The following is a 72,089-nucleotide window of genomic DNA, read 5'->3' on the forward strand; positions in this document are numbered from 1 at the left end:
AACCCTGTCTTGAAAAGAAAAGAAAAAAAAGTAATTTCCTTTTCATTTAAGAAAAATGTATTTAAACCAGGCAGTGGTGGCATATGCCTTAAATCCCAGCACCTGGGAGGCCAGGGCAGGCAGATCTCTACCAGCCTGATCTACAAAGTGAGTTCCAGGACAGCCAGGGCTGTTGCACAGAGAAACCTGTCTTAAAAAGAAAAAATAAAGTAAATAAGTCCATTTATTCATGCTCCCGGTGCCTTGAGGAATTCCAGTTTCAATTTTATGAGAAGTACAAAAATGCTGTTCAGACCAAATATAACAAAAGGGCTGTGGTGGTGGTCCAGTGTTCACCATGATGCAGTTCAGAATCCCACGATACAGCTTCTGGGGGGAGCCAACACGCATGCTGCCTCTCCTGTGGACAGGCTGTGACTATCTTCTTCAGGTTTCTGCCACCTTGACATCCATGCAGCTATGCCATGGAACTGTGAGCTAAATGCTCCCTCCCTCCCTCCTCCCCTCCTTCCCTCCCTCCCTCCTTCCACCGTTTCTGCCAGGGTATTATTCTCTGACTGTTCAGGAAACAGAATGCAGACAAGGGCTGATCTCTTTTCAATGACCATCTTGTTAAGGATGAATGTTAAGACATTTTAAGTAGATACATGAAGTACCAAATATGTACTTATTCTGTACCTATTCTGAAAACAGATGTAACGCCCCCCTTTTTAAAAATAGGTTCACAAGTGATAGAGACAGCAACATCTGAACATGGCTGTTTTGAACATGGTTGTTCTACTAAGCTCAGGACAGAATGCTCCCCAGTCTTCATGCACAAAGCCTGGACCACAGCAGGGAGTCAAAATACATCTCTGGGAGCTGGTGAGACAGCAGTGAGTAGACGCACCCATGTGCTGGACACAGTGGCACGTTTGTAAACCCACCTCAAAGGGTGGACAGGAGATCACTGGGGCTTGTTGGCTTCCAGCCTAGGTATTAAAGAGAAAATATGGCCCCAGGTTCAGGGAGAAATCCCGCTCAAAAGGCATAGGTGGAAAGTGATCAGAAAACACCTCAGCATCCTAGCATTCCTGGATGCATACAGGTGCAGGGACTCACGTGGAAGAGCTTATTCCTCCGGACACATACTGAAATGCTTAGGAAACACATAGCACAGCACAGGTCTTCCAACAAATGTAGGCCTAAAGTTTCCAACAAGTTTTCCCATAAAAAGTTAAAGACATGATTTTGTAAATATGTCTTTCTAGATGACCACCCCCAAAGACAGTACCTGCAATTTTAAAGTTTCAATTATTTTATACATGTGAGTGTGTATGTGTACCACTGTATATGTTGTGCCTGTTGCCCACAAAACCCCAAAGAGGGCACCAGATCCCCTGAACTGGAGTTTGAAAGCAGGGTCTTCTGCAAGGGCACAGTGCTCCTAAGCCCTAAGGCACCCCTCTAGCCTTTATGTCAAGTACTGATTATTGGTCCAGAAGATGAGACAGTAAGTGCTATGGACAAATGATAACACCAGAGGGCAAGGCTGAGGAGGCAACTCACTCTCACATTCGTTAACATGCTCATGAGACTCATTATGCAACTTCTCACACAGTCATTCTCAGATGGATAATGAAATTCTAAATATTCAGATACACTCTACATAAAAATTAATGTTCAGGCCCCAGTCTGTCTCTATAGTTTTATTGCAAAAGACCACCAAAGCACTTTAAGGCTTTGTAACTTTTACATAGATACATTCCTAATTCTATGTGTTTTGTGCATTATGGTGTGGTTCCTGATACTACTGTTTTAAGTGCTTCAAGATTATAATCCACACCCTTTGCTATTCTATAAATAACTGGTAAAATCTTACGTTCTACCACACACACACTAGAGACTTAAACAAATACCACTGTGTCTCCAGAAACAGAAATCCTACACTGCATGAAGAAAAACCATCAGAAAAGGTAATTCAATTTTAATTTATTGTCATCACTTTTCTTCATGATCCAGATTATTTAAGATGCAAAGAAAACGAACTTTTCATGATATGTCTGGGACTGGCACTAAAAAAAATTCAGACTGCAAATGAGTTATACAAATGAAAATATCAAATGGAGATCCAGTTATCAAAATGAAAGCACTCAACATATTAAAAGTTCACAATTATTTGTACAGAGCACATAAAAAAGTCAGCTTGCTATTGAACCGCTGTGCTTTTTAAAGAGCTACTGCAGAATTCGAAGAAAATAGACATATTAGTTAACTTATAAAGAGATCAAAGAGCCTGAAACAAGTAGTAAAAAGAAATTGTTGCCTTTATTAGAACGGCATTAGGCCTTAAATACGTCAATTTTGGTAATCATATTATTGTTTTAATAAGAAAGGACTCTACAGAATTGCAATACTGGTCCAACAGTCTTGTCTTTTCTTTTAAAGCAAGAAACAGAATGTGAGTAACCAGAAAGCAGGGCAGACATCAGCTAACCTGGAGACTAGCTCCTTAGATCCAAAGCGTTTGCAGTGAGAACCAACCGTTGGTGGGCTGGGGGGGTGGAGCAGCTCGAGATAACTGGAACCCAGAGTGTGCGGCCAAGTCCCATGAGGCTGCCTGTGGAATTCATCTTTTCCTTGGTCACATTTTTTCCCTCCAATACTACAGTTTTTCTTTGACTTTTTTTCCTCAAAGTATAAAAAAGTATGAAATATAAACAAGCTCCTGCACTGCCCACTCAGCAGTGCCCAATCAGGCATTACAGAGCTCTCTACACACCCAGAGCCCAGCACATTGGGAAGTCAATAATATACAAAATATCAGGGCACAGAAAGAACTAAAACCCATTCTTTTTTAATACACATAAGATTCAAATATTCAACCTAAAGGAAAACAATCATCTTGGCTCTCTTCTACATCTGCATGTTGACACACTCATTAAATATTCCTGTATGATCATGTTTGGTTAAAAACCTTAGAACCATCCATTCAGACAAAAACTGGTCATCAGAAAGATTATCTCATTTCCATCTCCCTAACCCCAATAAACAAGAAGTCAACTTTAGGACATAACTCCAAACACTGGATTGTGACGACAAATGCTAGGTCCAATTTCTTCATAATCCTTTTTGGTGTGGCATACTTGGTAGAACTCAGGCTGAAAACAAAACAAGAGAAGATGCATTTTTTAAAAAAGTCAAATACTCCTATCTTCCAATGGTCTGTAAAAGATGCTTTAAAACAGGTATTAATGTATAACATTTATCAGTTTATTCATGGCTTTTGGACAAAGCTTATAACTCTAGAAATCATGATTAAAGTCTATGATACATAAATCTGTCAGAAATACAGGGCATTAATTCACACCCCATAATCCACCCTGACACCTGTCTCTGCTGGGTTCTGACGTGCAGCCTGTTCTGACAGGGCTTTCCCACTTGGTGCCCAGATTCTACAGCACAGCATGAGCCTAAGGAACCAGGAACCATGTCACACTACAAGCAACTCTGAGGTTTCCCTCCTTGTCCACTTGCTGCATTACTACATTCTAAAGGGCATGTTACACATGCACCCCCACCCCCATACAGCGTAACAGAAGATAGCTAAAGTTAAGAAAGGAAACAATCCTTATTTACTTTAAATGGTTTTTATGTCCACTGTTGTAAATCTAGTAGTTTATATAAAAACACCTTCATTTTATAAATAGCCAATGACCTAACACAGCACCAATATGTACTAGACTAATGATATTAGAACATGTTCTAAGGTAGCGTTAAAGCTGTTTTGGTCTGGAGAAGACTTTAGACTAATTCTCTTTATTCAGTTGCAAGCATTATATTTCCTATGAAATGAAGGCTAGTGTTTACCTTGACATTTTTAGATGTTTAAACAGAAATACCAATAACATTCTGGTGAGTATATTTCAACACATTTAAAAGAACTTTCCCTATGATAAATGCTAAAATGCAGTATAATAAGCTCACTCTGAAGTAAATAATGTCTAGTATGCAAAAGATAATATTAAAATGAAATGACTTCCAATTTTATAAATACTATGTGCATAATATAAAAGTTTTTAAGTCCATATTCTTCTATCTAAAACATAAACATTTACAAGTTAATCTACGCACCGTGGAAGCCAGCATTGACCCTCCAAACCAGACTGCATACCGTTGCATGTGATGTGTAATAACTTGTACATCAATAGGCTTGGGCTGAAAAGTGACATAGTAACGTCATTTCAAGAGGAAATTAAAGCAACACTGTATCATTTGTGCTTAAATATACATACACAAAAATAATAATTATAAAGTCCAGTGACAGGGATTAATTGAGATTATCTACAGAGTGGAAGTGGAAACTGAGGAAGAAGCAGGATGGACAGCAGGATGGAGAGGACCTCACGTCGCAGTACAACCGTTATTTCCAGGGACTTCTCTACTTTATACAGCTCTACAAGACAAGAGTTGAGAGGCTCCAGACACAAATGATAAGCTACACGCTCTGTTTTTTAACAGCTGCATAGTACTCCACTGTGTAAATGTACCATATTTTCTTTCTCCACTCTTCGGTTGAGGGTCATGGAAGTTGTTTCCAGTTTCTGGCTCTTATGAATAAAGCTGCTATCAACATAGGTGAGCAATTATCTTGCTTTGATCTCACAGTGTGCATACATATATTGAATTACCACACTGTACCCCATAAACACATATAATTAAATACTAAGCATACAATCAAATACATAAAAGGAGACATGCCCAGGGCAACACCAGGGCAACCAGTAAAAAATTACACGAGCTATACTTCTGGCAACTACCTCAGCCACAAGTATTTCAAGAAAACAACAATGGAGCTAAGACTGCTCGTTCAAAGACTGATGAAAAACAGGACAGCTACACAGCCTGGAAGGCCCCTCTAAGTCTGTACATGTAGAGGCAAAGTTAACAGTCACACAGAGCAACCTGGCAGGAACCACTCCGGCCAAGTGTTCAGGTTGGTAGGTGGGACAGCTCGCATCATGCATCTGCTGATAAAATGCAGGAAAAGTGACATGATACCGCTTCTGTGATGTGACTGCACCCACGCGGTTGGGAAACCACCAAACAAACCCAAACCAAGACGAAGTGCAGAAAATAAACAGCCTGTGTTCTTTAACTATGGCCAGAAAACACTGAGCGACCACTGAATCCTAGAGGACCTTATTGTGTCGAGCCATCAAGATGGCTCAGTGGGAAAAGGCGTTTGTTGTCAATCTGAGTTTGCCCCCAAGACCCACATGGGAAAAGGATAAAACCAACTCGTGTAAGTTATTCTCTTATCTCAACACGTGTGACTGCATACACACACGCACACACCCCTCAAATAAATGTCAAAATTATTTTTTAAAAAAGGAGCGTATGCTCCTTGACTGGTTCTCCAAACACAGAATTTAAACTTTTTCTTTAAAGGTTTATTCTGGGTATGGGTGTTATGGATGGCATGTGTGTGCCACGGTGCACTGAGGAGGTCAGAGGCTAACACTGTGGGACTGGTTCTCTCCTTTTTCCTTTCCATGGGCTCCCGGGCTCACACTCAAGTCCTTGGGCTGGTGCAGCAAGCCTCTGTACCGGAAGGCCATCTCAGCAGGCCTCCTACACAGATTTTAAATCTATGCCTGTGAAACACAAGTCAGCCTTCCCTCCAGAGGAGCAGAACGTGTGGGGCAGGGAAATTGGCTGGTTGAGGAGGAAAATGAACATAAAAACCTCCTGCATAAGCAGTCTGCCTGGGCTGTGAAGTCATGCCATTACTCCACAGAGCTCCAAACAGATCAAGTACCAAATGACAGACTGCATGCCATGAGTCTATGGACAGAAGCAATGTTCCAGTAGAACACCTACAGAGTTTGTCTGAATGGTCCTAAGTGAGACACTGGCAAGCATTCTTGTTCTGACTACAAAACCAAGATGCCGGCCTTCGATATTCCCAGCCAGCTGTTGAGAAAACCAACCTTCAATCTACCACCGCTCAGCTCCTCGCTTAACTTCAGCCTGGCGTCTACAGTTCTTTTCAAATCTCTTTGCAAACGACGTCCAAAGTCCCTGAACATGGTTGAACCACCAGAGAGGACAATGTTCTGTGTTGGTAAAGAAAACAAAATATTTATGACCTTTATTTTAGAAGACAAACAATCTAAAGACAAATATACAAGGAATTCAATTGTGAAAATACAGGTTTTAAAATAGGCTATTCAATATTATGAAAAGAAAACTTCAAACTCCAAATCTTTTTTCCTGGCTGTGGCTTAGATTTTATTTTTTTTCCTCTCATATTTTTTATATTTATTTAAATATAAAATATATTTATTACTTTACATACCAACCACAGCCCCCCACCCCCACTCCTGCTGTCAACACTGACCTTGTAGAGAGGGCGCCTGACATCAATGGGGCAGTTCTGAATGACCTCATCTACAACTTCTGAGATAGGCTGAGTAAAATCTGGATTAGCAAACTGAAAGATAAGTAAATTTTACACATGAGCTATGAGACTGTTGTTGATTTAAATAGTACAGTAACAAAAGGTTGAATTACCCAGCTCAAGAGTAAAAGGGCCCTGGTCTTCAATAAACTAAAGCTAGCGAGGATAGAAGTCAGGTGACCTAGCTCTGTAGAGGAAAGAGCATGTACAGCCTGCCTCAGTTCTGGGACAGCAGGCACCACAGGAAGAACTTCTGTGCACTGCTAAGAGAACATGCACACATCAAGGTCACCACCCGGAAAACAATCAGGCATAGCTAACACAGATTCAGAAGCACATACTGGTGGCTCTGCTCCTTCACAAGTCCCAAAAGGGAACTCTGATCTGTGTCACCACAGTGAAATGGTGTGCTAGAAAGACAACTCGACAATCTAAAGCAGCTGCTGCTTTTCCAGAGGACCTGGAATCTGTTCCCAGAATCCACATGATGGCTCCCAACTCCCCTTTAGTTCCAGTTCCAGGGGATCCAATGCCTTCTTCTGACCTCCACAGGTCATTAGGTGCACACAGATAAAGAAAAAATGTCTGTGAAAGGTGAAAACAACCACTAGCAGGCCACCAGTTAGAGTGAAATAGATGTCCCCTGTCCTATCACTAGATTCTGCATCTGCAACCTTGCCTGTGTGAACCCTGAGTTGCAACCCTCAGGTCAACAGGTGACATTTATTTCTACACAGAGCAGCAGCACTTTGAAGTGTGCACACTCCCGGTTGAAGCTCAACAGGCTGATAACTTGTCTTATTTAGCTTGTCACACTGTAAATGTGTCCTTTTCACAGCCATTGAGTGTCGTTTCTTGTTTTCTGTTTCCTATTATGGCTGGTATCTTGCTTCGTCTAGAAAGGCACATGCTGGCGTGTAGTCCATATGTGTCTAGGAAGAAGGCTGGGGTGTGTGTCTTACCAACAAAGCACCGTTAGGCAGCATCCTTCAGTCATGGACAGGAGTATGGATGGCGATTAGTTCAAACAGAAGCACACATAGACCAGGGCTATGTACAGACAGGATGACGACAGAAACCTAACCTCTGTCGTCCCTTAGGAACACTATTAGTTCAGTCCTTAGTACTTTATAACATTCTCAAGAACTTTATCAACAGAAGAACAAAGAGTCAGTGATGTATTCATAGAATACATCATAGTCAGAATAAAGCCATTTTTAACTTATGATACTCAAAAGCAAATACACATGCCAGGGTTTTACCTGGGAAGTAGACCCCCCCACCCCCCCACTGCACTACAGGAAAGTGGGAACGAAGTTCAGCTCAGCTAGCTCTGATGTCATTTAAAGACAAGCTCACACACAGGCAGAGGCAGACTGAAACAAACCAAATCAGAACCTGAAATCTTAACTCTTACTGTCCACGATGACATCTGTGATCACAATCTTTCTTGGCCTCCCACTGCAAGCACTCGGAAGAGCCTTTAGTTCTCAAAGCACTGAGCTTTAATGGCCCACGATAATACTTCACCTCAGAACCTGGCACTGACTCCAGTTAGAAACAATAACGACGACGACAGCAACAACAACCCCTGAACTGCCCCAAATCTAGACAGAGAATAACAACAATTTGACAGAAAAATCTTTTTCACTGCATTGATTTCTAAAACAATTAGAAATTCCACTGTTACGGCAGAACTACAGTTTATTCACTATCCTTTGTCTTCTTCGTTATTTACCTAAAATAGCCACCTCCCCACCACACACACACCCTATGCATACACTGTTAACCTCTCCACAGTCTTGTTCACCTCATCTGCCACACTGTGAGCAGAAGGCTAGACCACAGCTGGTCAACCAGCAGCTGGCTCTGCATCCTCACAGCAGTCAACCACTTCACTTCTGATTTTACCAGCCTAGAGTTTACAGTAATCTTCCTTTCTACCTTAACCTACTGCGTGTTGGGTTTACAGGTGTGCACTATCACATCTAGTTTTTAGTAGTTAATTAGGAATACACAAAAGCAAAACTTTACAATGATGGGGGAATGTCTTTCTGTACGCTGTGAATGTGCTCCTCTGATAAATAAAGCTGTCTGGCCTATGGCAAGGCAGCTTAGAGGCAGGCGGGAAATTCAAAGAGAGAGACAGGAAGCGGAGAGAGAGGGACACCAGGGAGCCACCCAAAGAGCAACATGTAATGGTACACAGGTAAAGCCACAAACATGTGGCGATACATAGATTAATAGTTATGGGCTAATTTAAGATATAAGAGCTAGCTAGCAAAGGTTTGAGCCATGGCCATGTAGTTATAACTAATATAAGCCTGTGTGTTTACTTGGGGAACAACAGTGGGAGAGATTTGTCCCAAATGCCAGCAGGCTGGGCACAGGAAATCTTCTGACTACATTACAAAACCTATAAATGTTCCCAGTCTGTGTACCCCACAGACATTCTAATACAGAAAGAAATGAAGTCTAACTTGGGCTATCTGTTGTTGAACTTCAGGGGCTATTGCACTACAGAATTCCAAATGAAAATCAGAATAGTGGTCCAATGGTTAAGGGTGTGAGCTGCTCTTGTAGCGGACCTGACTTCAGTTCCTAATACCTGTACTGGGTAGCTCATACTGTCTATAACTAGCTCCAGGAAGATCCAACCCTTTGGCCTTCGCAGGTATCTGCATTCAAGTATACCAACATGCATCCATGAACATAGTTTAAAAAACATTTGGAGCTGGAAAGATAGCTCAGCAATTAAGGGTTGAGGCTGTTCTTCCAGAGGACCTGGGTTCAATTCCCAGCACCCACATACATGGCGGCTCACAACCATCCAACACATCAGTTCTAGGTAATCCAATGTCCTCTTCTGTTCTCAGTGGGCACCAAGCAAGGAAATGGTACATAGACATACATGCAAGCAAAACACCCATATAAATAAATAATAAAGCAATTAAGAAAATAAAATCAGATTAATATTCAATAAAGCAGCAGAGTATTTTATGAATAAAGACAAAACATTAATAAAGAGGTTAATAATAAATTACTAAAGTTCCTCAATATTATAATAAACTGAACAGTGGCTCCCCCAAACTAACACTCGGCCCTTCCTTCAGCTTTGTTCTGGAAGTCAGTCCGAGCTCTAATCGTGCGTGCCCTGGTCAGGTCTCAGCAGCACAAAGATGAGAATGATCTAAGGGGTTATTAAAGGAGGAGTATTTAGGTGAAACATCCCAAATAAATACAACAGCCCATATATTTCTTAAATTAGAAATATATTCAAAATTTAAAACATAAAATGGACTACAATTTTTTCTTAAAAAAACTCAAAGTGCCAAGTACATTCCTTCTAAAAGAAACTAGTTCTCTCTGATATTTATGGTGAATGTAACTGCTTTAGAAATAAACTTTCAAAAGGATGTCTGTATTAACGACCTCCCACCAGGCTCAGGCATCTACAGGAGAAGGAAGAGGCCGAAAGACCGCAGGAGCCAGGGGTGTGAGTCACTGCAAGGACAGTGTCCTCCAGACACAAGGGTCACACACACACACACCCCGCTCACACCGGCTCACACCAGACAGAACTGCAGCACTGAGAGGAGTGACTGGACACACTCCCACCCTTTGTAAGAAACTACTCACAACTGGTCCTGCCGGGAGAGTCAGCCTTCCCAACAGAGCGCCGCCACTGGGGATCCACCACACTCCAGGGCAGGCCCTGGCCCCAGCTGAGGACAACCCGGGGCCTTAAGCGCTCTACCACTGAGCTAAACCCCAACCCTGCTTTTTTTTTTTTTAAGGGAGAGAGCCTGCTCTAGCATAAAGTTGGGTAGGGAGGGAACTTGGGAGAGGATCTGGAAAAGTTTGGGAAGGGGAAAGAATTATGATCAAAATATATCATAAGAATAAAAATTTTAATAAAAACCAACAATAAATTTTCTTGGATCTTTCATATATTATATCTTAGTGTTCAAATCTTGGATAGGTTAAATACTCAAACATTCATCTAGTCTGAATTTAAAAAAATGAATGAATACTTCCAATGATAGGGAAATGAGAACACAGAAATATCTGTAAGGAACCTCAAAATTCACTGGGGAAGTGACGCACTTCCTGCAACACACACACAGCAAGCTCCATTCTCAGAAACTATGTTGAACTAATAATCAAATACACTTTCCTAATCTTCTCTTCCCAAACTAACACCACCAGTACAGAGAATTTTTAAAAGCAAAAATTAAAACAACACAAAGACAAGGCCCTACATTTAAGTCACCAGTGACACCAAACAAGAATGAAGTGGTTTGATAATAATGGCCCTTTCCCGTAAGAATTAACTACAGACTGAGAAATTGAGGTAGGAGGAGCTGAGAAATTGAGGTAGGAGGAGGCAAGGACACATAGTCACATGTCAACCCCAGGTCTCTCCATAGGAGTCCACCAAACGCTTCTCCTCATCAAGACTTCTGCTTAATCTATTCTTAAGAATAGAATATTCTTCAGAAAACAGCTTCCTGAGCTATTTTTGTCCTAACTAAAAGTAATGAAAGCACACAGAGGGGTATCAAAGCCCCCTAAATGAACCCCGCAGACTACTAATCATTCCCTTCATTTCCAGACTGAAAGAGAAGGATTGGGACTTTACAGAAAGTCTAGAAAGGTCCATAATCCAGAAATTTTAATTCACAAACAAGTTATGCATTTACATATCCTGAGAAGAGACAATTTCCTAATAATCACTTTTAAAGTGAACAAATGAGTTCTTAATGACCACATGAGGCCGGCTGGGGGGGGGGGGCAGCGGTGGCGGCTGGCTTATGTACTAAAGCCCGGCACAGGATAGGAGATGGTCACAGGGCATGCACAGGGCTCAAGCAGACAGAAATGCTGTGACACACTCAAGAGTCAGGGAGTATGGGGTACAGAGGGAACACAGGGACAATGGGGAAAGAAGAGGCAGTTATCTTCCATAGCTCCAAGTCAATACAAAATATTGTATTGGATATCAAGGCTGCAGATCCCTCAAACTCACTTGTTCTGTTGTTGGCTTTGCTTTCCTTTTGGGGTGCGGGCGGAGAGGTCTCACTGTGCAGCCCAAGATGGCCTCAAACTCTAGATTCTCTTGCCTTAGCTTCTAGAGGGATGAGATTCTACAACCGCAGCACCGCCATGCATTGCTAAGGAGAGGTGGACACAGACTCATCTGTTCTGACTGCACTACTTATTCTGACTGCAACTCCACACTTCACTTCAAAGATCTAAGTTAATCAAGTCACAGACTCTTCATATTCTTATCCTTCTCACATCTAAGCCAAATTGCTACATCCTAAGACCTCCACTTTCCTTCACCTCCTTTCTCCATGACAGACATTTATTTACCTGAAACACTGCAGTGAGCTTACATGCTTTTAACCTGTTCCCATCATTGCTCTGACCAAAAACCACCTTTTCTTACTGTGCACAAATCTGTCATTTCCACGTGAGATTTCCAGACTATGATGTGAGATAGAGTCCCCCAACCGCTGGGCTGACACCATTTGTCACACACCCACAAGTTTCCCTGGCTCTCCCAAGTGGACTTACGTTCTCTGCTTCTATGCCTCAACACACATGCCTATCTGTGAAAGCAACTACTTTTGTTTAACTGCCTTTCTCTAAACTCAAAGAGTAAGATTAAATAATCTTTCAGCTTTCAATATCCAATGCTTAATCTGAGACCATGAAAGTCATTGCCAATAATAAGCGGGGGAGGGGAAGCAATTATCAAAAATAACTGTTCTTGATGCTATATAAGCACAGCAGACATTGAATATTAAAATTCTAATGGAGCTAAATTCCTAATACCAAGTTACCAGAAGGCTTTGCTATTATTTTAGACTATCAAAAATACCCATTTGTTGTTTTAAGACCGTCTTTATGTCCTTAGATCCCACAGGTCAGAGACAATTCTCCAGCTGGGACAGTAACCGCAGTCTGCACACAGTCATTTACACTAGGTGCAGGCTTTGCAGAGTCTTCCCACGGTTTCAGTGGTTACAAAGTGGAAAGGCTACCCTCTTCCTGCACTTCCATGAGCCATAAAGACTGAAGAGGCAGGATGACAGATAAGGCTGCTGTAACAGGAGCTGCTTCTCAGGGGTGGGGTAGGGTATGACAGAAATCATTCTGTGCTTCTTTAAGACACTAAAGAAAGTCTCTGAGATTGATCTCTCTCAATTTCTTTGACTTTCTGCTGCATATTTCAAAGCAACTCCATTTAAAAACAAACAAAACCATTAACTACCAAGCGTTACCTCTGGGTGGAAAAAGATCTCCGGTCCCAGGAATCTCTCATAGCCAACGTCAATGGAAAACTCTTTCTTTGAGATCGCGTTGACTCCGGTGTACTGTTTGATCCATTTAGACCCATCAGTGTCATACTTGTTAAACTCTTTTACTAAATCTGGGCAGACATAACTATAGCGTTCCTTAAAAGCAAATAAAGAAACAAAATGTAATTTATATCTTGTTTTAGGTAATGTTAAGAAAAAGAAGATAATATATCAATCAAACAGAATTGAATAAAAAACATTTTTATTAAATTTAATTAGGTAATTTTGATAGGTGAAAATTTAATGCTAGATTACCATATTGTGTAGTACAAATGAATGGCTCATCCATACATAGTTTCTGACTCCATTAACACAACTAAAATATGGAAGACTAGACTTGGTTTTAACTATTTTAATGCTACTTTATGAAAACATTCATTAAAAGTCTTCACCATCTACTATGTCCATAACAGAATAGAATATTCTAGAAAAGTGAAAATGCACATGCAAATAAAAAAGAATAGCTATACCTACACAAATTAACATAGGTCTTTTATGCCTAAATGGAACAAAACTAATTCTTATCAAGGTAATGAATAAAGAAAGAAATATGAAAATGTAAGCTACTTTGCTATTATCTGCAAGACTGAATTAACATGTGATTATCTGTGACTGTGTCCCACTGCTTCTATCCCTCTGGCAATTTTTAAATAACATACACAACTTCCTGTAATTCTGTACATCAAGGACTCTTCCTCCCAAGGTAGCTGAAAATATTATCACAAATAACAAAAAGATATAAAAAGCCTATCATGATGTGGCATTGTGGTGATGTACACCTTTAATCCCAGCACTGGGGAGGCATAGGCAGGAGGATCTTCTGTGAGCTGGAGGCCAGCCAGAGCTATATAGTGAGACCCTGTCTCAATCCCTCTACAAAAGGAAAGACTCCTAGGAAAAACGAACAATTTCATTATCTTACACATTTCTCTCCATAAAGGTGGGAATTTCATGAAGAGATGTTTTTTTAAAAGACCTTCAGACCAAGTAATCTTCCCTGAAATAAGTTTAAATTCCTAGCAGATTTTCGTTTGTTTTCTCCATTTTAATGTTATAGATTTCCCAAAGTTGAAAATAATAGTGTTCATATTCATTTTTCCCCCATACTTAGTAGTTTGGGTTGTTTGACAGTTTCTCTCTGTGTATCCCTGGCTGTCTTAGAACTTGCTATGTAGACCAGGTAGTCCTCCAACTCACACAGCTCTATCTGCCTCTGCCTCCCAAGTACCAGGTTTAAAGGTGTGTGCCACCACGCATGGCACTACATATTTAGTTTTCAGGTTACCACCTTGAGAAAAAGTTGGGAAAACATTTTGTAGTTTCTTTAATACATATCTCTATACCTAAGCTTGAAAGAAGAACAAAGACACCTCCACAAATGTCATACAAAGAGATGCAAATAAATGGGAGTTATTTTTGCAAAGGCAGTTTTATATATTCAAACATGAGAACTACAGAAATTTTCAGTTTTGTGGATAAATGACAAACTCAAAAGCAATGCCAAAATAAGGAAAATATTTTGATTGCCCGCATGAAAGACTGATATAATAAACAATACAGAGTCAAAACCTAATCAAGTCCTCATATACCCATCAGTTTCTGTCCATGCTCCACATCACTTGAGTAACACACTGCACCTACACTAGAGCTCAACAAGCCAGTTTCGATAGCAGAAAACTATTAGCATTAAAATAAAGACTTCAGCCAGGCGGTAGTGGCGCACGCCTGAAATTCCAGCACTCCGGAAGCAGAGGCAGGCGGATCTCTGTGAGTTCAAAGCCAGCCTGGGCTACAGAGTGAGTTCCAGGACAACCAGGGCTACACAGAAAAACCTTGTCTCAAAAACAAAAAATAAGATAAAATAAACAAATAAATAAATACTTCAGAATAAACTGAAATGTAATGATTTCTGGGTAAAATGAATCTTTACTTTTAATAAAAGGAACAATCACAAAAATCTATGTTTAAATACTCTCAATATGAACATGGAGAGAGAGAATACACAAAGGGCTTTATGAAAAATACAGAGAAAACAATTTAGAAGGGTCATTTTGACTGGCTGAGAGAACTTGGGTCAGAAGAATTCTTTGCTACCAGTTAAGCATGTGACTAGTTTCCAGCTGAATCATGCTAATATAGCTTACCTTCACTGCTTTGGCAGTTTCCAGGGACTGTTCTGGGGGGATTCCTACTTCTCGGTCTCGCAGCAGTTGCTGAATAAAGTATGTTATATCTCTTCCTGCAATTGGAATGTGTTTGATACAGCTGCCGATGACATACCCTTCAGCCTGCAGGCAAGAGGACAGGGGTCAACTTTACTTCTGTTCTCAGCGCTCTAAGGGTGGCTTAGTGGGGAACACACTTGCTTTAAAGCCTGAAAACCTCAGTTTAATCTCTATAACCCACATAAAGGTGGAAGGAGAACCAACTCCATTCACATGCCCTGGCACAAGCATGCCCTACCCTACACTCCCATATAATATTTTTAAATTATATTTCTGAAAATTAATTGATCAAAATATTAAGATCTACTTCTCAACCAGATGTGGCAGGATTCAGGGTGTCTTCCTCAAGACAGTGTCTCTGACTGAACCAGAACCTTGCTGTTTTCAGCTAGGCCACTGAGTTCTTGAGACCACCTGTCTCTGCTTCCCACTTGTGTGATTAGGCACATATAGTCCTGTCCTGCTTCCTACGTGGGTGCTAGGGACCTGAACACAGTCTCCATCCTTACAGAACAAACACTCTTATCCAAATCATTCCCATGCCCATAACTATTTCAGATATACCACTAAGAAAGAAAAGGAGCTATTGAGTAAGTTATACAAAGCTACTAAATTCTAGACACATCCTAATAAGATACTGAAGACACCAAAGTAAACAAAAGGGGATATATCCACACAGTGAATGTGGAGGCCCACAAAGGTTTCCTAGTGAGATCTGAGCTTGCTTTACCCAGCAGAGCTGCATTAGAGGATTGCTTGACCATGTGTGTGGTTACCAGGTGTTTGGAAGGGTCTGCACTTGGATGTGCAGTACGCTTTGATCTAGCAAGGGGAGGTCTACTGCCCTGCCGCTTGGTATTCCTTTAAAAAGCCCTTTAGAAGAGACAGAAGGGGCCGGTGGTGGATAAGGATCCAGGCCCTCCTGAGCTATCCTGTGTTTCTGTCTCTCTCTCCTCTGTCCTTCTATCTAAATATTTCTCACTTCACCCTCCTGAGGAATACCCTGGGGTAAAAGTGGGAGCAGGTCTCCCACAAGTGAAATATGACTTAGCAACATAAAGAAATGAAGTAGTACACACGCTATACACAGATGACCCTGAAAACACTCCTCTAAATGAACAAAGCCTGTCACAAAGACCTGAGTATATAATTCCACTTCTATGAAGTTGCTGGCCAGGCCAACTATTCACCCAGAAAACCCGGGGTTGGCAGGTGTCATGTGCTATCTGAGCTCACTGAGAATTCGCCCTCCTGTGTGTTCTCACCTTGCTCCTCCAAGGCTCACGGTGCCAGCAAAGATTCTCAGCACAGATTATTCTGCCACTTTCCTAGGTCTTTAAGTAAAGATCAAATCTGAAGTGGATCATGCATACTGTGTGAGGTCCACTGTCCTCAGCTCTGTGACCTTCATAGTTACAAACCTAACTGTGACTTTGGGGTACAGTATGACAGGGAGCTGGCTTTGTCTCCTTTCAGAACTGTTGATGATGCTCTTAAGACCCTCGGCTCTTACGATCCTCAAGAGGCCCATGATGGTGGCTCAGGAAGACGGCACAAAGAGTTAGTTTCTCAGTCTTATAAAGGAAGGTGCCATTAATTCTTATCATTTACTTCTAGATGTACTATTTCACATTCTCTTAACAATTCTTCTGTCCTTACCACAGGAATGACATGAGTGACTCCATCTCCACTGTCTATTACTGTACCCGTCAGCGTCCTCTCTCCTACTTGTCTTGAGGTCCAGGATGCAGCTAAGGCAAGAACAGCCTAGAAAAAAATAAGACAGACAAAAATAAACTGTTAAAGAATCACTAAGCATGCAAGTCTCTTAGAAGTAACCTATAATGACAATGCCTACGTTCCACAGTTCATTGAGAAAAAGAAGCTCATGGTCTTTTAATGCATCAGGCCACTTAGAAAGTTGTTTATGAGGATCTCTCTTCTTAGACACAATCAAGAGTGACACAAACACGTACCATGTGCAGCACTACATTGCCCAAACTTAAACGTATCATTACTCAGACTGGCACAAAGTACCAAGGTCTCCAATCGGCATAAGCCAGCAAGCATTACTCTGAAGAACTCAGACTCCAAGTTCCTAAATGCAATCTGTAGTTAGCACTGTACAACAGTACCTAACTGCAAACGCCACACACACTTCCAGACACCCTGAGTTAACTAGAAAACCAATGACACGCAACACCGTTTTTTCCTACTAAGAATCTCGTCATGGCCAATAGAAAACAATTCTTTCCTAAAATAAAACAATGTTCTTGTAAACTAAGAACATCATTTTTAAAAAGCTAACTTCTTACAATCAAAATATATGAGTAGGAACTAAACACAACACTAACTTTGCCCACTTGCAATGTAATACCAGGTATTTAGTCCACCACCCTCCTTTGCTTTAAACTCACAATGATAATCTAGCTTAAGACTCCTGAGACTCCAGCCAAGAGCCACCACACCTGCCTCACCACCTTATTCTAACAAAAAAATCATTGCAGTAATACAATGACTGCTAATCACCATACAATATTTTTAAAGGTTTTACAGTGAAAATTTTCATGTAGTGTTAGAAAGAAAGAAAGAAAGAAAGAAAGAAAGAAAGAAAGAAAGAAAGAAAGAAAAAGGGAAAGGGAAGGAAGGAAGGAAGGAAGGAAGGAAGGAAGGAAGGAAGGAAGGAAGCTATTTGAGAATTAATTTTGAAATATCCTTTTTAGGTAAAGTTCAAATCTATCATTTACAGCTAGAAACTGTCTTGTGATCATTTCCACAAGTCTTTTACAATTAGGATCCCAAACTATATCTATCTATCTATCTATCTATCTATCTATCTATATCTATCTATCTATCTATATCTATCTATATATATATAAAAAATACTGGGTTACAGAAATCTTACTGACTACTGTACATCAGCAAAAAGGAACAGATGTTAAACTAGTGAATGAAAAGCCCTGAGGAAACCAGGCAAAGTGTAGCAGTAAGGAGCCTAAGGCACAAGCATCTCTTCAGGTCCAACGCCAGCTTGGACTATACTCCAAGACCACAGACTCAAAGAAGCCCACCAAACAAAGCAGTCAGAAGTCAGACATGAGAGAACATGCGTGTAATCCAGCACTGAAGCAGGAGGACCACAAGTTCAAGACCAGCCTAAATTACAAAATAAGACCCTGTAGATTGATTGGATGAATGGATAGATAAAGATGGGTGGGGAAAAAAAGGGAGGGAGGGAGGGAATTTCTTTTTCTTCCTATCAATAAATATTACCTCCCTTTCCTAATTGTTTCTAAATTATCAGCTCAGGAGAATACGGTATAATGTGAATTATGGCAATGCTTTCTGGGAAAAGAGAGATGCATGGCTAGGAGTAAATTACGGCTGGATAAAATGTAAACACCAAGCTTAAATAAGCATACGTCACTTACCTGCACAGCAATGTACAAGCCTGGAACATTGAAGGACTCGAACATTATTTCAGCAGTATATTCCCTGTTTTCTGGAGTATTCAGTGGAGGTTCAGTCTATTGAATTGAATAATATTTTAAAAAGACAACAATGTGAGATCATTTTGGAACTTTATAGGCAATTTCTCAAGGGAAAATCATTTATGAAGTAATTTAAAAGGGACAAATTCAGACACAAAGACTCTAGATATAGAGCATTAGAGCAGACGTACACATATACACGTGAAAACAGTACGTTCTCTCAGTGTCTGTACACTCCTTCTACTTTTGCTTGGCTCTTTTTTGCCTGTTTGTTTTGTCCCATGCTGACTTATTTTATTTTATTTTTTCAGAAACCTGTTCATATTCTAATGAGATAGAAAAGTAAGGGTGTGGATTTTGGGTGGGGAAGTCAGGAAGATTTGTGAAGCATGAGGAAGGGGAACCATAATTAGGACAGATTGTAAAGGAGAAAAAAGAAACCCTGATGTTCAATATCACTAGAAATCATGAAAAAAATGAAAATTGAAACCAAGTCAGGAAGCCTGTATACTCACCATGACTAGAGTTAAAAAGATTAACATACTAAATGCAGGCTAGAATGCAAGAGCAACCCAATTAAGTGTTACATGAAGAGTAGCCCTAGGCCAGAATTCTAAACCAGCTAAGTGTCTGTCCTGCAGCAGAGCAAGTCCACAAAAGAGATGAAAGTAAAGCAGGGCGGTGGCACATGCCTGTAATCCCAGCACTCGGGAGGCAGAGGCAGGTGGATCTCTGTGAGTTCAAGGCCAGCCTGGTCTACAGAGCTAGTCCAGGACAGGCTCCAAAGCTACAGAGAAACCCTGTCTCGAAAAACCAAAAAAAGAGAGAGAGAGAGAGATGAAAATAAGTATCTAAAGAGACAAGAATGTTCAAACAGCCAGACTGTCATAGTCAAAAACATTAAACTGTATGGCACAAGTTTTACTACTGCACATCTTATATGATTTCATTTATATAAAACCCAAATATAGGTGAAATTGATCTCATTAAAAAAAAAACAAAACAAATGAAACAGTGGTTTGGAGGACATAGAGGGAATGGAGGCATAAATTAACTAGAAAAGGCATTGATAATATGTTGCTTACATTGCTACTTACACACTGTCAAAACTAACAGGGAGCCAACCATCTCTTTCTGACTACTACTTGCCAGGGACATATCTATAAGCATTCACTGCATTAAGTTCACTCTACGGTAGGACTGAACAGCTGTGACAGAACCCGTTATGCTCTCATTTGGTCTCTTCAGTGTCTACACAGACTACAAAGGCAAATTCATCCATTCTTTCTACCTATCTATCTCTGTTTAATCTATTTATTGATCTATCTCTATCTGGTCCTTTGTTTTTTCCAAGCCTGGTTTATCAATCTATCACTGTCTGGTTCTTTTTCTTCTGCCAAGGCTGGTCAAAATCCACAAAATGGTTCAGATTTGTAATTTTATAATACACAAATTCTATATGAAAAAGAATAACCATAAACAAATAATGAACTGTTTAGTGATGGACATACTGTTTAAGTATGAAATTATTCTCATCTAAATGAAGCTTATTTTGATGTGATTCAAAAACAAAGCAGACTAACAGATGGATAAACAGATGTATGTCAAAGCACTTATGCTAAATATCTACTTATACTGAAATGTTAATCACTGAACTTAGGCTGTAGGTATATAGGTGTCCATAGGAATGTTCTTTCAACTTTCCATACAGTCCAGCTACAAATGGTATTCACAAAGCACCATAATTCAACCCTGAATATGGGATTAGCAAAAACTCATGTCCAGGTATAAAGAAGACACAAAAGACAGCCATTCTGTGTTGTAAGAAGATAAAACGGAGAAAAAGAAAACAGTCATTTATCGTACTAGAAGTCAGTAGTAGTTATCAAATAGTTTTAAAACAGTAAGAGGGGCTGGAGGGTTAAGAGCATTTATTGATCTCGCAGAGGACCCGGGCTCAGTTCCCAGCACCCACATGGAAGCTCACAACCCTCTCTAACTTCAGTTTCAGTGGATCTGATGTCTTCTTCTGGCCTCTGAAGGCAGGCACACAATATACACACATTCAGGCAAAGTAATCACACAGAAAAATAAAATACGTATTTAAAACATTTAAAAACCAAGAAACATTGCTTAAAAATGCATTTGCTTTTAAAGCTATGAACACAAATTACTTTAATTTTTTTAAAAGTTCAGATATTAAATGACATTGTACTTTTACTGTTAAAAATAACCAATGAGCTAGGTGGTGGCGCACGCAAAATGGCAGTTGCAGACTTGTGTGCTCAAGCCTTCATTGCCAGCTGACCAGCTCCTCCAGAGGAGACTGGATCACAAGGGCTTCAACTGCACCAACCGACTTATCCCGACTAATTAGATGAATGAACTGTGAAGAGGTGGGGGTCTGGCTAGAGTCAGTCACCAGGGTCCAGACATGGTCATGCATCTGCCTCCCTTACCCTGAGGTCCAGCCCTTTGCTCCATCACTTCCCACAGAGATGCTCTGTTTTACCAGGCACAGCCTGGGAGCAATGGAGTCAAACTGTAGATGTAAGCCTCAGAAACTATAAGCTGAAAACATTCTTCCCTTAGATTATTTTGCCAGTGCCAAACAAACAAACAAACCGATTATTCCCTGGTCCTATCTTTAACAATTACATATTAATTATCAAAAGCATCTGTGATTACACTGTAGTGCTTGACCACATCGCTACTTCTCCACAGTCTGCATCCAGATGGTCTTAAGGATGACAGTTTTATATAACCAAGTCTTTCAGACATGACAACTTAAAAAATGATAAAATATGCTTGCTAACGATAACTGAGATCATTAACATGTTTTTCAAAATTTTCCTAGTAGGCTAGGCATCAGGGCATATGCCTGTTAACCCAGCATTTAGGAGGGTAAAGCAGAATGATCCTGAATACAAAGCCATCCTGGGCTTACAAATCCAATCTCAAAAAAGGGTGAGTCCCCAACAAATCATAATGTGTACTTACCAAAAGAAAGTAATGGTCTTCAGGTTCTGCCCTTAAATATTTAAAAATCACTTGCTCCATAAACCTTTCCATCAAGTCCCAATCTTCAACTATACCATGGCGGATCGGCCACTAGGAAAACAAAATTCACAATTAAGTCTTAATAATGTCAAGAAAACGAACTTATAAATACAAACTAGAGCCTATGAGCTCATTAGTAGATACTAGAAAAAGGTGTATATCTTTAGGTGTGATGTTGCCACAGGTCATCCTTAGGCTACACATGCTTAAGTAGAAATATACATACTTACAGAAATGAAATTACTTTTACAGTGAACATTCAGGGGGTTAAAAACATAAGATGAATATGTCAAAAATGTTAAACTTTATCCTAATATCCTTAATCTTCAATAAGTAGCTCATTAACTAATATCTGTTGTATGTCTAACATATAATACACATTTGGTAACTGGATATGGTGATACACATTTGTCATTTTAGCTACTGAGGGGCTGAAGCTGGAGGACTGTTAGAGAATATGATTTCAAGGTGTGGTACTTTTGTTCATGTTACATTTGTTTCACTCTGTGAAGCTGTGATACTTTGCCTGTCTAAAAAAACATCTGAAGGTCTAATAAAGAGCTGAATGGCCAAGGCAAAAGGTAGATGAAGAGAAACAGATTAATTTAAGTTAAAGAAAAAAGCTAGCCAGAAAAGAGCATAAGCTAAGACCGAGCATTCATAACTAATAGTCTAAGTCTCCATGGCATGATCTGGGAGCTGGTTGGTGGCCCAAAAAAGAAAAAGCCTGCTACAAACATCTGTCACATACATTCTTTTTCAAAATCTAGGTGGCACTCTGAAAATTTTACAGAATATAAAAAGTACCACGAAAGCTCCTGAATCCCTCATGGATTACCTTTCACACATTTAACATCTAAGTATCAATGAGATAACCCTGTGTTGGTCCTGAGTAAGTACCCTTGGTCTCAATACTTCATAAGGCATGCTACTGTTATTTGAAAAGAACTTCCCTTGTCCGGGCCATCCACTCTAACCACTCTGCGCATCTCAACACTCCACAGATCACTGTTCAATGTTCTGACCACACTGACCTCACCTTTCCCCAAGCACGCTTTCCTGGAGCAGCAGGTGATGCTTATTATCTTCCACAGAAAAAGGAGACATCAAGAGAGGAACTGAATCTCCTTCACCAAATCTGTAAACTTCTACTAGAATGTTAGCAATACTCCCTGCAATTATGTCCACATGGTTATCTGTCTGTGTGTTATGCACACATAAGTGCAGGTGCCTGAGAGTCCAAGAGAGAGGGGGGTCTTCTCCCTTGAGGTGGAGTGACAGGCAGTAGTGAGCAGAGGCCCTTATGCAAGAACAGTATGCACTCATAATCACTGACCCAGCTCTCACACTCCCACCCTATCCAATTAATCATCAGAGTACATTCCTCCAGCTTTCTCTAAGACCTTGTTATATGCCCCTTCTTTAAATTTCCTGAGCAGAATTTAGCATTAAACATCTCTTCCTCTTAATTCTGCAACTTATCCTTTCATCTCTCTCCCATCACAGCCTAACCTCATGAAATAGTACCCCACTGTTACTCTTTCCTGATCTACCATTCACAAAGCTACATTCATCCAGCTTTACTATACTTGTACCTCCCCAGACATCTTATTTGATATCCCATGCTGTTTATCTCTGTTCCTCTCCAGTCAAGCCTAATTAGTACACCTCTCAGTCTTCTCTCTTGCTGCCCACTCCCCCAGGTAACAAACAGTATTCACCTCCCAAAGTAACTGATACCTCCCTTATCTCTGTCCTTATCCATCTTATTTGAGCTCCAAAGCCCATACACCAGACTGCCGGGCAATATGTGAGCAGCCACACAGGACTTCAAATACGCTACATTCGAAATGAAGTTTATTCTCTCCTCTATACTCCACCCCAGTGTTTCTACTTTAATGTCCTTTATTTCAGGAGTAACTAAGGATACCCTTAACTATCTATCTAGTTACCAACAGTGCCTTGTCAACTATCCTTTGTTAATCCTTAAATATCCACTTTCTAATTTTTCTTAAAAAATAAACTTCAACATACTACTGATTAAGACTTTTAGATTTCTATGCCAACAATAAAAAAATAAAAAGTGGTGGATCATGGCAAATGACACAGTAAAAATGCAATCCAGAGACCAGAACCAAATGAGAAATTTTATTAGACAGCTACTTTTTTTCCCAAAAAGTAAATAGCAAGAAAAAAAAGAGAGAGAGAGATAAAATCCATACACAGAAAGAGGAGTTATGGGTCAAAAGACTCATTGAGATTTAACAGCTAAATCCAGTGGAAAATTCTTATTTTAACAATGGCCCGACATTAACCAATTAGGGAACACTCAGAGAAATGTACTACAGTCTGACTAAAACCATGAGATGCTGTGAATAGGCAAGTATTTTGAAGTGACTGACCAAAAAAATAATTGGGGAATGGAATAAAAAGTCAGATTGGTTATGAATTTGCAATTGCCAAAGTTGAGTGATACGCATGTGTGGGGTCAATATATTTTCTTTCTTTTTTTTAAAACTAATTTGTTTTGTTGTTGTTATGAGACAGCGTCTCACTATGCAGCCCTGACTGGCCTGGAACTTGCTATGGAGACCAGGTTGGCCTCAAACTCACAAAGATCTTCTGGTGCCACACTTAACCCTTTACTCTACTTTTAGCTATGAATTTTCCTGTAACATTTAATGTACACATATGAACAAATGCATGCACATGCGCGTGTACACACACACACACACACACACCATACCCTCTTAGCTCTTTATCCTTACTGCCACTACCTTAGTCTAGCAGTTCTCAACCTGTGAGTTGATATCCTGTATATCAGATATTTACATTATGAGTCATAACAGTAGCAAAATTACTGTTATGTAGTAGCAATGAAATAATTTTATGGTTGGGGATCTCCACAACATAAAGAATTGTATTAAAGGTTGAGAACCACTGCGTTAGACCAAGTCACTAAAACCACTTGCTATATCTCATTATCCCACAATCATACATGCCTCCCAATAATATCTCCTCACTATTTGAGCACTACAACACCTTCTTTACATTCATCCTCTGTAATCAAGGTCCACAATAATCCTGATATACTAACAACTCCACTATATAGATAAATAACTAAGACACAGAAAGGTAAGCCACTTGATGATACCAGAGGTAGAAAGAAACACAGCCAGAATTTAGGTTTGAACAGGCAGCCTTATTAACACTGTTCATCCGGTATATCCATGAATGTTGCCCACAAGGTAGAAGTGGCTCCCATGCAGCCTCTGGACTTCAGGAACATGAGCGATGCTGCTCCCCATCTTCCTCACATGCCTTCTTATATACTGGCCTTTCTGCCTAGTGACTATCTGTATATCTCACCTAACTCCTATTTTACTCTTCAAGACTTGGCTTAATAACTTATCCCTCAAGGACTGCTAAATTCCAAAGTAGGCCAGTGCCACCTGTGGTACACACCCAGCACATCCTATCCTGATTCCCTTCTATTGACTTCATACTATCTCACTGGGGGAAAGCTGTTTCTTGCTACTCTCTTTTTAGCACAAAGCAAAAACTGCAGTTTTATATTGACGTATGGTAGGGCAGTTATTTCATTTAAAATTACAAAGGAAGGAAAGCCCAAAGGAGGAAAAGAATGGTTGGAAGTGCTTACCTTCCAGGAAGGCTAGAGTAGTGGCTATGGACAGAAAGGACAGAGAAGAAGGGAGGCAGAACAACATCCGCAGTTGTAGCAATATGGAGAAGAGAGAAAAATCCATCTCTACTGAGGGCCCTGAGAGGCAATGCCCATGGAAATGTAAACCCACTCACTTCAGTATGTTAAAGCCATGGGGGAAGGAGAATTTCTATGGCCAGGAAGATGAGAACAGAGCTAGATGTGGTGGCACACCTTTAACCCCAGCACTCAAGAGGCAAAAGCAGGCAAATCTCTTGAGTTCAAGGTCAGCCTGATCTACATAGCCAGTTCCAGGTAAGACCCTGACTCAAAACTGCTAAAGCAAAAACAAGAAACTAATGCAAGAGAGCATCAAGTCCCTACCAGAGTGAAACAGCACAGCAACGGCCTGGACCACTCTTGGATACATACCTTCGTTGCATAGGTGGGTTTTTCTATTGCTTCATCACCAATGAAGAAGTCTAGGTCATCCACACCTTTCACCACTCTCCTCTGGGCTTGATCACCTACTTTTGCAGACTCTTTGATTGCAATACCTTTGAAATAAGTTAACAAAACATTTTAAATTTTTCATCTTTTCAAATGAACCAAACTTTTAACTTGCCCTTCTTTAATTGCAAAGTGTGATTAAAAACAACAAATAGAATATTTAAACAGCTAAACTAATGAATGAAAGTCATTAAGAAACCTGTGACAAAATTCATTTTATACAATGATACCTCAACTTCCTCTCAGGGACAAGGCCTCAAGTACAAAAATCCCCAAAAAAGTATTACTATGGGATTGTTTCAGCTATGTTTCCAAAAACTATTAAATCTAGTTTGATTCTAATTGGCTATGTGTGTGTTACTAGGGTCTCATGCATGTCAGGCATATACTTCCACCAAGCTATACTATATACCAGCCCTTTTAAATTTTTTACTATTGAGACACAATTTACTAATCTAGCCTGACAGTCTTGAACTTGGAACCCTCCTGCCTCAGCTTTCCAAGTAACGAGTGTACTGCAATCCTTTGCCACCAACCCTTAGCTTCAGTCTGAATAGAACTATAATCCTGGAAGGTAAAAGCACTGTTGCACAAGTCTCAGGACCCAAATTCAATCTCTAGAACCCTCCTGGTAGAAGGAGAGAACTGCCTCATCAGAAGTAATCCTGACCTCTATTCACATTATGTCCACTATGCAACCACACTCACATATATCATAATTAAAAGTAAAATTATAATCTTATAAAGTCAGTACAAAGCTTGATGGACAATCAAGAAATTAAAGGTGAAAAACACTGACCAATAAGAGAAGAAAATCTGCAAAAAACTTTTAAAAACAAGCTTTCTTGACATCTCTACTTAGTCTTTCTTTGTCTCTTCTTATTCTTATCCAAGAGGGGATCTGTTGAATTTTAGTTCCACATAGGAAAAGACACCTCAATAAATTTAAGAAAACTCATAGTAATCCCTCTAAATAATTTCAGAAATCTCTCTATTCCCAGAAGTAAAATCTGTTGTTGTACATTTGGGGCTGGAGAGATAGATGGTTTGATGGTTAGGGGCGCATACAGTTCACCCAGAGGACCCACAGTTCACAACTCCAGCTCTAAGAGATCAGATGCTCTCGTGTGTCTCCCACAGGCACCCATACACATAGCAGACACATACACACAAGAACAAAAATACAAACATAATTGTTTTTTAAAACCTGTTATATAAGGCCGGGCTGTGGTGGCAAATGCCTTTAATCCTAGCACTCAGGAGGCAGAGGCAGGTGGATCTCTGTGAATTCAAGGCCAGCCTGGGCTACCAAGTGAGTTTCAGGAAAAAGCGCAAAGCTACACAGAGAAACCCTGTCTCGAAAGAAAAAAAAAACCTGTTATATAGTCTTTAAGTTTTAATTTTCAGAATTCAAGTTAAGCATCTTCATTCAATAAAGTATGCAAATAACCTTAAGTAGATGGAAATCAAAAATAGGAAAGTAATGCTGAACACAAGATACACCTTCACTAATAAACATACCTCTAACAATCCAAATCTACAAAACTGTTATGGTCAGCAGAAAGTTAACAAAAGCAGGGAAGAATAAAAGTTCCTAAAGACAATGTTACCAGCACAGTATGTTTATAGGCTATCAGGAAACAGTGAGAAGGCTGAGTAGAGGATGACAGGCTCTTCATCCTCAAACACTGGCACTTGCAGTGGATGTCTACAGGATAGGTCTTGCAATAGTACTCATCCCTCTCACTGAAGTACAGTCACTTTATCTGAACTACAGGGGCTGGGGTTGTGCTTCTTAATAACCAGTTACAGCCACACACAGGTAGCAGGCAATATCCTCAAAGCAGGAAATTGTTTAATTATCAACCCACTACTGGGTTTTGTTTTGTTTTCCTTAAAGAGATACTTAGCAAATTTGGTAAACAGCTGAAATGAATAGTTAAGAGATTTGGAAATAAGGCTCCATTTAGGACCAGGCAATCATGTTTCTAAATGCCTGATTCTGATAAAATAGCATGCTTGATGAGTTATTTTACTTTGAGAATGAGGAAGACCTTCAAATCAGTTCATCCAGAGATTAAAACAAATACTTACATGATGGGATGATAAACTGTGGTTCTGTATTTCCAGCATATCCTAATTTTGTATATCTGCAAAATAAAAACTTCATTAATCTCAGTATGTATTCTTAGATTTTTGTTAAAAAGTAGGATTTTAGTATACATACCATACAATATTCAAAAGTTTAGTTCATTTAGCATCTCTGCCTTGAAAACTATCAAAAGCACTAGCCGGGTAGTGATGGCTGATGCCTTTAATCCCGCCACTCAAGAGGCAGAGGCAGGCAGCCTGCCTAGACTCTAAGAGTGAATTCCAGGAAAGCTAGGGCTGTTACACAGAGAAACCCTCGCTCAAAATACATAAAAATTAAGAAAAGGGGGAGGAGGAAAGAGACAAAAAAGAATAAAAAGAAAACTATCAAAATCACATAGAGTCACAGTTCTGTTTCGTTCTGCAATATTGTGGACCAAACCATGAGGCTCTGTGCATGCTAAGCAGATGCTCTATGACTGAGCAACAAACTCAAATGCCCACAGCTTTTTATAAAAGAACATTTATATATGTATGAATATGTGTATGTGTACCATGGTGCAGTTGTAGAAGGAAGTCAGGGGACAACTTTCAGGAGCTGGTTCTCTCTTTCCTCCATATAGGTCCCAAGGACTGAACTTAAATCATGGGGCTTGACAGCAAGAGCCCTTTTAAGTTTACTCATTTGCGCACGCGCTCTCTCTCTCTCTCTCTCTCTCTCTCTCTCTCTCTCTCTCTCTCTCTCTCTCTCTCTCTCTCTCTCTCTCTCTGTGTGTGTGTGTGTGTGTGTGTGTGGCTTGTGGCATGTGTGCACAAGCCACAGCATGCATGTGGAGGCCGGAGATAAGCTCTTTCTCTTACCATGTGGATCCAGACAGATAGAACTCCACAAGTAATCAGATTTCACAGCAAACACCTTTACTCACTCAGCCCTCTCACTAACCACTACCACTTCAAGAAATTGGTACTACAGGACTATTAGTACTACATGTGTGAAACAACATGCAAAACAATCTTTCTCTCCGACCTTGTCTGTAACAGAAACGACTGGAAACGACAGAAGGAAAAGCAGTTACACTCTCAGTTTACACTGAGTACTACGCCGCTCTACCAAGACCAAGGAAGCTTTTCTATACTGACTAAAACACTCTGATATACTGGGGTAACTAAACAAAGCAAGGTGCAGATCAATGAGCAAAGTGTGCTGTATCTGCATAAAAGTGAGGTAAACACAAGGGACATATGAACAATAAGAACATATGAAATACATTTGACAATCTAGACACAGAATGTCTCTAAAATGTATGAGATAAGGAATTCTGGTTGCATCTAGGGGAGCAAAGCAAGTGGAATACAGAAAGGAGATGGAGATTTTCTTTTAACTATATGTCATTTCATATCACTTGAGTTTTATTATTCAAACAAATGATTTTTTAATGTTCTGATTCAGTGTTTCATCTATATTATTAAAACAAAAACTACTAAAATAATAAAAATTCTAATAATTAGAAATCGTAATGGAGCTTTGACAACGTGCTGGCAGCTACTTAAGAGAGAGATGGACAAACTGTTAACTACAAATAGGCTTTAGAAAGCAAGTCACAATGGTTTGTATTAGTCCATACTCAAACTTCCTAAATAGAAGTAACTTGCGGGGTTGGGGATTTAGCTCAGTGGTAGAGCGCTTGCCTAGTAAGTGCAAGGCCCTGGGTTCGATCCTCAGCTCCAAAAAAAAAGTAACTTGCTGTGAGATCACTGGACTCTGATAATATCTGAGAAAACTTTTCTAGTATGAAAGAAGAACCACTTTTGGGATGGTCAGCCCCAAACTAAGTTCAACAATTGAAAATACTAAACAGATTCAACCAAAAAATATTAGGAGAAACACAAAGACTCTCCAAAACATGATACTGCTCTGTTGACTAAACCTTCAAGTATTTCCCACTGTCTATGCTTTTGTTTCTAAAGCAAAATTCTGCAACAAATACGAATATGTTCCTTTACTAGGGGATGCCTAATAACCTCTTCCAGCTGTTCCAATGCTGTGTCAGCCTCCCTAGGCACAGAACGTTCGCTGAGAGCTTCCAAAGAGCTTGGTTCATCTCATGCCACTGAGCGTCTGTTAACCCTGCTCTGCCCACATCTGACTGCTCTCCAGCCCTCAACACAACCGCTACACTCCTGCTCATCTTGCAAAACCAGGGTATGTATGTATCAACTGCCTGTTTGAAAGCTTTCACAACCTCTCCAGACAGCCAACTGACCTTTATTATTTAATAATTTCCGAGTCTTGATCCCATCTGTAAAAATGGTTAACTGGTCTTTCACAGGATTAAACAAGATAACACAGTATTTACCATAGTACCTGACATAGCACTCACAAATATCAGTCCTAATTCTATTTTCCAGATATCTTAAATCACACCAATACCTTAAACTGAAAACTTACATAGTTACGACAATCATCTTTTTGTAAGTCAACTGAGACTCTTATATTGTAGTTCTTTTTATAAGCCAACTGAGACTCTTATATTGTAGTTAATACCTGATACTCTTTTCACATCAAAGTAGTATTTTATTCTTCCAATCCCAAATGTCTTCCTAATGTTAAGTCTTCATAAGTAGAAAAAAAACAGAACTCCCAATAATATCTAGAAGTGAATATTTCCGAACTGTCCACAGGTCTACAGACAGTAATCAGTAGTGTTCACTTGCATAAAAACTACCACAAGCTGACATGAACAACATGTTCCTCCCAGGAGAGTCCATGACACTAACCGTAACCAGTCAGAAACTAGACTGCACATTAATTGTGAACATTACCACCCGAGTCCAGGTTGTCATTGCACTAAAGCAGTGGTTCTCAACCTTCCAGTGCTGTGTTAACCCTTTAATACAGTTCCTAATGTTGTAGTGATCCCCAACCATAACATTTCCTTGCTAATTCATAACTGTAATTCTGCTACTGTTATGAATCATAATATAAATGTCTAATATGCAGGATATTGGATTCGCAACCCCTATGAAAGGGTCAATTGACCCCAAAGGGGCAGTGACACACAGGGTAAAAGCCACTGCACTAAAGGGAGAGGACCAATGGTATACTTTGTTCTCCTGGATAAATGGAACAGAATACATCATACAAAACTGAGGACTTGTCTAATACAAGACAACCTCAAGCTGCATGAGCCAGAAATGCTCAAACAGAATGTCCTGCTTTTAAGTCTGGCACTCCTACAAAACAGAAGAAAATAATCTACAAATCACTGACTAACCCCGAAATCTTAAAATGATAATCTAGTGCCTGTAAGATACGAGTACAAATTTGTTTCAGTTTCTCTAAGATTAGTCAATTGTAAAACAGTTAATACAGTCCCCACCAAATTAAAACAAAAAGTGAGACACTGAGGAGATGGCTCAGTGGTTAAGAGCACAGGCTGCTTTTCCAGGGACCAGGGTTTCATTCCCAGCATCCATGTGGCAAGTCCCAAGCATCTCTAACTGTGGTACCAGATGATCCAATTTCCTCTTTGGGCCTCTGAGGGCACCAGGCACACATGTGGTGTATAGACATACACGTGGGCAAAATAACCATAGCATACAAAATAAATAAATGAGTAAATAAAGTCTTTAAAATTGGATCTGGTGCTCTGATTCCCTGACATAAGTAGTATATTTAATCAGCCATACAATCAGTCCCCACTAAACTCCTCATATGAAAAACCAGAAGATAGGCTGGAAAGATGGCTCAGAGGTTAAGAGCACCGACTGCTCTTCCAGAAGTCCTGAGTTCAATTCCCAGCACCCACATGGTAGCTCACAACCATCTGTAATGAGATCTGGTGCCCCCTTCTGTATACATAATAAATAAGTAAACCTTAAAAAAAAAAAAAAAAAAAAGGAAAAGAAAACTGCCTCATTTAAGAAAGAAAGACCAGAAGACAATCCCAAAGTGTGTTAATTATCAGATAGACTGGACATCAGCTTTGACTACTACGATGAAGTAAAAGAGAATAGTCTTATATCTGATAACAAGGAAGAATCACCAGAAACATGAAAATAATACCAAGGACAAATGGAAACAGGTTAGGTATTTAATAAAAATAAAAATAAAAAAAAAAAGCTCCTATAAAGACCACTGAGGAAACACAACAGCACAATGCACAATGAAAAAGCTTAAAAAAAAGTTAGGAAATGTGAAAGCACATTAGCAGATAGAATCCAATTCTGGAAGCAGGGGAGGGGGTAAGAAAAAGACTGGACCCCTGGGGCTTGGGAGACCCAAGATACCAAAAAGTGACACATTTGCAGCCATGGTTAAGAACTTTCAAATTTAGTTACATGCTTGAGAGATCTCAAACATTTAAATGCCAAGAAAATTACACTTAGGCACACCACAGTCAAATTACTGAAGATAAAGATAAAGATTTGTGGAATATGACAGGCATTTGTAAAGAAACAAAGAGTAGTGTTTAGGGCTGGGAGGTGAAAGGAATAGAAAGATGCTAAATAACATGAAAAATAATTACAAGAGTAATTATTCAGAATAATTACCTAAGGAACAGCATGGTAACTATGGCTAATGTACCGTATATTCGAAATTTGCTTAGAGTACCACACATAAAGGTAGAATGCAATTATGTGCAGCTGACAGAGTTCTTTTACTTAATACAGCAGTTTGTACGTTATTTTTGCTTTGAAAAGCACCTCACAACAAATAAGATCCTTGAAGATAGCAATAGATTATAAATAGGAAAGTACTTGATGGAATAAGAATCAATGTTAAAATGAACTGGATGAAAGGCTGTGGTAAAAGCCAAAGAACAGCAAATACACCATTCCTCTGAACAGTGGGTGACTCTGCAGTCTACAAAAGGGAGAAAGGACAGGGCGTAGTTGGTGCTGTGGGCTTGTTACCCAAGCCCCACTTACCCCCAAATCAAGCTTGGAAAGGCTGGGAATGAACCTCAGTGGTAGTGGATTTATACAGTACAAACCATGCCTTAGGTTCAATCCCCAGTATCACAATGGGAGTGTGAGGAAGGGAGTCAAAGGTGGCACTTTTTTATTTTCTTTCTTTCCACATTTCACAACTTTTACAGCAGACAGCACAATACAACACAAGGTTATAGCACATGGAAGGTCTTCATCCCCGATTCTGTGAACCCATTTTCTACAATTTCTCAGTAGCTGAAAGAAGCCTATGAAAAGCGTGCTTCTGCCCTTACATGGCATAAAACATTGTACACAACTTGAAGCTATGATTATCCAACTGGAAATGAAAGAGGTCTTCAGATGAATCCCAGTGCACCCCCTGTAAAGAGCTTGGCTTTAGCTTTGCCACAGCTTCACTCTCTACCCAAACTCAAATAAAAAATCCAGGGCTAGGAACTTTAGACTAAGAATGTCAGAGCAAATTCACAGAACTTGCCAAACAAGTAGCAAATATTAGCTGGGAAAATATATTACAATTCCTTAGAAAGCTTTTCTAATTTTAGAACTCCAGGTTTTTTCTCACTACCTGCAAGTAAATGTTCAATCTTACATTAAAAAGCCTAGTAGAATATTGGGAGAAAACCTGAACTCTCAGTCAACAGAGACAATACTATTCTAGTTCCCTCAAGTACAAACTTGGAATCTAGCCAGAACTTAGGACCAAATGGACACAGGTGAGCCAAGTACAATGGTTCATTCACTCCTGGAATCCTAGTATGGGGAGGCTAGAGTAGAAGGTTCTTGAGTTGAGGCCCACCTGAATAACTGAACTAGTCCCAGGCTATCCTACACTCCCCTAGCAAGGACCCTGTCTCAAAAAACAGGGAGGGGAGGGGAGGGGAGGGGAGGGGAGGGGAGGGGAGGGGAGGGGAGAGGAGAGGAGAGGAGAGGAGAGAAGAGGAGAGGAGAGGAGAGGAGAGGAGAGGAGAGGAGAGGAGAAATGTTTGTTCCAGCATTAGGAAGCCTGGATCCTGATCCTACAAACATCTATAATGATAGACATATGATCACAGAAACAGACTTCTAATGTCTAAGCAATGACAATAATTCACAAAGCTCCCTTCCATAAAATTAAAAGTAGCAACAGACAGCACTTTCTTAGGATCAGTGAGCATTTCCTTCCAAATGACTTGTTCTCCAGACCTCCTTACATGCCTCTATCCATTCCTGGAATAATCTCTTCCAAGATTGTTTTCCCAATCACTCAGGCAATACCTGTCCATTATTATAAACAGCACAGATTACAGCAGTTAATACTTCCCTCATGAAAGTCAATCACAAAGGCCACAAATTGTATACTTCCATTTTTGTGAAATCCTAAAAGTTCACAAATCAAAGTGGATCAATGTATGCAAAGGGTTGAACTCAGGCAGAGGGAATGGAATGTGATTGCTAATGAGCAGAGTGTGAAAAATGATGTCCCCAGCTGATTGTGATAATGACTGTATTACCTGATGACTATGCTAAACTACCCAATTGTAAGAAAGTCTTTAAATGTCACACCTAACATACCTGATTTCTGTCAAGCAGTTTACACTAAAACAGAGCCTAGGTATACGATGAATAAGCATATGAAAAACAATTAAAACTGCCTGGCATACAGAATTCACTGTACATTTAGTCTTCTCTTTGTTTTCCACTGTAGGGAGTGCTATAATTTTTTTCCCTCCAGAATCTAATTTCCAACACCAATCGACAAGTACCACCGCTGAGGATTAAATCTTAGTAGGAGGCAAAGTTTTCTTGTCTAGGAGGAAAAGGATACTACTTCATCACACATCAGGTACAATTCTCCAATACATGGTCTATTAACTCCAGCTAGTCTGGTAGAACTTTGAATCCTTCGTGCAGTGAGGAGTCAGCTTAGGACACACTCTTTCTGCAGCACATCCTTGATGGGGCTCCTGCTGTCACAGACCTCCCTTCTTTGTGCCTGCACTCAATATTTCTTTTCTTTTAGCAACTAGAATAATTGTGCTAATGTTACTGTATCCAAAAACATCTACAGTGGGACTAAGGTATATTTCTTTCAATTCTTTTCAGTCTTCCTATCAGTTTTAAAGCCCACCCTCCCCCCACCTTTTTTCCCCCCTCGAGACAGGGTTTCTCTGCATAGCCCTGGCTGTCCTAGAACTAGCTCTATAGACCAGGCTGGCCTCCAACATGGAGATCCATCACCTCTGCCTTCTGAGTGCTGGGATTAAAGGTGTTCATCACCACCTTCCAGCCCCATCTCTCTTTTTTAAAAGCTTAATCTGTTTTTCAAATAACTTCCCTTATGGAACTAGAACCTGAAACAAGATGAACAGGGTCATCCACACATACTGACAAGGGCAGTCAGGGAATACTTCCACTCCCACAACAAAAAACTACAACAGGAGACAAAAATTCGGCTTTAAATACAATTTTCCAAAAGCTATACAACAGATTACAATGCCTTTGAAAGGTGTTCTAAATACAAAAAAGTTTCAGCCATTATTAATTAATTGCTATCACCCTTATTATAAAGCAAAATTACAAAGACTTTTGAACAGTAAACATTCATGTCTTTATTACAACTTCGTGTTTTTTAGCTAATACACCCAAATATGCCGTCTACTCCAGAGATAGCAACCTAATTCTACTTCCCAATAACTGGCTTCATTTAACCTATACACTCATTATTTCAGGTCCAAACAGCAAGTTCTCTCAGTCTAGTTTTCCATTTTCGGAGAAACTTACTTTCCTAAATTCCATTATTCATTTTACTTTGTTTCATATAGTTTCTAACATAAAGGACTGATAGGGTCTCATGTGTCCCAGGCTAGCCTTAAACTCACTATGTAGCCAAGGACAACCTCCTGCTCCCCCAGTGCTGGGGTTCAGGTGTGCACCACCACATCAAACCCAGCAGTTCCACTTCACAAAAGATACTTCAAACTGCAGAAAAAGTCACTTTTAACATTTAACTATAGTATAAATTATCTTTTTAATTGAACTAAGGAAAATTAATCTGCAATTGTCAACACGCCCTTAGGTACAATATTTACTCATAGAATATTGAAATGGACCACACGTAGTTCTTTATCATTTAACTTGCATTGTAATTGATCACTATAACCTTCCTAAACATTCCATGTTTATACTGAATTTAGCAGTTCTAAAGATAATTAATTTTTTTGTTTGTTTGTTTTTGTTTTTCTTGACAGGGTTTCTCTGTGTAGCTTTGTGCTTTTCCTGGAACTCACAGAGATACACCTGGCTCTGCCTCCCGAGTGCTGGGATTAAAGGTGTGTGCCAACACTGCCTGGCTAAATAACTAACTTTTAAAGGATGGATGCTTAAGAACTTTCTTATCTGGATTAAAAATCTAACCACTTACTGAGTATAGTGTATTCCCACTAGGGACAGTCTCCAGGACTGCACACTGCTCCTCAAACTCTAGATGAGTGGTTCTCAACCTGGATGGGCCGTGACCCTTTGTGGTCAAATGATGCTTTCACAAGGGTCTCATATTAGATATCCTGCATGTCAGATATTTACAATTCAATTCATAACAGTAGAAGAATTAGTTATGAAGTAGCAATGAAATAATTTTATGGCTGGGGTCACCACATCATGAGGAACCGCAACATTAGGAAGGTTGAGAACCACCGCTCTAGGTCTACTCAATACCTCACAATCCTTATATCTTTAAAATGTATCATACTTAATTCTGTAGGGTTTCTGAAAGAGTAATAATTATCTCAAAAAAAAACCCCCCCCCCCAAAAAAAAACACTTAAAAAGGCTGATTTACACAACCCAGTCAGTATCTGTGGTTATTTGAATGAGAAGGGCCCCCAAAGGAGATGGGGCCTTGCTGGTGGAGGTGTGTCATTGGGGGAGGGCTTTAAGGCTTTACCACACCCACTCAATTAATGCATGCTTGCTCTCATCACTACACACACCTCTCTCCTTTACAACGCTGGGCTTTGTGTTTCTAGAAAAGCCCCCATAAGTGCTCAGTTCTGTAATTAATTCTATGTGAATCATTAGGAACATCACTTAAATTTTGAAAAAAATTTATTAAAATTCACTTAATTTATGAACGTAACAAAGTAATTGGTTTCTAAAAATGCTTACAAGACATGTTATATTTACTTAAAATAATTTCTAAAACTTAAATATGCAAGCATTTGTTTTCTACTTCAGACAAATACCAAACAAATAGTTTACATTTTCACAGTCTGAAATCAAGCCTAAATTGGAAGGTCCTTTGTATCCTAAGTGCCCTTCAGGATTGCTATCCCTCCTCTTGGTAACCATTTGTTCATACTGAACACTCAAGAAGTAGACCCCCTTTCCCAAGAACACTGTAGTTTCATGAAAGGCAATGCATAGTGCCGTGGCTTGTTAGACGGTGGCACTGAAATAAATTATCTTTTAAAAAAGAACAAAGGCACTTAGAAAGAAAATGATGGAATGTTCAGCATCAGAACACCTCAATACACTCAAGTACCATTAGGGTAGAAATGGTGAAGAAACACAACACACAAACTCATTGCTGCTTCTTTACTGGTTTCAAGGAACAAGTGTGAAAAAGCAAAGGCGCTGATTTTAAGGCAATGGATCAGAAATGATTTGGGACAAAAAACCCTGAAACAAACAAATGATTACAATGTCACAAAACGCCTTTTGAGAACATAGGGATGTCATCTGTCTTTTTTGTTCCAATGATCATGACAGGTCTTTTTTGTCTTATGAAAGGCACACATACAGCAACCAAACACAAAGTAATAGACATTATTATCTTATTCCAAAGACCAAATTTATAACATCACCTATCTTGCACTAGTTAATCCATGAATATTCTAAGGACTTGGTGAGTGAGTGTGCGCATATTTTAGTGTGGCTAGCATTTAAGTGGTTTGTTCTTGCTTTTTTATACATATGGCTATTACAGACAGGTAGTGTCATTAAAACCCTAACAAGTTCCAACAGAATTACAGAAAGCACTGAATGCTTTTATTAGCCAGAGGACTTCAGTTGCAGAAATACGCTTGAAGCTACATTTTAGCCATTCCACACTGCCTCCAGAACAACATTTTAACTATTTCACTCATTAGGGAGCTGGACAGAGGGTTTTAGCACAACTCTGAGATATTCCTCTCCTGATTAAAAAGTTTGCCTCTCAGAAACAGGATGAAATAGAGTATGACTCACAAGCCACACGCGCTCGCTGACTCGCTGGCTCCCTAGCTCCTGTCATGACATTCCAGAAGCTGTTTCACAGGGCATATTACAGAAGCACTGCAACTCTATCTTTCTGTTCTTTTCTCTTTCAGTTCTCATTTGATCAGCCAGTCTACAAGCTGCTATCATAATGTCGGAATATCTGTCTGACTTAAGGAAGTCCCTTTATTTTTCACTCCTCAAGGACATTTCTAGCTACAAAACAGCATTACAAATACAACTATTCCAATTCTACTGTTTTGGTTTTTTAGTATTTATTTAGTGCATGCTTTCAAGATAGGTTCAAGTGTCTTCACCCACCGAGCCATTTCTGTGTCTCCCAAATTTAAAGGTTCTTAAAATTAATTCCTGGGCAAAGGAGATGGCCCAGTGGGTAGAGGTTCTTGCTGCCAGGCTTAGTCACCTGTGTTTCATCCCCAGAGCCCACATGGTAAAAGGAGAAAACTAACTCTTCAAACTTGTCTTTTGATCTCTACACCCACACCCAAGAAAATAAATGTTAAAAAACAAAAAAACCACAGGCTAACTCCTGTATCATCCTTATCATTCAAGGTCACGATCTTGAAATCCTCATTTATCAATTTATAATCCTAATTCCAAACCCTAGCTGTACCGCCTTCTCTCCTCTTAAATAAGCAAAACCAATACTGCACCAGATACAGCAAGCAGGCCAAGGTCTGTCTGAGATAAGAAAATAAGCACAAAACATCATGTTCTTTTCCTTAAAAACTTTAATTCAAAAAAACAGGAGGGAGCTGACTGATGATTATAATTGCAACATACCATGTTCTCACTATGTGCCGAGCCCTGTGTAAGGAACCATTTTCAAGCATTATAAAAATAAATAAGGTAGAAAATTATTATTGCTAAACCATAAATAAGAAAAGTAAGACCTTCTGAACTGAAGAGTGCAAAGCATACAGATTCTTCTGTGGCAGGGTTTGAATTAAATTCCTTGCAAGCCATAAAGAAACAGTGCAACTGTGAAAGGGAAGGTATAGATAAGAGCAGCAGTCTTCAAACATCACCTTCCACTCCATCCCTACCACCAACAGCCAACTGCAAACTGTTCTCTACTATATATTACCCACCAGCAAAGCTGCTGTTGAGTAGGCTGCATAAGAATCATCCAGGAAACAGGGTGTGCTGGCTCACACCTGCAATCCCCGCTCTTGGGAGACTGAGATAGGAAGACTGCCCTGAGTTGAGCTACAAAGTGAGCTCCAGGCAGGCCAGAAGTTTAGTGAGGCTTGTGGTCTCAACAAACAAGAGAAGACTCATCTAGGAAGTCCATTGAAACAAACGCTCATTGACTCCACACACTGTGTACAGAGTTTTAAAAACCATACACCTAACTAACTAGGTGTGGTGGTGCCAGTCACCTTGGTGTTTGCTCAAGAGGTGGAGGAGACAACAGTGCAAGGCCACCCTGGGCTACACGGGACTCAGTATCAAAAAAGACACACCAAAGCAGAGGCATACTCCTAACTCCTGTTTCACATTCGTTCACTGCTAAGAACAGCAGCAGATCTTGCGATACAGATCAGAGTTGCTGCTGTACACCAAGCCTTGTTGCTTGACCTTACTCTCCTACATGCAGTCCTACTGCATTCCACTCAGTAAATGGACTAAACGTCCTGTTTTCGGCAACAATTACTCTTCTTGAGAATTTGGACTCCCTATCAAGTAGAGTTCTCTTACAATAAAGTTTTGCTGACATATAAAACCTAGTACAGTAGATGTTGGAAAATGACAGTTCGCATATAAAATCTAAACTTACATTATGTTATTGAACAGTCCAAAACTCACGAAGAAAGCAAGCAGTACAAGACAAGCAGCCATTCTTCCCATCAACAATGTGCACAAACAGCCTTCCTTCCTTCCCTTGGTAAAAGGCTCTCCTGTGCATCTACCCAGCTCCATGAAAGGATGGCTCAAATCTGACATTCATTACAGCTTGCTTGACTTCCTGACCACAATCACCACTTTCCTTAAAACCTGGAAAACACTATTACTATCTGAAAAGCACATATCTATCTAATGTTTGATAACTGCCAGTATCAGCTGGCTGTGGTGGCTCACAACAGTCAACCCAGCACTCAGGAAACCAAGGCAAGAGAATCACTGCAAGTTTAAGAGCAGACTGAGTTTCAGTGATTACCGCTACTCAGTGAGATTACTTCAAAAAACAAAAACTGAGAGAGAGCCCTGCCTTTATCTACCACCTTTAATTTTTAATGTTAGGTAGGATTAGGATTCATGAGGGCAGTCTGTATTAGATATTTTTACTATAATTCCAAGAGTGACTGGCCAACTGGGAAGTATAAAGTAAACCTCAACCATCCTCAAGTAACTATGGAATAAATTAATTCTTTCTCAAACCAAAACACTGAAACAATTAAAAACTGTCCATGGTTGACCCTTCGGGTTCCATGTTACTGTACTTCGGCAAGTGGCTTAACCTCCTGAAGCTTAAGTTTCTTGTCTACATAATGCAAACACACTGTTCAAGGAGAAGGGAAAGGGTGAGGAGCTGATACACAGCACTCACCACAGGCCTTGCACATGGCTCTTACTAACAGTAGCTACTTCCTGAGAAACTCCAGAGTCTTTTTTTAAGTAACAAGGAAATAGTGTAGAAATTCAAATATTCAGGGGAAAAATCTAAAGAAAGACAAAAAGATTTCACTAACTGAATCAAATTCATAGGGCTAGGATTATTTTTTACAATATCACTGTAAACAAGAGTTAAGTTGAATTAATTTTACTAACAGAAAGAATGATGTATATAGTTCTCTAAAAGGGGGGCTCAAAGAACCCCATAGGGTCAAATACAGAACTTAGTTCAAGCAGCTACTCCACAACCTACTAACTAAATGATATTAAAGGTAACATTCTCCCTTCTCACTTGTAAAAAGCAAAAAGAGCTATCATAAGTCAAATTAAAATAGAACCAATTAAAACCTTGGCCATTAGATTCACCAGTAGCCAACCTTCCCCTTCTGTTCTTAAGAATACAAATTCTGAACTGTGTTTAATGATAGCCCTGGAAAGGTCACTACACAGTGCATCCCAAAGTCAGTCTAGGCACCATGAACCAGGCAGGCAGTAAAGATGCTAGCAGGAAAGGAGTCTTAAGAACCTGTCTTCTCAAGAACAGTGTCTGTTACCTTAAACAACATACACAAGTAATCAAGAGTAAGAGTTTCAAAGAATCCTTGTTATCAAGATATTATGAATGTTCCTTTTATACTATTAACACATTATAAACAGAATACAGTCAAGAAAGACAAACTTCCTCTAAGCATGCTTTCACTCATCCATGGCTTCTCACTGCTCTCAAACTCACCTTTATAACTGCTAGGATTTGGCCACAGGATGAATTATAAAGACCCTACTTTTACCAAAACCAACAAAAATATTTGTGCTTACAGTTAGAAGACTGCTTAAAAAAAAAAGATTTGAGAAATTCTGTAATTTATTTAAATATATCCAAGATTGCAAAATAAGGCTGTATATTAACCTGTTATTTAATCAGTGGGTATAACCCACTAAAGCAATTTCTCAGTGAAAAACAAAATATATAAAGAGAAAAGTCCATAATGCAATGCTGGAGAAATGAGAAAAAAACAGACAAAAACGAAACTCACTTACGAAAACTTTATTTACCCAAGTATTACATCCTTTTAATGCTTTAAAATTGCGTTTCTCATCACTGCTCCCTCTGTCTGACTGGGGTCTGAAGCAGGACCTGGTGCATGTTGAGGCCCTCTACCCTAAGCTACACTCCAAAGTCCTACACTTTGTTTTAAAGCAACCAGATTTCTGAGCAGGAATTTTATTCTACAATACTTTGCCAATATAGACCAAAAAGTATGTTGACATGATATGGATATGAAGGAAGTATTTCTTTCTTAATTCTTTAGGTATATGAAAAATACTTCATGACCTGAACCTGGGTCATGATGATAAATCTTTGATGATGAATTATGCTGGAGGATTCCTAATTTAAAGTTCTGGAATTAAACTTCATATGTCCTAACTCTTACAGCTTGTAAGACCACCATCAAGATTAACAGACTATCACTTTTTGCCTAAATTCTTTAATGAAATGGGATGGGCAGCCTGCAAATGTTTCACTCACCCTATAAGAGTACCGATATCGACCTAAGGTGTGTGTAATGGCTAAAGTATGGGGGAGGGGAAACACAAGCTGAAGGAGTACCTTCGGCACTTCTGGGGGTTATTGAGACATAAAACTCCCTGTTGGTCATTCTTGAACATGCTATTTATCCTGGTCACTGAGAGAGGGGTTTCCTGATAAAACTCAAGGTATGATTTCTAAACTGCTACACTTAATACCCAACTTGGGAGGTGGGGGTAGGGTGATGCCACACAAAAATCCTTTTGAGAAGCAAAATAAATAGACCTCTAAACTGGGAAATTCAGACTGTGATCAAAGGTAAAAACACTGAATAGAGAAGATGACTTTAATCAGTTCAATCTGTATCATAAATCAATGTCCAGCTAACCAATCCTTGTAAGGTGAGAGAAGTGTACTATGAAATGATTTAGTAATTGAGATATTAGACAGAAATAGCCTACATAGAAGCTGCACTCCTCCTGGTCACTCAACATGTGTTTTTAATTCAAGGTTACCCTTTCAAAAAAAAAAGTCACTTAGGGACAGCTAAGTTCAATGAGCTACCCAATACTACTCATTCAAAAATAACCAAAACTGCATTTTAAAAGAAATGCATAAAAAGAAACATCCTACTTAAGTTGTCTCAGCATTATTAATAAGGTGGTCAATGACTACACGATTTCCTAACAATAACAATCATTTCCAAAGCATGAAGTATTACATAGCAGTATCTGTAACTTCAATACAAGGCACTTGAAAAGTCCTATTCACTCTGGTCAGTTCTAATTTTAAAAATGCCCCTAACATCCATCTATTCACCAATTAAAACTATATGAAAGGATAAACTTAAATATACATATAGAAACACTTCAGGAGAACGAGACTGAAGTGAAAGAAAATCTAACTTTAATGGGATGTCAACTAAGAAATACACAGAAATTCCAAGACTAAGCTAGTGTTTTCCAAGAAAAAAATTAAGATATCCGTTGTTTCCGGCTGCCTGGACGGTGGGTTAGAAATGAAGACAGGAGACGTAAGATTGGAGGAATTTACACAGACTAACTAGTGTGGGGGGAGGCATCTTTTAAATTACTGTGGGACAGTGAGTAGGAGGGAAAAGGCTAGCACCTGTCCTCAAAACCACGGATGTGTCTGAGGGTTAGACTGCATGCAGCACAGGCGTCTTCCTCCACAAAGTATTTCAACCTAGAGCACCAAAAATGAAGTCTTCTCTCTAAGGCACTGCACAGAGGCAAGCTGTAACTCTCTAAAAGCTTCATGAACACAAAACCACCCCTTTACAGTCGTTTTAGTCAACCCACCACTATCAGAAACGATTACTCTAAATCAATGTATACACTCCTTCACACCTCTATGCCTCCTTTCGGCATTCAAGATGCTGTCACAAAACGACCGTAAACGTTCAGTTTAGTTTCCAGGGTGCGTCCCTGCTCCTCCCTCTCGGCCTCCCTCCCTGGGCACGAGAACATTTTTTTTTTTTTTTTTAATTCAAGCACACTGAGACCTAGCACTCAGAACCCACTCTTTCTGCAACCTGCTTAATTTTGAAAGTTCTAATAAGAAGTGCTAACGTTGGAGACGAAAAACTACCTTATAAGGCTATAAAAGACGGAAAGCAGGAAGCGGCTTTGACAAAACTGAGGAAGTTGCAGCGCGCTTGCTCACTAAGGGACTTTTTTTGAGGCAAGAGCAATAAGCCCATGAGATCCTCCTGGCTGGAACTGAAATGTGACTCGGTCCACTGGGTAGTGGGAGCTGGCGGAGACGCGGTGTCGGGCGGAAACCAGGCGGCGCGCGGGGGGTCCTCTGCCCGAGCCCCCGCTCCTGCTTCCCATGTTCCCAGCCTGGCTCCGGCTCCTCCCCACCCACACGCCCTGGAGACTGAGGGGTGTCACAACGGTCTTGCAAACCCTGCGAGGGGCGCTTCTCCTTTTTTGCCTCGACCCTATGTCTGGCGGCCGCCTGTGAGTCCCCACGATCCCGGGCAGGCGAGGGAGAGACGGGGAAAGGAACGCCAGGTGGGCCGGGCGGCCTCCTCGGGAGGGAAGGGCCTCACGGGATCTCCGTCCCAGGAGGCTCCCGGCACCACCCCGCGCCAGGCTGGCCGGCTCACCCCCATTCATCCATCGCCCTCCTCCGGCTGTTCCCAGCCTCAGTTTCCCCCACCCAGAGGACCCGCCGTACCCCGTGCCACAGTCCACCACACAGGCCGGCAGCCGTCCCGCCATCTTCCTCCTCGCCCGCCGCCGCCGCCGCCGCCGCCGCCGTCCGTTCCGTGCTGCTAGAGGCCGGGGATGGAGAAGGGAGCTAGCTGACCATGCACTGGCCTGGGCCGCCCTCGGTCCTGAGGGAGGAAGGGAGGGAGCTGTGGGAAGCCCGAGCAGTAGCGAGTGAGCAGCAGGCTAGTACTTCCGCAAGCCCGGCAGGCTGGCCGGCCGGCAGGCTGTCCCCGCCCTGCCCCGCCGCGGCCTCCTCCTCCACCCCTCGGCTCTCTCGGCCCTCCTCCTCCTCCTCACTCCCGCCCCCACCCTACAACTTCTAACCCTCACACTGCCTTTCCGCGGGTAGCCAAGATGGCCGCCGCTGCCGACGCCCCGGCCAGGCCAGGCCCCAGGCCGCGATCGCTCCGACTTCCGGTTCCGGGTGGGAGGGGCGAGGGCGCGTGCGCTGTAGTGTGCAGCCGGGCGGCCTCGGCTCCTTTCCGGACCTCCAAACGCTCCACTTCGGGTTTTCAGGCGGCTAGACATCCAGAAGCGAAGCGCAGCTAGAAGTGGTTTTTTTGGTTTTTTTTTTTCCTGAAGCGGCAGCACTTGCGCGGCACCGCTGCTCCGGTTCCGACTTGCGAAAATTCCACTTCGCATTTTCCGTCCGGTGACAGCCCAGAAGTCAGGCTGAGCTTCCTTCCCAGTTCTGAAGCTGCCTTTTGGTGATGGTGGGTGTGTGCGTGTGTGTGTTCCTTCTCCGCTAGCTGGAGGAATGAGCAGAAGCGCTTCTCTGCTGCGGGGGAGAGGGGCTGATTGGAAACGTGTTCAGCAGCGTGCCCCCTTTATCGCTGTAGCACATCTTGATGAGCAGTCAGGAAAGGGATGAACAAAGGTTTGTGTCCTGAGATTTATGTCAATTATTTTATTTACATTGTAGGTTTCAAGCTCCCCAAGATGGTGGGCCCGTGCTTTTAAGGAAGGCAGGCGTCCAAAAGGTTAGATTATGTTCTATGTTGCACCTGTTCACCGAAAAAACATAAACAAGAAAAAACAATACTTTGGGGGGGGGCGAATGGGGGTTCCAGTGAGTGTCTTCAAGAAAGGCAAGCATTGGACCAGTGAGATGGCTAAGCGGGTAAAGGCTCTTGCGGCTAACCTGAGTTTGATCCCTGGGGAGCCACATGGTTGAAGGAATAAGTAGACCCCAGATTGTTGTTCTTTGATTTTTGATTTTGCACATTCCCCGCCTTCCCCACCCCCAGTAAATGTAAAATAATAAAGCTAAAAACGCAAGCTTCCCAGAGGTTATGTTCTACATAGCCTGCACAAGTGGCCTTTATTTGGGTTTTGGGGTGATGATAGACTTCCTACAAGAGTAGTAAGATTCTCTTGGGCCTTTGAGAAAGGCCAGCGTCCCAGAGGTTGTGTTCTACATAATAAACTATACAAGTGGCCTGTATTTGGAGTATTGATGGACTTCCTTGTGTAGAGCTGTTAGCATGATACCAGCTTTTTGTGGTGGAAAGAAAAAGACAAAATGTGTGTTTTTTACATTACAGACTTAAAAAGCAATATTTTTAAAACTTGAAAGCATCACAGTAACATAGAAAGCCTAAAGTACGCTGCTGGGTCACATCTCCAGGGATTCTGCAAAGACAATGTGCACTAGAGACTTGACTTTCTCATAAGCAGGAACCCAGAAAGTTAATAGCTTACCTTCCCAACAGGCTTATCTTTTATTTATTAACAATTCTATACATGTAAACAATGTACCTTATTTCTTTTACTTATTTAATTTTTATAACCATTTCTTTATTAATTATTTGGGAATTTCACATCATGCCCCCCAATTCCACTCATTTCCCAGTCCCTCCATATCTGTCCTTCACCCTTGCAGTATCCCCCCAACAAAAGAAAAGTTAAAAAAAAAAATGTAAACCAAACAACCAACCACAAAACTCCCACTTCGCTCCTTTGTCTTTCCCAGCTCCCCAGTCCCTCTTCCTGGTACTGGGAATGTCACACAGTGGCCTACCAGCCATACTTGCAAATGTCCATTACAATGAGTCATTAATCAATGTATCACATTTACCCTGAACCCTCTCTCCAGTTCCTCTAGCATGTTCCCCTTCCTCTCTTCGTGTTCTCTCTCCTTTTCTTCCTCTTCCACTTATTTTTGTAAGCCATTGAATCGAATCGGCTTGGCCTGTTGGAATGCTGGCTGACCTTGGCTTGAGCTTCAGGTAACTAGAACTGCAGTCAGGACTGTCCAGAATACAGCATGTCACCACACCCCTCCTCATCTTCTGGCTCTTACGTGCTTTCCACCCCCTCTTCCATGATACTCCCTGAGCTCTGTGGAGTGGGAAGGGTTGATAGAGATGTACCATATTAAGACACTCAGTATAGTCACATATTCACAGCATTTTATGAGTGTCTGCTTTATCTGCTGACCACTGCAGAGAGCAACTTCTCCAGCCAAGGGCAGCGCTCATCTATGTGTAGAAATATCGTTATTTAGAAGGTAGTATCACAACAGTTCCGTTTAGCAAGGCAACAGTAGATTTCCTGCTAGGGCCTGTGACTTCCTGAGCCATAGGCTTTCAGACAGGTTTACCATACCAGGCATAAATTCCCTTCTCTGGAGTAGGCCTGAAATCTACTCCAAAAGTGGTTGATTACCCCTATAACCTCTGAGCCATCACTGCACCGGTGGGCATATTTTGAACAGGCTAATCTTTTATGAACCACCGTAGGTTTGATTATATGAGACTATAATAAAATATATTAAGAAAAGATGTCTTACTCAATACAGAATATTATGTTATCAGGTGTTAAGCTGACCTGAGGGGTAAAACATTGTTTCTCTTTTACTGTTATTAGTCATTTGACAGGAAGTATTTCTCGCCTGCTTTGTATGGCAGAGACTGGACTGACCCTGAATATAGTGGGGTGCAGGATAGATAAGAGCTGTGCTCTCAGAGTTCTACACATAAGAAGAGAAGCAGATCGTATTAAGTGCTGTAGAAAAGTGCTGAGGACTGTGAGAAACAGAGATGAAGAGCTGGAGGACAGCTGAGCAGGAGCAACTGAACAAGGTTCTTAGCTGAGCCACAGAGAGTAAGGAACAGAGGAAGAGAGGGAGGCCCCAGGAAGAGAAGGTGTAAGTGTTTAGGTCCCGGCCAGCCGGCCTGAGATGGTATTGGGGGAGGGGAGTCTGACTTCTTCGCCAAGCAGGAAGAAGAGTTCAGTGGTTAAAATGAAGACAACCAAAGAGGATGTGATGAAAAGTGAAGCATGAGAAACAGCATGGGTGCAGGAGTTCGTACAGCCCACTCAGCATACTCAAGCTTAGCCCAAAACAAGGTGGAAAATATCAGGAATTAGGGAAAAAATTAAGGACTGTGAGAATTGAACTTTCTGGAAAGAGGGGCGTTGTACATGGAACCTTCTGGAAGGCTTGTTAACTAATTAAACTTTACTGACTGTGAGAGGCTGGAATGTCATGGGTCCAGAGCCTAATTACAATGAGCTTGGGGCTATCTTTGCCCCCTCTATAGCCATTCCATTGCCCATGCCTATGTCTGGCCTAACATGTTTGTGACTAACAGGTGAAACCTTTCGGAATATATTAGCTTAATAGGTCTCTGATTTCCATCCATCAGAAAGTTCTGGGTGTCAGTCAGCTATCTGAGGCCTAGCAGTGATTTTTTTTTCCACTTTGCTGTAAGGCACATCTCTGATGTTTCCACTAATATATTAAAAACACCTTAATGTATGGCTTATTCTGTTCTGTAAATGAAAAAGCTTCATGAAACTGTTACTACATTGGAACACATTGACAGTAAACCGAGGGCTGTGTTCCTGGGCCATAGTCACTCATTTGGCTCCAGTAGAAACTCTCTTTTATCCCTTCTGAGGTGAGAGTTGTATTTTTCTAATTGACATCTGTTTTGTTGAGACTTGGTGCAGTAGAATCCAGAGGGGATAGATACAGTGTGTTCTGGAATTCCCAGGTAGAAAGTGGTGAGGGACCTGCCTTAGTTAGGGTTTCTAATGCTGCAATGAAACATCAAGGCCAAAAAGCAAGTTGGGGAAGAAAGGGTTTATTTGGCTTACACTTCTACATTGCTGTTCACCACAGAAGGAAGTCAGGACAGGAACTCAAAAGGGGCAGGATCCTGGAGGCAGGAGCTGATGCATGGAGGGGTGCTGCTTACTGGCTTGTTCCTCCTGACTTGCTCAGTCCGCATTTTTATAGAACCCAGGACCACCAGCCCAGGGATGGCACCACCCATAATGGGTTGGGCTCTCCCCCATTGATCACAAAATGAGAAGATGTCTTCCAGCTGGATCTCATGGAGCCATTTCCTCAACTGAGGCTCCTTCTTCTCTGATGACTCTAGCTGTGTCAAGTTGAGACACAAAGCCAGCCAGCACAGGGCCTGATATGTACAGAAGGGCAGCAGGGTCCGTTAATATGGAGCATAGTCACAGCTCCTCATACTAAGGGAAGGTTTCTGAGAAGTTGCCTTCCCAGCAGTCAAGCACGAGTGGTTCTTCTTTCAGATGCATGGTTCCTGATTTCCCCCGTACATTTTAGAAGGTGCTAAACCCTTTTCCCATGACCTCTTCTCGTCAACTTCTTGGGGTTATGTGGGAGGAGATGTGCTAAGAGACCACCCCAGACAGAAGGTCAAGCAGTGACTGGACACAAGCAGATGGATAGATTGCTTTTAGCAGTTAAAGGTAGTTAAGTCACACGTGAAAGACTCTACCACAGTGCTCCTAAGTATGGCTTAAAGGAACCTTGGAAATGTTACCAAGAGGAGCTCAGACTGGCAGTCCCCAAGAAAACTACCCAACACCCTGGCCTTGGGCAGTTGTGAGGAGGTAGTTACAGCAAAGGCCAGAAGCTTTGTGTGTGTGTGTGAGTGAGAGATGGAGCCTCCTGTGGGCCACGCTGTGTAGCAAAGGGTCACCTTGAATCTGTGATCCTCTTTGCCGCCACTTCACTAGTGCCGCGATTACCTGTGTGTGCCACGGTTACCTGTGTGTGCCACAATTACCTGTGTGTGCCTCCGTGCCCCATTTATGTTGTGGTGAGGATTAATCCCAGGTTTCATGCCTGCTCAACAAGCACTCTGCCAACTGGGCTACATCCCAACTCAAGGATCAGAAACTTCCAGTTCCGGTCTGGTTTTCGATGGGTGATGTGGGCCACCAGGATGATGTGGGGACACATAGGCGCCCACACCCAACAGACGGCAGTAACTACCCGTTGCTACGTGGGAATGCAGGCCTGATGTTGCCAGAGAATTCTTCCCAAGAGAAGTTTGAAATCTGTGATTCTTTGTTAAGTGCTATTATTTGAATATATCCTCCAAAATAGAGACATTGGAAATTAATGCCCCCACCACAATGGAGTGATGTGGGGAGGCAGAAGCATTAAGACGAGATTATGCTTTGAGGGCTCTGCCCTTGGGAATGATTAATACTATTGTCTTAGAGTGGGTTTCTGCATTTTGTTTGTTTGTTTGTTTTATTTTTTGAGACAGGGTTTCTCTGTGTAGCTTTGCGCCTTTCCTGGATCTCACTCTGTAGACCAGGCTGGCCTCGAACTCACGAAGATTCCCCTGCCTTTGCCTCCTGAGTGCTAGGATTAAAGGAATGTGGCACCACCACCCGGCTGCTTTCTGCATTTCTTAAATCATTTATCTATTCATTCATTTTTATTTATTTTATATGTGTATGTATGTATATATGAATGTATGTGCACCACATGAGGTACCAACAGAGGCCAGAAAAGGTTGTCAGTTTCCGTGGAATTGCAGTTACAGGCAGTTGTGAGCCACCTGATATGAGTGCTGGAAACTGAATTTTGGTCCCCCGCAAGAGCAGAAAGGGCTTTTAACCAGGGCCATCTTTCCAGCCTTTCTTTTCTGTGCCATACAGAAACAACAGGCTGAGTGAGTGAGGTTCTGGGTATGGCCATGGCAATGAAACTCACCTTATTCCTAGCTTCATTGTATGTGTGTTGCTCCTTCCTCATTCCTTTATCTCCCTTAGCTAGAGTTCTGAGACCTAAACCTTGAGGGACAAAGCAGATAAATAATTTTCTGCTCTTCAAAATGATTTATCCCTTTGGTGGTTTGAAAGAAAATGGCCCCCAAAGGGAGTGGCATTATTAGGAGGTGTGGCTTTGTTGGAGGAAGTGTGTCACTGTGGAGGCTTTGAAGTCTCGTATATGCTCAAGCCATGCCTAGGAAAACAGTTCATTGCCTTTAGATCAAGATGTAGAATTCTCCAGCACCATGTCTGCCTGCACGCTGCCATACTCTCATCCACTATGCTCCCAGCCTTGATGATAATCGCTAAACCTCTGAAACTGTGAGCTACCACCTTAATTACATGTTTTCCTTTATAAGAGTTGTCATGGTCATGGTGTCTCTTCACAGCAATACAAACCTTAACTAAGACACCTAGTATTCTGTTATAGCTTCAGGAAAGAAAAAAAAAGATCAATACACTGTTTTAGTTTTCTTTCTGTTGCTGAGATAAAAACACTCCAACAGGCTGGGCGGTGGTGGCACATACCTTTACTCCCAGCACTCAGGAGGCAGAGACAGGCGATCTCTGTGAGTTCAAGGCCAGCCTGGGCTACAGAGTGAGTTCCAGGAAAGGCACAAAGCTACACAGAGAAACCCTGTCTTGAAAAACCAAAACCAAAAACTAACAAAAACAAAACAAAACAAACAAACAAACAACAAAAAAAAAACCACTCCAACAGAAAGCAAGTTGAAGGGGAAAGGGTTTTTTGACTTACACTTCCAGGTCACAACCATCACTGAGGGTAGTCAGGGCAGGAATTCAAGGCAGAGACTTGGAAGCAGGAACCATGGAGCAAGTTTGCTGCTTGCTCCCTGGCTCAAGCTTAGCTACCTTTCATGGCCTAGGGATGGTGCTTCCCACAGTGGGCTGGTCCCACCTCATAAATGAACTATCTAGACACTACATCAAGACATGCCCGAGACAGCAAGGCTTTCCTTTTTGGAGACTCTAGGCTGTGTCAAATGGCAGTTAAAGCTAACTAGGACAGATAGTAAAGAAACCTTCCCTGAGGCCTTATAGCTGACATGTTGCTGCCGTTTGTACTTCCCACTTCAGAGGCTTCTGTGGTGTAGTTGTATGTGGCCTTCAGCACGGGGACGGTAGGGGCCGGGGGGGGGGGGGGGGGGGGGGGGGGGGGGGGGCAGGGCGCAGTGGGTGCTCAGTAGGCAGAGGCACTTGGCGACAGACAACTCTGACCACCCAAGTTCGATCCCTGGAGCCCACATAGTAGAAGGAGCTAACTGACTTCCATAAAATGTTGTCTGACTTCTACATACATGCTGTGACATACACACACTCAGAGAGGGAGAGAGGGGCAAGAGAGAGAGAGAGAGAGAGAGAGAGAGAGAGAGAGAGAGAGAGAGAGAGAGAGAGAGAATGTAAAAAAAATTTCAAAGACATGAGGAAACCTCTAACGTTCTGTTTCACCTAGGCAAGCTTGTCCTGTGCCTGCACAGGCAGTGGCTGTTGAAGACATTTGGAAGTTTCCAGCACTTGTTGGAGATGTTATTTATGCTTGTTCTTCATTCTCTGTCTACCCAAACAGTTTGTTGCTTATGATCTCCTCGGCTTCCTGTTTGCTGCTCACAAAGTTGGTCAGGCTCCCTCAGCTTTGCAGAGAACTTCAGAGGCACTTCCTGTCAAACCACTTCTGACCACCCTGTTTACATATGCTCCCCTTCTGCCCACGCTTCTGCCCAAATATAGAGGCCGAGGATGTCAGTCAACAGACCGTGCAGAGATGACCGGCTTGAAGTGAAAGGAAAACCAAGGGGGCCTAATGGGGTGTACTTGGTAGCTGGGTTCATTGCTCACTTAAGACACCCCAATTTCCTGTCAGCTCAAATCAACCAAATGCTTAGCTCTTAGCAATTTCCAAGTCTGGCTGCCCATATTTCAAGGATCTACGGTTCTTGCGCCCTCTCATACATTCCCTCTGATTTAAGTTAGCTGCAGCTGGTTCCCACAATTTGCACCAATGTAAGAGTTCTAAGTGATAGGGAAGTCCAATGGAAAGATTTGATTTCATAGACAGCTGAATTTCACTGACTAGAGACAGTTATTAAAGATTACAAGGAAGACAATGTGTGTGTATGTACATGTTCCTCTGTGTGTGCAGGTCTGTGTGCAGGTGTGTGTGTGTGTGTGTGTGTGTGTGTGTGTGTGTGTGTGTGTGAAGACCAGAGGTTGACACTGGATGTTGTCTCCTATCCCCTCATTTCTTGAGGCAGTATCTCACTGAGCACCGATCTCACTAACTCTGTTACACGATCGGCCAGTGAGCTCCAAGGATCCCCCTGTTTCTACTTCCTCACTGTTGGGATTAAAGAATTATAGGTGTGAGCCACTACACTCAATCTTATTGTGGATCCTGGGAATCCCAGCTCAGATTATCATGCTCACGAAACCAGCTGTTTACTGATGGAGCCCTCTCCCTAGCTCAGGAAAAAGATATTTAAAAGGAAAGATATCCAAGGCCATGGGAAAGTGGACATATTAAATCCTGTAGTAAGCACTCACATTTTCCTGAGGAATTCCCTACACCATCCGTTAACACTTAGACTTGGGCATGAGGGGGCCTGAAAGATGAGTTAGCAGTTAAAAGAAGTGACTATTCCTCAGAGGACCCACGTTGGAGTCTCAGCACCCACATGGTGACTTGCAATGGTATGTGGCTCCAGTTTTAGGAGATCTGACCTCCTCTGGCTTCTGTGGACACCATGCATGCATGGGCTGTTATTTATTAAGTGGCGCTGTTTACTATACAAGAAAAGCCATGAGGCAAAACAAAACCCACTATAAGAGTTTATTAAGGGCACACCTTTAATCCCAACATGTGGGAGGCAGAGGCAGGCAGATCTATGTGAGTCTGAGGCCAGCCTGGCCAAGAGTGAGTTCCAGGAAAAGCGCCAAAGCTACACAGAGAAACTCTGTCTTGAAACAAACAAACAAACAAAGAGTTTATTAAGGGAAGGAATAGAAAGAGTGTGCATAGGCCTATGGAATGACCTGCAGGAAGAGAGAGAAGGAATAGGTGGAACCCGCGTTATAGGTTCCCACCCCACCCCTGGCCCCACACATGCGCATATGGGCTTACATAGCTATGCCACACATGTGGATAGATTATGTAATCATGCTGTGCGTAGATTTTGTGATCCACAGCCCACAGATTTCATAGGATGTGAGGCCCTAGGATGACTAAGCATCTTTCCTGGCTACTGGACAGTGCGCAGTCGTGTAGCTGGGGGAGTGGCTAGGAACTCGAACATGGCTGCACAGCACTCAGGCAGGCAAAACACTCATATACTAAACAAAAATAAAGTTCAAAAAGTTATTGACTAAAACAAATTCTTAGAATTTGGGCTGGAGACATGTATATATGCAACATGGACTGCATGAGACATGGTCTTAAGACTTAATACTCACATGTATTAGATTTAGAAATTCCACTTTGGTGAATCTTGAAGAAATGGAAATCCTAATGAAAGGTGTGAAGGGTTGGCGAAGTGCTTGCCATTCGTTAACGCACAGGGATGAGGTACTGAGATTGATACCTAGGCTTCTTTGGTGCTTCGATTTCGTTCAGGTGCCATTGAACCCAGAAGAAACACCACTTGCCTTAGTTAGCATTAAGTCAACACAGTCTAGAGTCAGAAAAAAGCCTTGACTGAAAAATTCTAAAGATCAGATTATCCTGTAGGGAGATTATCTTGGTTATGAACTGATGCAGGGGGTCAAGCCCACTGTTGGTGGTACTATTCCATAGGCAAACAGCCATGGGCTGTATAAGACATTAATTAACTAAGCCTAAGTCTCTGCAAGCAAGCAAGCAGTGCACCTCCGGACTTCTTGCAAGCCTGCCTTTGGGTTCATGCCTTGAGTTCCAACCCTGGCTTCCCTCAGTGATGAACTCTGACCTGGAAGTGTAAACTGAAACAAACCTTTTCCTTTCCTATGTTGTTTTTGGTCAGTGTTTTATGACAACAGAAAGGAAACCAGGACACTGCCTTTTGCAAACCTCCCTACAGCTGGGCATGGCCATTAAGCTATGGCCAATGAGATGTAAGTAAAACCACTTGGGTGGGACTTAGAAAAAAAGTCTACAAAGCAGCCTGAGTTGCTTGGGAGAAAAGTCAGCTTGCTTTAGACCCTTCCTGTTTGGAGATAGATAAGGGGAAAAGCCATCGGGGTGGTAAACTAACTGTACTGGCTAGTTTTATGTCAACTTGGCATAAGCTAGAATCATCAGAGACAAGGCATGGGGTGGGGGAGGGTCCTCAATTGAGAAAATGCCTTAAGACCCAGCTGTAGCCAGGCGGTGGTGGTGCATGCTTTTAATCCCAGCACTCTGGAGGCAGAGCCAGGCGAATCTCTGTGAGTTCGAGGCTAGCCTGGTCTACAGAGTGAGTTCCAGGGAAGGCACAAAGCTACACAGAGAAACTCTGTCTCGAAACAACAACAACAACAACAAGACCCAGCTATAGACAAGCCTGTAGAACAGTTCCTCAACTGATGATTTATGGAGGAGGACCCAGCCCATTATGGGTGGTGCCATCCATAGGCTGGTGGTCCTGGGTTCTATAAGAAAGCAGTCTGAGCAAGCTACAAAGAACAAGCCAGTAAGCAGCACCCCTCCATGGCCTCTGCATCAGCTCCTGCCCCTAGGTTCCAGCCCTGCTTGAGTTCCTGCCTCGCTGACTTTAATGATGAAATATGGTACTGGTAACAAATAAACTCTTTCCTCCCCAAGTAGCTTTTGGTTATGGTGTTTCATCACAGCAATAGTAACCTTGATTTAGACATTGACCTTGGGACTGGAAAGCAGTCCTAAGAAAGGTAATTAGAAAGAATGCAGGTCCATCATGACCAGGGAATTAGGCATTATTAGCCCTGAATCAACCACCTCCAAATTTCCATAGGAAAAAATAAACCTTTAGTATTTAAACCACTGTGATATGAAATTTGGGTTACAGGCAACTGAATCTGATTGACAATACTACAATAAAGATAATGCGGAAAAAACCCACTAAGCTGCCAAAGAACATTAGATATAAGCCCAAGTGTTCATAAGTGATAGATATTGAAAGATGGATTTGTGAAAGTATACATAATGGGAATACAGGAGCCATGGTGAATTGGCACTTAATCCCAAACTCTATAATTTCCAACTTTTTTTGTTGTTGTTCATTTGTTTTTTAGTTGTTGTTGTTGTAATTTTTTTTTTAATACAGAGAAGCATAGAGCCCAAGGCTGCCTGTGAGCTTGATAGATATTATGATTAAGTTTGGCCTTGAGCACCTGGTACCTCCTGCCTCTACTACCTAAGTATTGGGATTGCCTATCTGTGCCACTCACCTGGCCAGAGACTGGATTTTCAGGAATTTAGACTTGAAGTACTCTGATCTTGCCATGTTTCTCATTAGAGCATGTAGCATTTGAGATTGTTCCTTTGGGCACAGTTGAAGTAAAAAGCCCCTACAACAGCAGGGCGGTGGTGGCGCATGCCTTTAATCCCAGCACTGGGGAGGCAGAGCCAGGAGGATCTCTGTGAGTTCGAGGCCAGCCTGGTCTACAGAGTGAAAGCCAGGACAGGCACAAAGCCCCTACAACACTGACAATTCTATCACTATGTAGCCACTTAAGATTAAGATACTTCAAGATTTTTGTGTTAAAATACCCTAGTATTCAGCAAGTAAAATATTTTCCAAACGGTACCTACAATGTTTATGAACTTGTATTTTCAGTCTGAGCTAATATTTGGCCAAATGCACAAAGAGGGGCAGGGGATAGGGAATGGAGGAAGGAACAGTGGGATCTGTATATTGCTGTGTTTACATAGGGTATTAGCATACAAATGAGAGAGATTTCACACCAAGAATCAGAAACATAGAGGGTTAGGATTAGAGGAAGAAATTATTCAATTTTTCATTATAACTCTGTATTATGTCATGTTAAAATCAGTATGTGTTCATTTTGTGACAGTCTAATTGGGGATTGATTGATGAAACATTGATAAAAAGTTATACAAGTTGAAAGCCCATGAAAATTCTATTATATAAACATAGGATGCATTTGGAATAATTGTGTTAGGCCAGTTTGATTTGTTTTAGATGAGGGTCATTAATATATTTTTAATTTTTAAAAATAATCTTGGTCATTCTTTTAGATTTAGTTCCATTTCTGACTATGTGTATGAGTGTGTTGTCTGGGTTTTTGCATGTGAGCCCAGTCCCTGTAGAAGCCAGAAAAGGGTATCAGATCCCCTGGAGCTGGAGGTTGTGAGCTGCCCAACTCTGGTCCTGGGAACTGAATTTGAGTCCTTTACAAGAGTAACAAGGACTCCTAACTGCTGAGCCATCTCTCCAGCCCCAGGCTATTACTATTAATAAATATTAGTATTGAGTAGAAAGTACCAATTTGAAAGGAAAAATGCAAATAGTAAGTTGCATTTTTTAGCTTTAGGTGAGTTGAATGTCATGAATAAATATGGCAATCGACAATTGCTAGGCAAAAATGCTGTAGAATACCTTCACTATTTTTTTAAATAAAAAGAGGGGCTGGAGAGATGGCTCGCTGGTTAAAAGTGCTTGCTGTTACTGCAGAGGACCTGGGTTCAGTTCAGTACTGACAGTAGGTAGCTCATAACGACCTGTAACTACAACTCCAGGGAATCTGACACCTTCTGGCCTCCACAGGCACCTGTATGCATGTGCACAGATACACACATACACACACAATGGAAACTACTTCTTTTAAATAAAGAAGGACAGCATTAGTTTGTTGTGACCACACTGCGACCTAATTTTCTGACTTACTGAAAATTAAAGCCATGGTCCCTTGCAGCAGAGGGGGGTCTCCAAATAAGGCACCCCAACAATTTCATTCCAGATAACATTTTCTGCCATTCTTACCAAAACTACTTCTAAACTGCTTGTAAAGTGGGTCAGCTTTTTACATCATTTTAATTGCTTCCCTCCGACCCCTACTTCTGTCTTGGGTTGTTATCTTCACAAGACACAAGTAAAAAACTCAGGCAGGCTGAAGATGAAGCTCAGTGGTAAAGGCCTTTCTGAGCACGCCCAGGGACTGGGGTTTCATCACACACTATAAATAGAAGAAGTTCCAGCTTGAGGTGAGTATGATCAAAGTACTCTTCATACTTGTATGAGAGTGTCACCATGCAAGCCTTTGGGGTGTACAGCCAGTGTGCACTGAGTCCCGTGGATTCAGAGATGGAAAATATGACACTCTGGCTTCTCATCTTAGTTCTCGTCTGACAAGACAGAACTGGATATGAGTGCCTCTTTTTTTCCTGGCACATCTATTTTCATCTTTTGGTAATCTGACATCTTCGAGCAGTCCCAACATTTCAGGCACAAGTCTCCCAATTAGAGATGAAGCTAATCATAGTAATATGATGAATTTAATTATCGTCTGTGGTTTATCCAAAGTAAAGTTCATCAAACTTTCTACTTTCTTTTTCTTTTGCCCATCCCAATCTCTGATGCAGTCTGCACCATTATAGCATTTATAGTCAAGGAATGAAAATCCTTTTATGTTAGTCAATTTCTCTATCAGTGTATCAGTTTGGGTATTCTAAAATATTCCACAGAATCATAGTTTTGTAGAAAAGCAAATATATATGAAAATGAGGAAACCAGGTATGAGGAGGGTAAGTGGCTTAAGATCGTGAAACCAATGAGTGAAATTCTTTGACTTAACTCTAACTCTGGAGCTCCACAGCAGCAAATGCCACACTGGAACTCCCTACCCTGCTTCTGAAAAACACCAAACTCAATGGTTATCTAAAATCTGGTGTACTGTCTTAGTGGACAAGACACATTGAATAGTAAATGAGAAAGAACAGTCTTACAACAGCGTAAGAATCACAAGGAAGGCTGAGGACGTGGCTCAGTGGACAAAGCCCTTGCTGTGCAAAAATGAGGACCTGAGTTTGGATCCCTAAAACCCAAGTAAAACCCAGGCAAGCATGACAGCTACCTGTCATCCCAGCACTTGGGAAGCAGAGATGGGGTCCAAGCAAGCTAGTTAGCTCAACAAGCTATGTTCAGTTCAGAGACTGGGCCTAATCAGAGAATGATCAAGAATGACGCTCAACAGCCTCATTAATACCACCCACATGAATATGCAGAACTGAATTTTTAAAAATGAATAAGAAGGAACGCTTTTCTTTTGAGGATGTAGAGCTCAAGTAAGTGTAAATTTCAGTAGAAATACAGCATTGATGCCTGGCGGTGGTGGCGCACACCTTTAATCCCAGCACTCAGGAGGCAGAGCCAGGCGGATCTCCATGAGCTCCAGGGCAGCCTGGGCTACAGAGTGAGTCCAGCAAAGGCGCAAAGCTACACAGAGAAACCCTGTCTTGAAAAAACGAAAAAAAAAAGAAAGAAAGAAAAGAAGAAATCCAGCATTGAGGCACTGCTGGATGGAAAGGCTCATAAGTGGTTTCACAATCTGCCTTATTCTTTTGGCTTGTGTCTTACTCCCCCCATTCTGTTCCTGTGGAGAGACACAATGACCAGGGCAACTCTTATAAAAGAAAGCGTTTAATTGAGGACTTTCTTACACTTTCAGAGGTGTAGTCCATTGTCATTGTGGTGGAGAACATGGCAGCAAACACGGCAGGTGTGGTGCTGGAGAAGTAGTTGAGAGCTACATCCTGATGCACAGACAGAAAGAGAGAGACTGGGCCTGGCATGGGCTTTTGAAACCGTAAGGCACTTAAGGCATCTTCAGTGAGACACTTCCTCCAGTAAGACCACACCTCCCAATCCTTATAATCCTTTCAAATAATGCCCCTCCTTGGTGACCAAGCATTCAAATATATGAGCCTGGGAGGGACATTCTTATTCAAACCACCACAGTTTGTTTGTTTTGAGAAAGAATCACATGTAATTCAGGCTGGCTTCAAACTTGCTATGTAACCAAGGATGATCCTAAACTTCTTTTCCAAAAAAGAATAAAAGAAGAGGGGGTCAAGAACATGATGGGGAAACCCACAGAGAGAGCTGATTGGATGGAGCTGGATGGAGCTCACTGAATCTAGACTGACAGCTCAGGAACCTATATGGGACTGAACTAGGCCCACTGAATGTGGGTGACAGCTATGTGACTCGATCTGTTTGTGGGGTCCCTGGCAGCAGGACCAGGACTTACCCCAGATGCATGAACTGGCTTTTTGGAGCCCATTCCCTGTGTGGGATACCTTGCTCAGCCTTGATCCAATGGGGAGGGGCTAGGCTCTCCTTCAACTTGGTATGCCAGACTTTGTTAACTATCATGGGAGACCTTACCCACTCTGAGGAGTGGATGAGGGTAGAGTGGGAGGGAGGTGAGGAGGCAGGAGAAAGGGAGGGAGGGGGGACTGGGGTTGGTATGTAAATTGGAAAAAAAATTAATAAACATATTTAATTTAAAAAAAAAACCTTCTTTTCCTTTTGCCTCTACCTCCTGAGTTCTGGGATATGAGTACTGCCATGTCTGGTTTATATGGTGGAGTGGGGAAGGAATTAGGCAAGCACCATACCAACTGAGCCAGATCCCTAGGCCCAGATGCAGCCTTTCTCTTGGCTTTGTTTGCCCTGTTCACTTGGCTCATTTTTATTTATTTTATTGACTTACTTATTTATTATTATCAGCTTGATACGGTACAAATACTTATCGTAATAGTGAAATGTTTCACTGAAGCTTGCCCAGTGATTGAATAAAATCAAAATTTATTGTAAGCCACAGTCATCCTAGGGTCCCCCTGCTAGGTAGCCTCCCTGGCTCTGTGGGTTGCAGTCTGGTTGTTCTTGGCTTTATATCTAGAATCCACTTAAGAGTGACTTGGCTCTCTGGCACCTTTACTCACACTGACAACCACAACTCAGCTTCTACCAGCTGATCAGCCCTGCCTGGGAAGAGTGCACATCTATCTCAGTACCACTGACAACGATACAGGGTCGACTCTTGGCCAACTTGGATCAAATATCGTTCTTGAGCCCCACAGTGTATCGCCACTTGGCCACGCTGGAGTCTACACCTCATCCCTAGCACTTTCCCCACCAGAATGAACCACGTGGATACAGAAAGAGGAAGGGGAGTCATAAAAGAAAAAATAATATTTATTATCAAAAGAAAAATCATGAAAGGTGAGAAATACAGAAGACGTTGTTTGTTGCTATGGTGAGAGCAACTCAAGGGTGAAAGGTTAACTTTGGCTCACAGTTCAGTACAGTCCACCATGGTGGGGAAGCCAAAACAGGAACAAGCAACAACAATGTTCCTATTCAGTCAGCTATAGTTGGAGATCCCTAGCCCCAAATAGTGCCACAGAGAAACCCTGTCTCAAAAAAAAAAAAAAAAAAGTCCTTTAAAATACTCATTTCAAGTGACTGGAGAAATAGCTCAGTAGTTGAGAGCACATAACTACTCTTTTTTTTGGGGGGGGGTGTCTCGAGACAAGGTTTCTCTATATAGCTTTGCAGCCTTTCCTGGATCTCACTCTGTAGCCCAGGCTGGCCTAAAACTCACAGAGGTCCACCTGGCTCTGCCTCCCGAGTGCTGGGATTAAAGGCGTGCACCACCACCACCTGGCTCACATACTACTCTTGTAGGGGACCTGAGTTTGGTTCCTAGCACCCACATTGGGCAGCTCACAGCTGCCTTTAACTCTAGCCCCAGCAGATCTGGTATTTTCCTTTGGATTCTGAGGATGATCTGCGTTTACACATTCCCAAACACAAACACAAATGAAGAACTAAATCCTTAATTAAAATTCCATTTCACTTTACATGCTATAGTTAAACAGTACAAATTAAGTGATGATTTCTTACTTCGTGGTCAGGGATTCATAATATTTTCGTTAGGGAAAAAAACATCAAATTTTTAAAAAGGTTGACTTTGGGGAAAAAATAAAGCATATACTCTGTGTATATTTTATATGCTTGATCCCTAAATGAATGCCAAAGCAAATGAAAAATAAAAACATTGGACATCTTCCAAACACTACACTAATCTAAATGTGTAAAGAGTCTATCAATACTACACTGAGGAGAAGCAACAATTATATTTATGTAGCAGCATTTGTGCATTTGGGTTCCCTGTCAGCTCATGCTAATGAGCTTGTGCTAGCTAGACTCACTAGTATCTACTGGAAACTTTCTGAGTATTCAAGAGGAGCTGCTTCTTGCACAGCCAGTGCCTGGTCTCAGTAGAACAAGCACTCTGCTCATTCATTCATTTATGTAATATGCCAGCTATGAATCAGGAATAAGGGTGGGTACCACGATTAAGGACATGAGTAATTTGCAGCCCCACCCCAAAGTAGTCAAAGTTCAGTAAGAGAAACAGACTCATACATAGAGATGGAAGTACATAGTGAGAGGGGATTTACCTAGGGATTAATAAGAAGGGGCCACTCAGATAAGAGATGGGGGACCGTCAAAGAAGGCTTAGGGCATGCTTTCCGGGGTGGATAGGAAGTAGACATGTGGAATGGCACAGAGGCCTACAGAGGAGCTACAATTCAGATTGATGTTGGGTGTGTACCAGGAAAGAGTCATACGAAAGACCTTGTGTGCTAAGTTTGAATTTCACACTGTGACTCCAAAACCCTGCTTCTCCAACTAGCCTAGGCTGCCAATACAGAGCCATCTGGAGAAACTCTTAACACAGCCCCACTTCTGGAAATTTTGCTTCAGAAAGAATTGATGTTTAAATGACAGCATGAATTTTGCAGGCAAATGGATGGAACTAGAAAATATCATCCTGAGTGAGGTAAGCCAAACCCAGAAGGACAAACATGGTATGTACTCACTCATAAGTAGATTCTAGATATAAAGCAAAGAACAATCAGACTGCAACCCATAGAACCAGGGAGGCTATATAGCAAGGGGGACCCTAGGATGACTGTGGCTTATAGTAAGTTTTGGTTTTATTCAATTACTGAACAATCCTCAATCAAACATTTCACCATTAGGATAAGAATTTATACTATATCAAGCTGATAATAGAAAAATAAATAAATAAATTTAAAAATTAAGAAAAAAGAATTGATGTTCAAAGAAATTTCCCTATTGAGACCTACACAAGATTAGGCCTGCCAGCATCCTATCGTGGATTAGGGTGGGGCTCAAAATGCTCCTCCCATCCCTGAGGAGCTATTGGCAGGTTGGTGGTTGTTGGGGTAGGGACAGATATTTTCTCCAGTGGTGTAGCTACTGGTAAAGTGCTCATTCTCCTGTAAACAACCCCTCACACACATTCCTGTAAATAACTCTTGTATGGTACTACACTCAGAGCTGAACATAAGACAAGTTGTGTCTGCTTACAAAGGATCATCACAGGGGGACATATTGACCAATGTTGTCCCCTTAGAGAAGGCAATGAGGACCCATAGAAGTTTCTGGAAATATGGATAGAATACTTTAAAGCAGAGCCCTTTGCTAATGGAAAGTTGCACAGGTCAAACCAGGAGACAGAGAAACCCAGTTGGAGAGTGTTCTCATAGAATACAGCAGAAATGGTGAGCATCAACACCACAGCAGAGACATGGGGAGCTGGAGAGGGGTGTGTTGAGAGAAGTGTAATCTCCAAGGCTAGGTCACTTCTTTGATGTGGGAAGAGAGTCTCTGAGCTGGGAGTGAGAAGAAAGCAGGAGACTGAAGGTGGAGTTGGCCCTGGGTTAGAGCCTGAGCCTTGGGTTTGCCAAGGCCCAGATGCTCAGATCTGGGAACCTGGGGGCTGGAGACTGCTGACCTCCGTACCTGAGACACCCTGCTTTGAGCTACTTCTGGCACACTGCTGCTGGTCACTTCCCACAGCCCCATAGGCAGGTTTTCTCACCCTCTGATGTGAGAAACCATGGTTCGCTCATCTTTGTGTTTTCAGAGCCTACGCTAGTGCCTGCACATACTCGGTGTGCACTAACAGTGTCTACGTGAGTGAATTGCATTAATTAACTAGATAATTATAGCCACAACAACCTCATTAGATCTCGGTCGGCTTTGGCCTCATTTTTGTGATGATAATTATATGAATTTGTATTTCCGTAATTCCCCGAGCTTTTATTATTTCCACTTTGGAAGGAGCAAAGATAAAGCAAAATACAATTCTTTCTCCCAAACATTAATTATTGCAGATGTCTGTGTAATTAGTGTGGTAAGTATTGCCTCTATGTTCTACCTAATTCAGGTCTTACCAAAAAGTGCTTACTATGTGACCACACACACTACTCACATGCCCACACACCTAACACTCGTGTGCATTCACACACACATAGACACAAGCATACACACATATACCACACAGACACATTCATGTATACAAACACACATACACACACCAGAGACATGTGCACACAGACACATATATGTGCACGTTGCTTTAAAAATTATTTCTAAAACCTTCAATTGAATTAAAGACAAGGAGCAGTTTTCCATTGAGCTACCCATATAAGCTTTTATGATCCAGAAAAATTATTATGTTTAGCACAGCTATTTTTGTTTTATTACATTTATCCATTGTGGGAGAGTGAGGGTTGTGCACATGCCACAGCTCACTTGTCATGGTCAAGGACAAAGGACATAGGAAAACTAAGATTTTGGAAGTCATTTTCTCCTCCCAGCATACTGGTCCTGGGGATTGAACTGAGGCTTGGCGGCAAGTGCCTTTACCAGCTGAGCCATATCACCTGCCTAGGGAGTTTATTTTTAGAGTGTTATATAACTTCTGAAAGTCTTTTTTCTCACATAGTGCTACATGGAGTAAACAAAAGAACTCCAAAGTGGTCCCTACCAGGAACAATGAGCAGACAGCATGGGGCGACATCATAAGGCTCCTTTGTGAGCTAATCTCCATGCCTACACTTTCCTTCTGTGCACAGATTTGATGATCAATTCTCTGTTTATTCTTTATTATCTTTGCCTTCCGTGGAGATAAGTACCTTTGGAGTACTAGACCGGAACAGCTTATTTACAGAGACAGCAAATCAACAGAACATTCAAATAACTATAGCTCCTAACATAATCTCCTCTCTTGAGAAAGAAAAGACAAATAAGCAGGTAAGAGGAGCCATTTCAAAATTCAGTTCCCAAACAGATGTGGGGGGAACCATGTACAACAAAGAAGGTGAACTTCAGAGGTGACTCGCAGGGAAAGGACCTGAGTTTAGAGTCCCAGTACCCAGGGTGGTGGGGCTGTCACTCCAGCATTGGAGGCAGAAATAGGAGAATTCCTGGCTAGCTCAGTCAAAGTTCCAGGTTAGGTGAGAGCATGTGTCTCAGAAGAGAAGTTGGAGAGTGATTGAGGATGACACCTGACATGACCTCTGGCCTCTAGACTTGCACACATGGATATACACACTGGTATGTGCACACAAATGGTAAGACGAAAAACAAAATGAGAAAAGTCTTGGCAACAACTTAAAAAAATATCCATTGGGGGTTCTCGTGTCTCTGTCGTGTCTCTGTTTTAAGCTAGTGCCTTGGAATGAATTTCTACCTTTGGATGATGAACTCTTTTTTACTCTCCTGCATGTGTTGAGTATTTTTTTAAATTCCTCTGTATCTTGATGTGGCCTCATTTTGAAATTTCATGACGTTTTGTCTCCTTTGATCATTAGTCTCTCTACTTACAATTTGTTGATGTATATACTGATTCCATATATGGACCCATGGCTACTTATGACTCTCAATTATTCCTTTTTCTTTTCCAGACTTATTTATTTCATGCAGGTGAGTGTTTTCCCGGCATGTATGTCTGTGAACAATGTGTGTGCACCCTGCCAATGAGGGTTGGAAGAGAATGCCACATCTCATGGAACTGGAGCTACGACAATTGTGAGCCACCATGTGGGGGCTGGGAACTGAGCCTGGGTCCCTCTGTAAGAGCACCAAGTGCTCTCAGTCACTGAGTCATCTCTCTGGCCTCTCCCCCTTTTTTATACAGGATCTCTTCTATCTCAACTTGGCCTTGAACTCTCACACAGTCATGGGTATTCTTGGGCTCCTGAGCCTCCTCCATTTGTCCCATTGCTGAGGCAGGATAGTCAACACAAGTCTTTTGTGGAAAGAAGGGCTCGTTTGGGCCCATGCTTGAAGGGTACAGTCTGTTGTGGCAAGGGAAAGACCATCATGGCAGAGGAGTCATGGTGGTAGGGGTGTGAGGAAGCTGATCAAGATCCAGTCAAGAAGCAGAGAGAGATGAATGCTGGTACTCAGCTGAGTTCTCCTTTTTATTCTGCCCAGGACCCCAGATGACAGAAAAGTACCACCCACATTTAGGATGGGTCTTCCCACTTCAATGAACCCAACCTAGACACTCCCTTATAGACATAAACCAAGTTTGTCATCTAGGTGATTCTAGAGCCTACCAAGTTCATAGTGAATGACACTCCCCATCCTGAGTGCTGGGATCACATGTGTACCACCATGCTGTACATGTGATGCTGGGGATCGAGTCTAAGGCTTTGAGCACCAGGGAAGCACTCCACCAACTGACTGCACCCCAACTCTTTGACTCTTAATGTGTTCCCCATGTGTTTATTCAGCTCTTGGTTTTGGTTTCTATGAAATGCTTGGGCCTTTTCCTACCCAGAACCACTGTACACGAATCTTAATGAAATGTTCAAGTTCCTGCTTGCTCTCACAGGCCTGCATGCTTTTCCCTGCTCATGTTATTATCTGTAGACAGGCAACTGACTCCTGCCAGCTCTGTCCCTTCAGCTCAGTCACTCATGCTCAAGAGGATTTGGGACAAAGAAGGATACAAAGTTAAAGGAAGGCTGGACAAATGGCTCAGTGGTTAAGGGCAAAGAGGACCCAAGTTTGGTTCCCAGCACTCACATCAGGTGGCTCAAAACTGCCTGTAACTCTAGCTTCAGGGATCCAACACTCTCTTCTGCCTACCCCCAGCACCTAAACTCATGGTCACACACACCCCCACAGACATTAATATACACATAATTTTAAAAGAATAAAATAAATCTTAAAGAAAAAAATTAAGAGAGGAATCAGTATATGATGATATTTTATGTATGCTCTAACAAATGAAGCTTGCCTGAAGATCAGAGGGCAAAGCCAGACACCAGTTAGCCATAGAGGCCAGGCAATGGTGGCTCACACCTTTAATCCCAGCACTTGGGATCTCATGCCTTTGTGTCCAGTATTTGGGAGGCACACACACCTTTAATCCCAGCACTAGGAAGGTTGAGACAGGAAGTGATATGGCTGGACAGAGAAAAGAGTTCAGTCCTTTCAGATGAGGATTTCGTAGAGGTAAGAACTAGTGGCTGGCTGATCTGCTTCTCTGATCTTTCAGCTTTCACCCTGATATCTGACTCTAGGTTTTTATTAATAAGACCAAGTAGGATTTGTGCTACAAGTATGAGCTCCCACCCCCATCCACCACCCCCACTTTCCTCCCTGGACTCTAGTTCTAGTTCAGGCAGCTCCTCCCAGTGGTGCTGTCCTCTTAGCTGCTGTGCCTCTTCTAACCACAGGTGAGTGCTTCCAAGCTCAACCAACCCAGCTCACTGCTGGCCTGTCTAGACTGAGAGCTGGGTGAAAGAGGCTTTGTGCTGTTGCTTCCATCCGGGGACCCCCTTGCCTCAGTCTGACTTTCCTGCCTTGCATGCAACACCTTTATAACTCTATGACATGGTTCAAGTGAACTACCCGGGGAAGATTCTGATCTGACAGTGTGTCCATGGTCAGGGCCTGGGGCAGGTGTCCCCAGGTTCTTGGCCTCTTACGCAAAGGATTGAAAATAAGGACTCACATATATCTGCAAAAGTATCAAGATAACTTTATTCAGAGTGAACAGAGAGTACATATTTTAATGACTCAGTGGGCTACACTGAATGTTGAAGGGCCCCAATTACTTCCCTTTATGGAGTTCAACAGAAGGAGGAACTGCATACTTAGAGATGAAGTTTGGGCGGTTCTCTGTTTCAGTTGACAGATTAGATCATGCTTACATTTTCCTACTTGATTATCCTTTCCCACAATGCACCTGATTTTAATCATATGCACACCCAATTATGTGTAGGCATAAGATGGTAGGTAAGTGGTTCTCCCTAGAAGGATCCCACAGTTTTACCTTGTTACACATGCACCTAAAACCGGTTCAGGCTGGGTCAGCTATTGTATACTTCCTGTTGGATATGTTGCTAATACTCTTGAATAGAAACTGCCTCAATTTCATTTTGCTAAGGGTAGAAACAACTATTTTATTGTTTAGAGATAGGAGTCTATATAACCCGATTCAGGAGCTTGCCTGCCTCAAAAAGACCCCATCTCACACACTAGGATAATACCTAGCAAGATGTAGGCAAAGAACAAAATAATTACCACAACCCAGAAGGGCCCATGTAGGTAGTGCAAGACACCGCGTCACTAAGGAACGTGCTATTGGAATGAGTACTAAGGGACGCTTACATTTTCCCCAAGCCTCCTTCATTTAATTCTTACCTTCATTCTTTGACAATCACCCCTCAGTAGGGGAGCCATAGGGGAGGAGGCACATGCACCAGGAATGATGCCCATACTGAGCCTAAAATAACCCTAAGTGGCTTTGCCTGCACAGAGGAAAGAAAGGCCAAGAGTTAGTATCACAGCACATTCAACACCACAGGCCCTCTGAAGACCCCTGCTGCTCTCCCTAGGAAATTTGCTCTCTCTGCTGTAACCTTTCCTGACACAAAAGCATTTAAGAAGCCAAATAATGTAGTAATTCGCGCAAGCTGAGCTTGTTATATGGAGGAGTCTAGAAGGGTCAGCAGTAGCCTAACTGACCTACAAGCATTGGAGACAGGCTTTGAAAAAAGAACATCAGAACAGGTACTGGAGTGCAGATAAGCTAGGAGAGTGGATTTGATCCCTGGCACCAAATAACCAGGCATAGTGGTGCATGCCTGTTATCCCAGAACTCAGAGGCACTAGAATCAGAAACCCATGGCCATCCTCTTGCTATGGAACAAGTTGAAGGTCAGCTTGAGCTACACAGATCCTGTCTCAAAAAAAAAAAATCCAAAACCAAACCAGCCAAACAAACAAAAAGCCAGAGACCACAGAGATGGCTCATCAAGTAAAGCGTGTGTGTGTGTGTGTGTGTGTGTGCGCACACACACACACACACACACACACACACACACACACACACACACACTACAAACTTTGGTGCTGTATGAGAGATTGAGCCTGTGGTTTCATGACCTTGGACAGAATTGAGTTCATCATGTTTAGTTTCTCAGCAAATTCTTTTCTGGTCTCTCCTTCCCTTCCCTTCCCTTCCTCCCTTCCCTCCCCTTCCCATCCCTTCTCTTCTTCCCTTCCCTCCCCTCCCCTCCCCTCCCCTTCCCTTCCCTTCCTCCCTTCCCTTCCCTTCCCCTCCCCTCCCCTTCCCTTCCCTTCCTTCCTTCCCTTCCCCTCCTCTCCCCTCCCCTCTCCTCCCCTCCCATCCTCTCCTCTCCTCTCCTCTCCTGCACCTCTCCTCCCCTCTCCTCCCCACCTCAACATAATTCTTTATTGATTCTTTGGGAATATCACATCATGTACTCCAATTCCACTTACCTTCCAGTCCCTCCATGTCTGCTCTTCACTCCTGCAGCACACCCCTCCCCCAAATTAAAAGTGAAACAAACAAACCACTTCCACCCTCCATCTTTCTAACACCTCTTCATTTATCCTAATGGAATCAGGAACTGCAGTGTGTCATGCAGTGTACCCCTTTTGTCCAATCAACCCCACCCACAAAATGCTCATTGCAATGAGTCATTGGTCTGGTTCAAGGCCTCTGGCACATAATCATCACTGGACCCTCACTGAGATTCTTGGATATCCTGCTGTTGCCCCGAGTCATGGAGGTCCTTTGGTGATTGTTCTACAAAACCAATCCCTTCACACACTCCAGCAGGTCATAGATGGGGTAAAGGTTAGGGTGGGCCAACCCCAGGCCCAGGATGTGGGTCTGGGTGGTAGTTGCCCCCTCAGGCAAGGGGCAGAGCCAACTCTCCTATGTCCTTGCCATAGGGGCCAGCTCTCCCACACCAGTGGTGAGGAGTGGGACCATCTTTCCTGAATGGGGGCAGCTCTCCCGTGGGGGACAGGGCCAGCTCTCCTGCTGCAGTGTCCATTAAGGGGCAGGGACAGCTGTCCCAGAGCAGGGCTACCTCAGCATGGCCTTTGGATTCCAACATGTGTGGTTTCTATTACTCTCTATGGTAATGTTGGCCATGGACATCATCACAGACCCCAGCCACGACAGGAGCGTGGACCCCAACATGCCCTTGGCAGCAGCTTGAGCTGGACATTACCATGGCTCTGGTGGCAGCACAGGTCACTCAGATCAGTATGTCCCCAGCAGTAGTAAGACCCTCGGTCACCAACATGGCCACAGGTTTGGGTCCAGCCCCCAGGCATCCATGTGCCTTTGGTGGTACCATGGGCCACAGACATCAACCAGAATCCAACTGTAGTAGGTCCATGGACCCAGACATGGTCCTTGGTAGCAGCACGGGTTGGATGTCACCATGGCCCTAGGTGGCAGCCCAGGCCATTCAGAGTGGCATGGCCCCGTGGCAGAGTGGCCCTCAGACACCAACATGGCCTCAAGTGTTGGTCCAGATCTCTGGCATCGAATGGCCTTTGATGTATCAGGAGCCACAGATGTGGTCCTTGGCAGCAGCCCTGGCCTGGAGGCTACCATGGCCCCAGGTGGTAGTATAGGTCACTCAGATTAGTGTGGCCCTGCCTTTGCTGGTTTTTTAGAAACTGGACAGGACTAGAAGCCACAAATAATAGTAAGGGGTTTTGTTTATACGTGTTTGGACTTGCTTTTCTGACACAAGGTCTTGCTAAGTGGCTCAACTAGCCTTGAACTCACAATTCTCGTGACTGGGCCTCTAGAGTACTGAGATGGTAGGTGTCTGCTGCCACACATGCCATTTCCTATCCCTTTGGTTTTAGTGCTGCTGTTTGGGTGATGTTTGCTGTGGTTTGAATCAAGCCCAGGGCCTTACACCTACTAGATAAGAGCTCCATCACTGAGTCACAATGCTCGGCCCTTAGCTTTATTCTTTAATCAGTGGCACGCTGTAGTAGAATATTATTTTAAGGTGTGTTCCTTTTGTTTATGTTGCATTTGTTTAACTCTGTGAAGCTGTGTTACTGTGCCTGTCTAAATAACCTGATGATCTAATAAAGCACTGAACAGCTAATAACAAGGCAGGAGAAAGGTTAGGCAGGGCTGGCAGGCAGAGAGGATAAATAGAAGGAAAAATCTGGGAAGGAAGATTCGGAAAGTAGAAGTAGCCAGGGAAGGAGGAAGACTCCAGGGGCCCGCCACCCAGCTGCACAGCAAGTCACAGAGTAAGAGTAAGATTTACAGAAGTAAGAGAACCGGAAAAGCCCAGAGGCAAAAGGTAGACGGGATAATTTAAGTTAAGAAAAGCTGGCTAGAAACAAGCCAAGCTAAGGCTGAGCATTCATAAGTAAGAATAAGCCTCTGCCTGTGACTTTTTTGGGAGTTGGGTGGAGGGCCCCTCAAAAGAGTAAAACACCCCCAACAACACACCATTCTATTGTTGTTATACTTATTTATTTATTTATTTATTTGCGCGCGCGTGCGTGCGTGTGTGTGTGTGTGTGTGTGTGTGTGTGTGTGTGTGTGTGTGTGTGGTGTGGTGTGGTGTGTGTCTGTGTGTAGGTTTAAGGATGACTTGTGAAGCTGATTCTTATATAGGTCCCAGGAACTGGATTGCTCTCATCAGGATTGGCAGCAAGCACCTTTACCCACTGAGCCATCTTGCTCACCACCATGTGTTTACTCACTTGGGATCCTGTGACAAAAGTACCACAAGCTGGGTGGCCTAAAAGACAGAAATTTGTTTGGGAGCTCCAGTTTGGGAGCTGGGAAGTCTGGATCTGGGCACAGGTGGGTTCATCCTCCTTGAGGGCTGTGAGGCAGAAGCTGGTCCCTTCTCTTCCCCCAGTGTCTGTGTGTTCAGATTTGTGCCTGGGGACTGTTGCTCTGCTAACCCTCACAGACAAGGTCTGAGTCCACGGGGCACCCACAGAGACTTCGAAGTTCTTCATCTTGTTTGTGTTTGTATGTGTGGGTCCATGTATGTGGGAGTCTGCATGGAGGCCTGAGGTTGACGTTGGAAATCATTGGCCATCGCTCCTCTATCTTATTCACTGAGGCAGAGTCTCAATCAAACTCAAAGCTCACCATTCTGCTGGTCTTCCCTGCCAGCTTGCTCTGGGGATCCCCTGTCTCTGCCTCCCCAAGGCAGCAATCACACATGAGTTTCCATGACCACTCAGCATGGAGGTGGGTTCTGGGGATCTGAACTCTGGTCCTTGCATTTGCGCAGCAGACACTTTGACCACTGAGACGTCTCCACAGACCTCTGATTTCTAGGTTCTCATGTAAAGAAACAAATAATTGAATCAGAGATACAATGGGCAGTGATAGAAATAGACAGTTAAGGAAGGGGGAAAAAGCAGTCCCCAAGATGGAAGTGGGCCAGAGAGGTTGGGCAGGT

At 42.1% G+C, this 72,089-nt stretch overlaps 1 protein-coding gene across 2 annotated transcripts; it reads right to left on the bottom strand.

Moving 5' to 3' along the window:
• Positions 1–1,954: 1,954 nt before the first annotated feature.
• Actr3 (actin related protein 3) lies at positions 1,955–44,861 on the bottom strand. 2 transcript variants are annotated; one of them, XM_036202364.1, is made up of 13 exons: positions 44,774–44,861; positions 44,409–44,568; positions 27,855–27,910; positions 25,683–25,807; positions 21,527–21,637; positions 18,467–18,562; positions 16,695–16,802; positions 14,955–15,098; positions 12,733–12,906; positions 6,383–6,475; positions 5,973–6,098; positions 4,114–4,197; positions 1,955–3,140 (listed from the first exon to the last, which is right to left on the bottom strand). In XM_036202364.1, exons 2-13 carry the CDS (start codon positions 44,450–44,452, stop codon positions 3,045–3,047), a joined length of 1,257 nt encoding a protein of 418 aa, XP_036058257.1. In that variant the 5' UTR covers positions 44,453–44,568; positions 44,774–44,861; the 3' UTR covers positions 1,955–3,044. The 2 variants fall into 2 exon arrangements, with proteins under 2 accessions (XP_036058257.1, XP_036058258.1); XM_036202365.1 differs by having other exon boundaries at positions 44,768–44,861.
• Between the last annotated feature and the right edge of the window lie 27,228 nt (positions 44,862–72,089).

The sequence above is a fragment of the Onychomys torridus genome, chromosome 11, assembly GCF_903995425.1.
Source record: "Onychomys torridus chromosome 11, mOncTor1.1, whole genome shotgun sequence".
In the NCBI taxonomy this organism is placed as follows: Eukaryota; Metazoa; Chordata; class Mammalia; order Rodentia; family Cricetidae; genus Onychomys; species Onychomys torridus.

Excerpts from the sequence above, each read along its gene's own strand:
- Actr3 (XM_036202364.1), bottom strand. The coding sequence starts at position 44,452 with ATGGCGGGACGGCTGCCGGCCTGTGTGGTGGACTGTGGCACGGG. Across the intron at positions 15,099-16,694 it reads TCACTCATGTCATTCCTGTG|GCTGAAGGGTATGTCATCGG; the intron begins GTAAGGACAGAA and ends TCTTGCCTGCAG. Across the intron at positions 6,099-6,382 it reads TCAGGCGCCCTCTCTACAAG|AACATTGTCCTCTCTGGTGG; the intron begins GTCAGTGTTGAC and ends TTACCAACACAG.